Raw genomic sequence first — 69,338 nt, 5'->3', positions numbered from 1 at the left:
CATGAGGGACAGAATTCAGTTTCTCCTGCACCTTCTTACAGACTTCTCCTGAGCTAAAATCATTCAGATTTCATCTATTTTGAAAGGTCCGTGACTCACAGAGCCACGTGTGCTGTCCATGCAGAGCACAACTGGGTGCAAATTCAAATACCACCTACCTTCGTACCAGTTCACAGTAATGTCTGTGGGTTACAAACACTGGAGCACATGCAGTGCACAGACACTTAGACAAAGAAAATGTATGCTGAATCCTTCCTGTGGCTTAATCTGTAGTTAGGCATAAATACATTATACTTTTCCTATTCTACATACTTCCTTTTCCTTTGGACTCAGTAGAGTCACTGCATGTTGGTATTTCTGCACACGCAGCTCTGAACAGATGTTTCAAATGGTACACCACACTGGGACTTGTGTTCTTCCAGCAAGCATTAAGAATATTTGGAGACTGTTTTGGTTTTGTTGTTTTTTCTCTCCAAAAATAAGTATTTTTGGAGAAAAAAAACCAGACTGGTAAAAATGTGCCAATTTCACCACACTTTTTACCTTAAAACAAAATGAAGATGTAAGTGCTTCACTTGCAGAAGCACAGGGCTCAGTGAGAAACACCTTAGCTGGGAACAGTAAGGGAAACCTGGGTAACCTCTAAGAGCTGTCACAGTAAGCTCCAATCCCAGTGATGCTGGACTCAGGGGTTATTAACACCTGTGACCATGAGAAACAAACCCCAGACCTGGTGAGCAAACGCACCTAACTGCAAAAGACCCCTCATGGGCTGAATCAAACCAGCTACTGAATTTCTGAAGAAATAGCTTCACAAAAGCCCATCTGCGTAACAAGGTTTAATGGGAGGTAACAGAATCAAAGTGATTCTGTTTCCCAGGATAAATGCCTACAGGAGTTTTCATCTTCTGATCCTTAAAACCCCCAGGGTCCTGTGGACAGCTTAGAAGAACAAGCCCTTACGAAAATAAGTCTGGAAAGGCTACAGCCAGGATGTTTAGTCCTCCAGCAGTGAAGGTGTATCCATAGGAAATGCAGTCTGCAGACTGGAAAAAGCTGGGTGGGGGAAACCCCACAGGTTCACTCTCTAAGGAAGAGCCCTGAGCCATTCAATGAATGACTGGGAGCCTGTTACAGAGAGGCAGCACCACTGCTGTAAGAGGGGTTAACTCCTGACGGCCTTAGCTTGAGGAAAGGAAAACCAAGTCCCCAGGTGCCATCTGAGTCTATTTATTAAAGAGGATAAAAGAAGAGGCCCAACACGCTACTCAGTGCTGCACGCAGCCCAAAGAAAACACCTACCTCTTTGTTGAGAGGCGCTGACGTGGCCAGCGTCAGCAAGCGGAGATGGTGGCATCGCCCATCTTGGCTCCCAGAGCAGGTTTGTGTCCTGCACAAAGGAGTACTTTAAGGGTCTTGAATCATGCCCCACTGCTGGCAGGTAGCGCATTCGTCTCCCCTCTCCATAATCTGCTTTTTCAGTATTGCAGTGCAATGCTAAGAGGAGTGAGAAATCAGTGAGTTATGGGCCTACTCATTCCTCAAGCATCATTAGGAATGGGTAAAAGATGGAGGATTTTTTATTCGCTGTTTCCAGCATAGAAGAAGGTTGTCTGGTTTGACAAGAGAACATAGCTTTCAGCAAACAGAAAAATTCAGACTAGATCATGACAAATTGGCCAAAGGATTTAGTTACATGTTATGCTGCTATATATGTTTTAAACAAAATTAAATGAAATCTGAGGATAAAAACCCACATAGTTTCAAAACATAAAATGAAAATGTTTCATTACAAAAGGCTTAAGTCAGCCTTTTGTTTCGGGTTTTAACTTCATTTTTCCTGGGAACAAAAACTTAGTGAAATTTGTACGTATTTTTGAAAGGGTTCAGTGTTGCTAATTCTGAGGAAAAAAAAAAAATGTGCAGGTCTAACCACAGAGCTGTATCAGGTTCATCACTGCCAGTCCAAGTTCACAGGGCAAAGCAGCTGCCAGCTACAGCCTCCCCAAAGTGCTCTGAATGTCTCCTTTACCATGATTCTAGCCAAAAAACCAACCTGAAAGCCCCTGAGAAAACCCTTCCCTTCTTAAAATTCATCAAATGCTCTACCAACAGCCCAAGCTTTGAATTCAGAGTATATCTTCATGTGATCCTAAGGACATACCTGCTTCAATGCAGCTGGCCTCCACTCTACTCCTCTGATGCATGTGTCTCCCTGCCACCCTCCGCTCTTAAGCAAGAGGTGAAGCTTTATCCTTGCTACAGGAGTGTTGTTCTCCTCCCAGCTGCTGGCTGGGAGAAGCACATCATGGGAGTGTTTTGCAGGAATACCCAGTGGTGGCCTGCTTGTGCCCTAATTAGTGCCTGTGGTGAAATCCTACCCTGGGACAGTCTGTTGAAACTTGGATCTTCTGTACCTGCTTCACAGCCAACACTGGCTGCCAGGTGAGCAGAGGGGCAAGCATGGACCATTCAACCCTTTATCTCAGCATACCACTCCAAAATGGGATCCTGCTACAACAGGATAAATAGACAACTCTGCTCTTCCAAACCTTCCACCTTGCCCTCTTGGATGTTTCCAGCATGGATCATAACAGCAGAGAAACAGGGTCAACTGAAACTGCCACCAATGCCTTGGTCCTACATGGGGGAGAAGCAACGGACAGAGCAATTTTTAAATTCATCTCCTCTCCCCAGGTTCTCATGAGTCCTTTATGAGCCAGGATCTGACTAGCTTCCAGGCAATTAACCCAAATTGCCTCTCCCTTCCCTGCGATAGCAGGTCTCAGGTATGTAGCACAGGTGGAGCTACATGCTGGGTATGCTGGAGAAGGTGAGGTTGATCACCTGAGTGATATTACTGGGAGAACCTCTGTTGATAAGCCAGGTTTCCTTCTCCATCAGCTGTGCAGGGCTGATTTCAGGGAGTAGCAGGGATGAATTTGGCCTGGTTATGACAGTTTACAATCTTAATTCTGCAGAGCACTTCACAAGCCAGAGGGATCTCTGGGCCTGTCCTCCTCACCCCTTCTTGCTTCTCTCTCCAGCCCTTCCCTATAAGCAGCACCAAGATAGAGGAAACTGGGTGCCCATCCCTGAGCAATACAAATACATGACAGCTAGATACTCCTTCTGATATTTGAAATCATCTGTGATTTACAGTCCAGCTCAGACTCATGTTTCTAGCACAATATGGCCAAAACACTCTCCCTGCAAGTCCCTCAACCTATATGCTGGCTGATTGCAAGTAGTGCTCAGCTTTCAAATGCTAACCTCTGGAATATAATACTGGGATGTCCCAGGCAAAGAAGACCCGTAAAAATGGGTGTTAGGATGGCTAAATTCCTGTTGACAAAGCATCCAACATGAGCACCCCAGCACAAGAAATAAATGTTCTGCCTGCGCAGGACCAAAATACTATTAGACCGTGTCCTGAGACTGCATGCTTCAAACGGAGCTGCTAGCTAAATCCATGCTAACTACTTACACAAAAGCCCTGATTTTCAAGGCACTGAGCACCACCAAGTCCCTTTGACAGGCATGGCCCTCAAAATCACGTGCAGGTTATGCCCACCTCTGGGAACCCCTGGGTTGCACAAGCAGCAGAGCTAGACAGGCAGACAGCCCTCACTTTGGAGTCAATCTGCTGACTGCAGGCAGGAAGGGTACGGTGCCTGCCAATGCTGCCTCCCACTGAAGACACTAACTATGAAGATCCTCATCACGTGAATGAAAGCAATTACAAGCACTTTAACAAGGAAAGGGGAGCTGAAACCTTGTTTAGGTTTTAATCTTCAGGGCGCGTCCGTCTGCGGGCAGCCAGCCAGCTCAGCTCTCCTTCTGCGCGCTCCTGGGTGCTGCAGTGGTCCCTGCCCTGTCTCAGGTATTTCAATGCACTTTGAGTTTTTAAAGCAGCTTCAAGGTATGCCGCTGCTGCTAATGGGATAGAGAGTCTCTGTCTCTCAGCAGCGCTTCAGAAAGCAGCTCCTGGTGAAAACCCTCACCCTGCCAGGCAAGCAGGCAGCTGTGCTACTTGAAACTAGCTAAAGAGCTCAGTTTGGTTGCTCAGGACCAGGTGATATACACATGCGACCACAACAGTGGGCATCGTCATCAGTGGTACCAGCAGAGGAGCTGAGAGATGGCTCAGGCACCACAAACTCTGCTCTTAGCCGGGAATGATTCCTACAGATCACAGCCCATGGGCTGAACATGGGAGTAACTACAGCTGTGCTCTTGTCTGTCCCTATGGCCACCTTTTCTCCCCAAGGCCACAGAGGCTGCAGCTGGCCCTGGGCAGCTGGCAGAGGGAGAAGGTGATTGCCCACTCATACAGTCCTCTGCGAAGGAACCGATACCGAATACAGCCAGACTAGCACTCTTTGCTAATAAATTCTTCAAGTGCCTGAAATCAGCAGCCCATCACTTAATTGGGAATGATTCTGCTTTCCATGTAAGCCACTTAAAAAGATGTAATTATATCCCAGGAGATGAAACACTTACTATTCTTTAAAAGCTGACTGCAGCTCCTATTACTTGCAAACACACAGAAGAAAAACCTGCCAGCAATCCTCCTTTTTGATGGCTCAACTGCAACTTTAAAATGTTAATAACAATTTTTTAGCCTGCTGTTGTCAGGATTTTGTAGGGCACTTGCGGTAATAGCCCCCTTACACCTAATAGCCACCTTGCCCTCCGTTCATCTTGGTGATGAGCTGGATCCGACGTTGGACCTAGTTCTGAGGACTAAATGAATGCCCTGGGAAAGGAAGCAGAGCTGCTTTGATCCTGTAAATATGGCTTTCCTGGAGAGCGCCACAGGGTGCCTTTAGACTCCTGAACTGTCCTCACAGCCCAGGCCAGCCACCGAGTTCATGTTACAGCGCTCCTGTTCCCAGTGCCTCACTCCCCGGTCTCAGGACGGGATCTCCCTTTGATGTCTGGGGCACCAGGCTCACTTTACTGTGCTGGTTCCTGCAAGAGCTGCACAGTGAGATGCTCTGTGCCAGGAAATGCTGTATCAGTCAGATCCTTTCTGGACAGGTACCCCACAGCTGACCCATGCACTGCTGCCTTCCCTAGTCCACACAACAGGGAGTTAAACTCTTGGTGCCTCAATAGAAAGGTCATTAACAGATTACAAACTGTGTCCTAAACCAGTGTTACTTTCCTTCAGTCCAAAGCCCGCATGGCATCGCTTATGCGACCGACTGCAAAGCAATCCTGTTCCACCGACAGTGATCCAGGACCTGCAGCCAGCAGCTCAGGGCTCTGCTGCCTGCTAGCAGAGACTACCCATGCTGTCACACTGCTTTCCAAGGAGCTCTCACGTGCTCCTCCTGTTCCTGGGTAGAAGCACAAAACTAATTTCACCAGCTAGGAACTTGTGTACTAATGGAGGACTTGGCCAGCGACCTGAATGCTGGCCCTCTGCCACAAACAGGACTGAGGTCAGTCATGCGGAAGAATACCCTGGTTTAATGATAATTGATGCCTATTCTGACCTTCATTGGTCCTCAAATTAAAATGTATTTAAAGCTTGCAAAAGGTTTGAACCTTCTTCATCTGAACCTCCCAAGCTCTGCTGCGAATTTTGTCATCTAGACCTAAATCAGGGTCTGAGTCACTCCTCTCCAGCCCATAAAGTGAAAGGTGGGACCTTGGTTTAACACTCAGCAGATCAAGCCCAACTTTTACAAACCCACGGGAAGGAAAGCCAGGGAGAGAAAGCTTCCCCACGTAGGTTACATGCAGCCATGAGACACCCTGCCCCAGAAAGGCAGTATTCAGGTTGCAGGATTGCTAATCCAGATCTGTGCACTGTCAGACTGCCCTCCAGTGATCTGGATTAGGCGTGGGCACATACTTGCATGTCTCTGGCATTAGCCAGAGCACACAATGCAAACTTTGTGCCAATGTTATGCTTTTATGTCAGCTGTTACCTGATCTGCTGTGAAGTAAGAGCAGTGCAGATAGACTGTACCTGATCTAGCATAAACCCTGCCAGAGCAAAGTTAACCCTTTAAATTCATTTCAGCAAGTTTGAACCGGTAAAGGAAGTTTATGCCAGATTAGCACTTTGTGCCCAGTGGCTGTGTCATTTTTGAGCCAGCATTCTTAAAACTAGATTTATTTCACCTTTGACCTCTGATTTGAATAACATCCCATCCCTGGGAAGGATGGACACTTCCATCCCACTGTCTGCGCTTGGGGAAATGAGCGGCAACAGCAATTAAACTTCAGGCTTCACACTGTGAACTCACAACCTGCAATTTAGGATCTCATCCCACCTCATGCAGGCAGGTGGGTGCGTGTGTGCAGGTGGCTGAATGTGTTTGAAGTGGGAGGTTGTCAGGCAGTCTCTGAAAGTCCAGACCCACAGCCTGAGGCACACTCCAGGACTTGGACTGAGTCTCAATGCAAATCACACATAGTGTCTGGCTCAGTGTTAGGAGCAACTGGATGGGTGTGGGCTTTCAAATGGAGATAAACTCATGCATAACCACGGAAAGGTTTATAATGCTAAATCCCAGCTGAATGGTCATCCATACAAACCATACAGGCAGGGTGATGAGTCCTCAGATTTTAGAGGATGCTTAGCTTCTCTGAAGGACCAGCTTTTTACTCTTGCTTTCCCCCTTTTCCATGCAGTGACTATTTAACACTGATACTGTTACATACACACTTGGTGATATTTAAGAAGCACCAGGAGATTTTTCTAAAGTCAAGCTTGCAAATGATCAGGAATGCAATAGTTGAAGCAGTCCAGGCAACTTTAAATCAACCCTTCTACACTCATGCAATACAATAGTTCATCGCTACCTTGTCCAGCACATGCAGAGACACTCTAAGGAGAAGCCAGCCTACAAGAGGAGGCTCTTTTCTGCAGGAACCACTGCTAGAGGTGTTTGAGGAATCAGGTGTCAGCTGGAGAGGAGGATGGGTGGTTACTCCACTGCAAGTGACTTCTTATGCCTCTGCCACAGTTCTTCCATGATGCTAGTCAAATAATTTTAACTGCATTATGATTATGCCTACCTTTTTCAGGGTGTCCAACATGACCCTGAATATGAATCACAGAAGCACCCAGCCCTTGCAGCTGCAACAGAGCCTGGCTGGCTGTGCAGGATCTCTGTGAAGAGCCTCAGCCTGGCACCAAGGTTCCTCAGGATCTTGGTCACTGCTACCTGGGGACAGTGAACACCTGTTCTTCCCAAGCATGGGGAAAAGAGAGATGAAAACCTGCAATTGCCTGCACAGAACTCGTTAATACAAGCAATGCAGACACATTTCAGCCATGTCTGAGACAACAGCTGTAAAGCTACAAATGCACCGTTATAATTTCTTTTAATTCACTTGCAACCACTTACCCCGCCAAAAAAAAAAAAGAAATTCAATCCGACCAGAAGAAGTTGGCAAAGACATGAGCTATTAAAGTCAGGAAAGTGTGGCATAAACTTAATTAGAGCAGCATGCAAACCTGCCTATCCCAAGAGATCATATTGGGGCCCTGTTGTGCTAGGAGCTGTACAAACCTACACAGCATGACCACCCTCAAACACAAAAATTCACTGCTGTTACTGCCAAAAATTACTAGATCATTTTTCACTATTCTGGGTATACAGTTTCATTACTCTAATTACAAGGCATTAATTCCTAATTGCTCAACTAATTTCTGTATTTGAAAAGGAAGAAGGATGTAAAGGATGTTTACCGCACCCACATGCCATTGACCTTAAGCCTTGATGTCTAAAGATGAAAGCAAGTAGGAAGGAAAAAGTTTGGTTTGCTTTCAAAGGCAGAGCTTTGTATTTGTATCACGAACCCACAAACAGAGCAGGAGAGAAAATCTCATTGAAGCTTCATGACATTGCAGAGATGGTACAAAGTTTTGCCAAGAAAAAACAATGTTTTTGTAGAAGAAAACTAAAATCTGTCATTTGTAGAAATTGAGTTTTCCAATTAAAACATGATAAATTTTGGGGAACAAATTTAATGCTTTTTCTTTGGCTGGATTAATAAAATCAACTAGCCTAAGTACAACGTCCTGATCAATCTGATGGGAGAGGACATCTCTGCTCCCCAGCTCATGGTGGAGCAACCTGTCCTGCTGAATCCAGCTTGTCCTCCTCTTAGAGGTTTGTCCTGGAGCAGCCAAGGACAGAGCAGAGGGGTGGGGATGGGGAAATGGAGAAGGCATTCACCAAGCTTGGAGGTAGGATGAAGCAAGGACTGAGGGAGGTGCTCATCCTCTGTACTAGCTTTACCACTCCCATGCCTTCCTTTCCAGGGTGCTGATTTCACACTGATTCAGAGAGAAACAAAACAAGGCAGAGAAGGAGTAAGAGAAAACTCTCTATCTGCACCCCTCTCCGTTCCACACGGGTCCTGGAGAGATGGGGTTGGAGAGGCAGAAAGTGGTGCAGCTTACTCCAAGCCTCTTAAGAGGCTGTCAAGGGTCACAGGCTCAAATTTTACCTGTGTTGTTTGGACTCTGCTCACTCCTGCCTACACACAGTCTTTTCCCCAGTTAGCTCACTGCCATGCCCTCCACTCTACCTAGTAAATTAAGAAGGGGACAGATTTTAGAAAGACGTGGGTCAATGTGCAGGGAGGGAACTCAGTGATCAGACAGGAGCAAACAACAAAGATCCACACCCAAACCTCCCCTCTTCTGCCTCATCTGTGTACTTGTACTAACACCATCCCTGTAGTACTCAAGTACCATTTTAGATCCACACTTTGGTCCAACACACTAAAGAAAAGAGCTTCATTTCCCCATGCAGGAGAAGGATTTAAGGTATCAGTTCAAGTCTTCCTCATCCCCGCATCAGCAGGTTAGGAAAGGACAGCCCTTCTCTTCCTCCTCCTCCCCAAGCAGAGAGAGCAGGTGAAGCACGGAGAGAAAGAAGCAGCACCCCAGCTGCCTTCTGCAAGGCTCAGAGGACCAGCCTCCCTGCCCAGCCCTACCTGCAGAGGCTCCTCAGCTGCAGCTTCTCCCCAAAAGAGTGATGCAGAGCAGTCTGCAAGCAATCTCCCGGCACTTTTGCCCCCCAAGGGCTCGCAGCGGATATCTCCGATCCTCCCTGGCAGCAAAGGCGGCTGTGGGCGAGGCTGAGCGCTTACCTGCCAGGCAGACGGAGAGGGCTGGCTCCTGGAAGCCAAGCCTTGTTTTGAGGAGGAGACTTGGGTGTGTTTCGCCCTTCAGGGGAATCAAACAGGTTTCTCCATTCAGAGGACAAGGTCTCCCCTCCCTGTAAGCTCTCCTCTACATTCCTCGCATTCTCCAGCAAATGCCATGTTCCCCAGCCCTGTGCTGCAATGGGGCAGCAGAGATCAACCCCCCAGCTCTCACCCCACTGAATTTCTTTTCAGGCCAAGCATTACCAGACAGGCTTGCCCCACAGGAAGAGGGAGCAGGAACCCCCCTGCTACTCAGGTACCGGCAAGCCCTTGAGTCTCAGAGCTGCTTACAGCAGTGGTACCCAGGTAGCATCGGGAACTGGCACCGCAACTAGCACTCAACAGTGATTGTCTAGTTCTAACTAATTAAATGAGGTACACAGGTGTGATTATCACTATTCACTGCAGGGGAAATTGCCAAGTACTCTCATCTTCCTCAGTTTATTTCCCCTTCTAATTACTGTGGTCACTGCAAGATCCCCGAGGCCCAGCTTTGGTGAGTCTCTGAATGGACACAGCAAGACCATTGGATACACTTTTTGACAATTCCTAAAGACCGGTGGTTGGGGCTGTGAGTTTAGAGCACTTCTGAGAAGTCAGAGCTTCAGCCTGGGACTGCCACAGGTCGGTAAGAAGAAAGTGATGAAAATCCAACCAGGTATCTGTCAGGACTTCTCCCCACCTCTGCACCCACCAGCACACACTTTCACCTGCCCCTGTGAACTGATCAGAAGTAACACCGAGTCCGTCGTAGATGAGCTGCCGGAGAGAAGCGCTCCTGCGCTCTCCTCGCAGCTCTGCAACAGATCTGCTGTAGAATGGTGAGCAAACCACCAGCGGGCTGGGATGTGCTATAACAGGGCCAATAACCCATCCCTGGCTCCCAGCGGCACAGCAAAGATAACGTCTGAAAAGCCCTGATGTCAACGTTGTTACTCCAGTCTCAGATCTTTCTCTCTGATCCACTCATGCTGCAACACCAGGAGCAGCGCAGGCTTAGATGAGCTTTCTTCCCCAGAGGCTGCTGGTGATCCCAGCTGGGATAAGCACGGGCGAGAAGACATAATATTCACAAAGCTGCACCCTGAGCTCAGAGTGGGCTCAGAGGGGTGTCCAACTCAGGAAAATTTAAGATATTTAAAGCGGGCTGTTTAAAATGCAGCCCAGACCCTACCTCAGTAAAGCATCCTCTGCTTCAGGGTTCCAGCTGACAGCGCAGCTTTATTTTCAGTAACCCCTGAGTCATCCCATCGTTTGCTGAAGGTTGGTTCAGGTTCTTTCCTGAAATAATAGTGACTAATAGCCTGGCCAGCCTTTTGGGTACAATAGGTCCTCTGCCAAGCAAGCAGAAGGGACACCCCAGGGTCTAAGGACTATGCTTTTTTTTCCAAGTGTGAACACACTGTTCCACAATGAATGTTAAAAAAAAAAAAAAGCACCTATTATGAGCACCTTAATATTAAACACCAAAAGAAATGGATAAGGAGATCCGAAAACAATACATACAGAAGCTGAGTGTTGTTTTACTAGATACAGACAACTATTTTGTTGAACTGGCACATATGCAGGCTAAAACATTAGCTGTCTATCAGCATTGCTCTCTTTCTCAGAAGAAAGGAACACAGCAATGAATTGTTTTTCTAATTAACTAAGAGGAGATAGGTGCAGTATTAAATAACATTTTGTTATTAGCTTGAAAATACAGGTCCAAGCATATGTACAAAACTTCCAAAGACAGGTTGTAAAGTCAGGGGTGTGGTGGCAAGGTAGAACAGCAGAGAATGTATTTCTGAGCTGGCAGCTCCACCACAACAGCTTGGGTGCACAAGTTTTTAGTGAAAGACACGCGGCACAGCACGTAGCCTATTGAGATACAGAAAAATGCCATGCAAGTTGCTTCTCCTCCATGACATGAACTACCATTCAAGCCCAGTCAAACTCAACTCTCTAAAGTCTTCTCAATCTTCAGCCTCCATGTTCAACCTCCTGATGCCACCCAAAGCCCCACTGATTCAAGCAGTGACCTTATACAGCCTTCCTACATTTCAGGAGTCAGCTCCCTTGCCACTCTGGTCTGAAATCTGTATCAGTCCTACCCTGGGTTCTTCTGCTGTGCTAATCCTGCAGCAATGCTCCTCAGAGAAGGGACAAAAGGAGACATTTTATTTCACTTAATTTAGCCATGGTTTTCTGGTGCAAACACTACCCACATATTTTCAGCTGCTGGCTAACACAACTGTGAGATGTAAGGCTGTTGCACAGCACCACTCGAGTGAAGGAGAGCATTTGCCTACTCACTGCTGTACATCACACTGGCCACATGCAGCTTCTTGGGAGTAAAGCAAGAGGAGAGTCAGGGCTTGTCTGGGAAAGCCAAGAGAGAACTATGATACTGCTACAACTGCCACACATGGACAACTGCCTACATCGGAATAAAAGGGACTTTATTCTGCTGTATCTGCTTCCTCTTTCAGCTAATTTCCCATTTAAATGGGGTACAGTTTCATTTTATTTAAGAAGCCATGATTCACTTGTGAACTGCAGTCCTGGGGAGAGGCAGCACTACACAGCTTCTTCCCCTTATGTCCATGGTCCCTCCAGGGCCGAGGTACCCATGTCTCCTACAAGTCCGTTGCTCCACTGTGGCAACACCTGTGCTTCAGCTGGCACCTTTTATGAAAGGTACTGGCTTATCATTGCGATTAAACCTGAGATCTATCCAGCAGCTCCAGTTGTGTCTCTCTCATCTGTTTTGAAGCAGCATATCCCTTCACTTCAGGAGAGTTGCTTTCATTTGCAGTAATATAACTGCAAGGACAATCAAGCTCATGCATTTCAGAGACAAGGTCTGCACAGGAGGATCACCAAGGGCAACATCATGTCCCTAAAACACTGCACCCTTGTCACCATTTAGCACATGGCTGCCAAACACCACTTTCTGCAGAAAGAGTAAAGCAAGGAAACTCTTCTAGCCATGACTGTTGCTAAAGAGGGGCAGAGAAGTGGATCCTCCAAGGACAGCATGAATGCCATGGACCTCTCAGGGAGTAGATTTCCCAATTAACAGCAAGAAAGAAAGCGAGCACTTTTAAAAGTCTGCAAAGAAGGAAGTCTCAAGAACAGCTGTCTTCCAGGACTGGCAGAACATGAAAAGGGAACCTTTTATGTTTCTCACATGGACTAGGACAACACCAGGGGGTCTGAGACATTACACACCATGGGAAATGTAGTATATATGTATATACATGTTAGTATACAAGTATACTAATGTAAACCACAGCTTTGTCTTTTATTTCCCACTAAGGAGAGTAGGACAGGAATACACTTTTTTTTTCTTTTTTCCCCTGTAAAAAAAGGCTTTTCATACTCTTTGTTCAGTTGAAAAGAACTGTGGCCAACCATGCAGACAGCTTACCTTGAACTGGAGATTTCCAGGGCTGTCGTGTCACCACAGTTCACAGTACTCCCATACTGCAAATAAAGCTCAGCAAGTACATCTGTGGTGCTCAGCAGCTTGAACGGTTAGGGACAATCAGTCCCAAACAAGTCTTTGTGGTTTTATCCCAATTAAGCTCTTAGATAAACCACTCTTTCCAAAGTATAGCTGGATGTCACTCACACCAGCAGGCACAGAAACCCTGATGGGTGTTTTTCTTCCTCATAATTACAGGAGCATATTCAGTTTTTAATGACATGGCATTTCAAAATCACAGCAGTGGCCAGAGGCAGAAGTTTTTTTGCCAGCAAGTGGCAGGCCTGTGTGACACCTGGAAGAGCACTGTGCCACAGGGCCACTGAATTGCAGCACCACGAGGTTGCTCCAGACCACAGGCTAAAAGACCACCCAGTAAGTCTGTAGGGGAAGTCAATTTACTTCACTTTAGGCACTTAACTGAGACAATCGGATCAGAAGCATCATCTCTCTAGCTTCTAGAAGAGGCTTAGGGATAAAGACTCCAGATTTATGTTAGGAATCCATTCAGTATGCAGTATGTGTGCGCGCGTGCACATGTGTGTGTAGGGGGAGTGCAACTGTGTCTTTCTCCTAATATATGTAATAACAACTACAGTCCCATACTACTTTGAAGCTAGCAAAACTGTAACTCTCAACACTGCAAGAAGTAGCAGCTTTTCCAGGCTAGCAGCTACAGGTTAAATAACTGACAAATTCACGATGCTTTGGGAGAAAGCCACCAAACTCAGCCTTACTGGTAAGACCATCTGGAAACAGCACAGTTAAGCTACATACCTCTGGAGCAAACCCTGCGTGTACTGAAGTAAACAACAACAAGTCCCTTATTTTCATCAGTCCAGGAGCAGAATTCAAAAGGGGCATTTTTTCCTCTGTACCAGGTTGAAACCAAGAGAGTCTGGCTTGAAACCCCCCCACACCCTGCTGCAGACCTGGACTCCCTCCTTGGGCCACGAGCCAAAGGTGCAGTTAAGACTGCCATCCAGGTGTGCTGGAGAAGACAGCCCAAAGCAGGAGGAACATTCTGTTGCTCTGTTTCAACAACACAACCTTCTCCAGGGACACATACACTCCTGCAGCAGGGGAGGAGGGAGGAGCCGGACGGAAGAGCTTTTTTTCCCCATCTCCAGTTAGGAAACATAATTTTTCTGTAAAAGCTGTAGGTAAATTTCAGCCTGGAGTATCTGACTTACAAGGAAATGGATTCTCCCTGAATCTCCTTTACGAGAAAAGCACAAGCACCTCTCATAAATATGTTTCACAGTTAGCACTGGTTGATGCTTGTTTCACTGCTGTTTATCTGCCTCCCTTATATTCTTAGTGCACTGCAAAGCAGATCTTCTGGGATCAGCAAGACATAAGAATTACATCACACAAGGAAGCTGCAGCCACATAAACCACTCACAGGCAGGAAAGAATGCCTAACAGCAAAAGATTTAAAGGATTCTGACCATTTATAAAAAAAAAAAGAAAATTTTTTTTTCAAAGAAGAAACAGAATTCTCTTGACCATAGTTTAAGAGAACTATCCAGGAGAGAATGTGGCAAATATGAAGGGCACTTGCATCCAAGAAACAAAAACAGAAAAATTGAGGACGGAGCTGCAAACTAGATACTTTCCAATGAGAGTTTTGTGTTTGGGTGTGGACTAGTTTGGGGTTTTTTTGGAAGAGCAATGGGCATTAAACACTGCCAATGCTCTGAAACATCAACAGATGAGCTCTCTATTTTTTGAGGACCAGCAGATGTCCCAGAGGGGATCTCTTAGCCAAACCCCAGTAGATAAGCCATATAGGAGTAAGCACAGGAAAGCTCACAGCTAGCAGCATAGAAGGTCATGCTAGCAGGTTTGGCTGGCTGTGAACTGCAGTCATACCTATACCATAGTCTCTTCTTGCTACGGTAAGTCAGCCTGCTCTAAGCTCTCTTCTGCCATGGGCACACTGCTACCACTTCCAGAAACAGCCAGTTTAAAACTAGTTTGTGTAACTCTACAGTACGTTCCTTTCCAGAAGTGCAGTACACATACCTTCAGAAACAGTGATGTCTACAAGGTAGGAACCTGCTCAAGTCTCAAAATCCAGGCAGCCAATTTTATGGAAAGGTGATTGTACTGAGTAGCATAGCAATTCTTATCATTCCCATGACAGCAATGGACTTCTGCCCAGAGGCATGCAGCCTCACTGACCAGTCCAGCTTGTATTTGAACAGTTACTACAATATATTCTTAAATATTTTTTAGTATTTTCTAGTCATGAAAAATTAGTCAACACCACTGCAGAACACTGAACTCCATTGGAACATTTCCTGTTTTTTCGATAATACTTTCTCCTGTGTAACTATCTGGCCCCCATCCTTGCACCGAAGGTGGAACGAAGGTGACTAACCCATCAATTCTTTGCGCCTTTGCCTAGGTGACAGAAAACCAAAGCCTCAGTAGAGACTGAGCAGAGCTGTGATGAGTAGAAGGGTGTAAAACCACTACACCCATTTCTTACAAGGGAATCAAACTGGTTTTTCATGAGGTGTCATTACAAAGCACTGCCAAAATGCCAGACCTCACCTTCCTAATAGCAGGTAGCAGAACAGAATCATATATCCTTGACTATTTAGTGCTAGAATACAATAATCTCACCCATGGTCATGAAGACACACCTGCACAGGAGGTCAGGAGCTCTCAGCGCTGAGACAAAACGATCTTGTCAGCAAACGCAGAGCAAAAGAGAGGCTGTGGCTAAGTGCCAGCCTGATGGCATTGCTAAGACAGTAAAACAACATGTGCAATCAGGTAACAGGAACACCTCAAACACGCTCTGTTGCAAGTAGGGAGATGCTTATTTATTTCTCATCACCAGCTCAGCAAGCTTCCTCTGGGCTCTGAGGCAAACAAGTTGCTTTCCTTCTCCCATAATAAGGACCAAGTTGCACCATCACTTACATCTGTGGACCTGGCACTTTCCAAACGCTTGCACAAGCATTAGCAAAACTTGGTAAACAATTCTCTCAAGGAGCAGAGTCCAGCCCACTCATGCCATGTTTGGCTCTGCAGTGCTAGAAGGTGTGGAAACTTATACTAGTGCTTAGTGATCACTAGCATCAGCAGATTTTAATAACATATGTAAGGATCTACTGAATCAAAAGGTGCCCCTTTCAGTTTCACAAAAGGCTGCATTTGAGCACTGCAATGCATCAGTAGGTCCCTGTATTTAGAAGTCACTGAAGGTACTGATCTTCCACAATGGTAACCACACGCTTGCGTGATGCAAACGTTATCCTCCACCTGATACCTCCTACAGATCCACCTCAGGCTTGACTTAAGTTTGCCTCCATGCCTTTTTGCTCACTGGACATGCAAGATAATTTCTGACCTGCTTTTTCATCAATCGCTCCTCTTACATGTTTAAAGCCAGCCTTTTTCCCTTTTGGCACTGATGTGTGTCTGGACAAGAGCTTCACCCACACTCTGAGGGCAAGACTGAAAGGTATTTCTTAACTGTAGCACTCCTCCTGTGCACATCCCCTTTGCAATTTCTCTGTAAGAGGGGAAATGGGGTTCTTGGTTACCTCAACTCCACCTAGAAAAGCACTTTTATACCTCTCTCTTTCCCTCCCTCTCCTTTCTCTAGGGTAAGCAACAGAAGATATCTCCTTTATCTCTCCCACTGCTTGTCAAACCAAAAACAGTCTCAGGTCAGCAAAATTAGGAGCTGCAGCAAGAAAAAGCCAGGAAAGCAAAGTGAGAGACAAGTTTGACAAGAGTGCTATAGGAAAGTCTTTGAAGTCTTTAGCAACTCTGGTTGAGCATTACTAAAAAACGACAGATTGCAACTACATTTGACCCTAGATATTTGGAAGGAAATTTTGATAATGGCAATTTTGCTTTGTAGCCTCCTGCTTGGTTGCTTGCTGATACACACACACACACACAAGATAAAGGCTGCAAAGAGGTGGCATGACAAATAAATCACAGACAGGAAAGTACAGAAGGATCATATTGGCTTGCCCAGAAAACACAAGATGGGACTTATGCAGGTGCTTATTACGATGAGAAAATGAGTTGAGAGGAGGAGGGTTGATCAAGGATAGAAGAAGCTATGGATAAAGCAAGGTTCCTCCTCTGTTGTGGCCAGGGGTATAGGCACAGCAATGCCTGTTTACTTCTGTTTTGGAAAACAGAAGCTAGTCTGCCTGCCAGAAGAAATGCTGGGAACTGACCTAATTATATAGGGAGTACCAAGTCAAACCAACTTCAGCATGATGCAATGCTTCTTTCCATGCCCAGCTCTGGGAAAATGCTCGCCCCCGTACAGGCAAACCTCTGGTTTACCCTTCTTGTATTAACCAGACACGTGAGGGAAACCATACTGCCTGCTGCTTTTTATCCAGCAGACTTGAACTTCCAGTGCCTCTTGTTTCTGTAGCACCTTCTGGTTGTTACCTTCACCTCTTAGCTTGACAGTCCTCCAAAGACACGGGAAGATGAGTAACCCTCCACTGGAACTTTGTCCAAGGACTGAGAGACAGCATTTTTGGGACTGATTGAAGCTGCAAGGCAGATCTAGCTGGGAAATGCCATCTAGAGGCCAAAATGTGCTTTTACCTATTTTTTATGTTTGACTTCCAAGCAATCATAGTGCTTGCTCCTTTCACTTCAGTACAATCCTATTCTCACACCACCTCTGTGCGAGGACAGTGTTATTCGCACTTCTCAGATGAGGAGCTGGAGTTCTCTGCTGTGCTGCACCATGAGTCCCAAAAGCAGTACCATCTTTTCTGTGCAGCACTGCATCTGAACTAGAACACACTGTCCTTCAGGGCTTTCTGTACTCACTGGCTTGGGTTTAGCAGCTACCTCTACTGCACATAGCAGAGATGCGTCTGAATTGTCCATTTTCACAAAAAGCCATTCTTCTAGTAACGAGCTACAAGTTTAGTGTCAGTTGACTACATTACAAAAACTAGAAGTGGGCCCAGCTTTACAGAAAGGAGCAAGGAACAAACATACTTCAGTCCTTCCTCACCCCTTAAAGCAGGTGAGATGCCTGGCCTTTTACAAAACCTTGGGAATAAAGCCATGTCTCTCAGCCAGGCGTGGTTTCACCATATGAGTGTTCCTTTTATATGTCACAATTTTTTTATTTATTTATTTTTTTAAATAGATGGGGCACTGGTACACACAGAAACAGTGCGGGAAGAAAGGGTCTTTCCATTAACACTGAATTTGTGCTGGCACATTGATGCATCACATGGAGGCTAACACAGCTCAGGTCTTTGAAAGCAGCATCTGTCTCCCACTGAAATGGGATATATGATGACACAAGCAGATTCCAGAAAACCTAGGAACCACAGGGCTTTTTTTTTTTTTTTTTTTTAAGAACACACTGCTGAAGAATTGCACTCTAGAATTCAAGCTTTAAATATTTAACCCTACAGGCTGGGGAAAAAAAAAGAAAAAAAAAAAAGGCCAAGATAGATGACTGGTGCAAACCAGAACTGTGTGAACTAGCCCAAGCAACTGGCTAGTATTTACTTCAAGATGAAGCAAAGCAAAGGTCAGTAAAACTAGCTAGCTGTTAAAGCAGCAAATAAAAATTTCCAGGAAAAAACAAGCCAACATAAAACTCTCCAGAAAACAGCCAGAAGTTAAAATAAAACTGATTTCTATAGGATTCTTGCAGCATATTGAGCTCCCAGATGAGGTTCATTGTGTGAGGCACTTCCCATACTTACGAAATTTGAAACACCAAAACTCCTCTAGAGCCAGGAACTAGCACGGAGGGAAGTTCCAACTCTAACCTAAACTCTTCATTTAGAAACAAAACAGAACTAAAGCACTTAAAAAGATTATAGGGTGAAGTACACTTAATATAACTGTCAAACTAAACAGCTTGGTCAACATAGAATTATGATAACCATTTTCTTGTGGAAAAGTTTTTTTCATGTACTAAGTGGTCAAAGCAATAAAAATCACCATTACCAGCAACAACATGTCAGGCAAGATGAGAGCTTTGTGCAGTTGGATCTTCCAACCAATTCAGTTTTTATGGGAAATAAGTGAGCTATGGTAAAATAGTATTTGCTGACTGACAACAGCCACAGCAAAGATTTCTCCCCCACAAGCAGAATGATTAAAATCCTGTTTATGCTGAGATGTTCAGCATGGGATCTGCCCTTTCAAAGATGGAACACAAAATTAGGAAGTCATCTCTTCTTGATTTATTTGGGTTGTTTTTGAATAGAAATAGGCTCCTGCAGACACAAAGGCACATGCTTCCTTACAAAGAGAGGCCTAGCATGCCTTTTCTCAGGTTTCCTTCTAATGCCTCAGTAAGAAGTCAAACCACCCACCAATCATGGAGGGAATAAATCATTGAAGCCAATTTTGTTAAGAGATGGTGGCAGAACTCCTTTTTGGCATAAGCCTCTCTTTCATTGCTCTTGTATAGAAAAAAGCCAAACCACAGAGAGGAACCAATCGTGAGAAGTATTTCATTAACCAGTCTGCAGCTATGAGAAGAGGTGGCTGTTATCACCAGAGCAACAAAACAGAGGACAAGGGTGGAAAGAGAAGATGAAGGAATGCTGATGTGCTGGGTTGGGACTGAAGAGGGCACGGCAGGGTGTTTATTCATAGTCCATAGGGTTCAGCAGCTGTTTCAAAACAAGAAGTCACATCAAAGAAAAGAACTGTTAGCACAGCTCCTACATGAGTTTTTTTCAACCCAGATAAAGCTGTCTTTATAATGGTGAGGAGGAGGGCCTTCAGGAAAACTCCCTGTTCCAGAGAATTAGTGAAATTTGCTTCAGTGTTCACGTTAAGATGTCAAAGCAATTAGGAAAATCAAGTAGAAAAAATCCATTTAGGACTTCTCAGGCCTTAGCCCGGCGTAGGTGGGGGTAGCTCTGCAGAGTCCTGTCTATTGCTTCATCCAAGCTCACCACTGGTTTGTAGCCCATGTCTCTTTTGGCCCGTTCACAGCTGTAGTAGTGAAACGTTCCAGCTAATGCTACCCGCATAGGTGTAAAAGTAGGCTTGATGGTGACCAGTGGACTTAACAGCCACAGCACTAGAGACAGGAATAGGGCCAGGTAATATGCCAGCCAATAGGGAATATGGTACTTGGGAGGATCGTAGTTCAAGCCAGTCAAGATACGCGACATGAAAGCCCAGAAAGGAACTGGTTCATCATTTGTGATATGAAATGCCTGAAAGAAAGGAAGACAAAAAGCCAGGTGATAAAATCATTATGGTTTTCACAAACTTGTCTTTGTGATGGCCCATCTCATGTTCACAAGGAGACTGACATCCCTGACTTGACTGAGAACACATTTTCATGAGAAACTGCTTTGCACTAACCACCTCTGTCTGAAAAGTGATGAACCCCTTCTTTGCTAAGCAAGCCAGCTACTTCCGACACCCTAGAGGTTAAGATTACTCATAGACGGTCAAACAAACTGAATGACACAACACAACGCAAACACATTAAAGCATCCTAGCTGTATGTACAGTGCATGCCCAGAGCACGGTGGTGCCATGAAAATCTATGTTTCATCTGTTCTGAATTCTGCTGTAAAAGCTAAATAACTATGTTTCTTATGTATGCATCTTGGCTGCCCACAATTCTGCCTGGATTTCCTTTCACAAGGAGTTTTATAGCATAAAGTTAAAGTATATTCATACATCTTAGCCCATGTGGTTGCACACAATGGTCACCAGATGGGCAACCATTCATTATACCCATAGACAGAAAAAAATTGACCCATTTGTGTGTGCTAGTTCCACTCATCTCCAAGATCGATGTTCAGTACAGACAAAAATCAGCATAAATTACAGAGCAGACACATGAAGCCAAGTGAGGCTTGCAGATAAAGTTCAGCTAGGGGACACCCACTGCCCTCCCCTTGCTAGGTCCTTCCTTACCTTCCCACACAGAGGAGAGTTTTTCTGAAGATTTTCTGCAGCTAGGATGTGTCCATGGACCACGTTTTCCACATAGGTGAAATCTACCAAGTTCTTTCCATCCCTGCGCAGACAAAAGGAAGAAGTTTAGCCCTAAGGCAAGTTAGGCTGAAAATCTGCTGTGGCAAATGGAAGGACTTTCACACAAGATGTATTTATTTCAAGATCCCTCTTCTGCTCTGTTGTGCTGCAACTTCAGGCTATACCCTGTCAGAGAGAGGAAATCACTATGTGTTATTTTGGAGACAGAGGAAAGGCGGTTACTGTCTTAGCTCTTGTCAAGGCCCTCAAAGTTTACATTACTGTAACAGTACCATTTTTAAACCTCACACGTTACCAAGTATCCAGGTGTTGCAGATCCTACAGGTCTCAGAATCAGCAGAGTGATCCACAGCAGCAGAACAAATACAAACAGAGTGGTAACTAGCACAAAGAAAGTCACTTAAGGACAAGCTTTCAATTATGGATTTCTTGGCTCATGAAATTCTAACTTACTCCCTCAATAAGCCAACCTCAGCCCCAGCTGAAACAGATTTAACCCACTGTGTTAAATCTATTTCTACACAGGTAGAGAAAATGAAAATGAATCTGCATATCACTTTCAAGAGTCCAGCTAAATCAAACAAATTGTTTGTTACAAAACCATCACCATGTTCATTTGGCCATAAAAACAGTATTGCTGCAATCCAACATTCTGCAAAAGAATTATTTTCATTTCCTATATTCATGGATGTATAACTATTTTATTTGCTTTCTTGGAAGGGATATACAGGTCTGTATAGCAGTAGGAAAACTTAAATGAGGAATGCATGTTTGAGCTGGAAGAGAATGAAGACTTGCACAAAGTGGAAACCTTGAGTTTGTGTATGTTTGCTGCTCACAGATCAGTCTGAGGGATGAACTCAGAATTGAACTGTAAGGAAGAATGAGAGCCAAAAAAACCAAAACCAAAAAAAAAAAACCCAAAAAACCCAAAACCCCACCAAACCCAACACCAAAAAGACCACAACCCTCACAACCCTACTCCCTTTCTTCCTTCTACCCGAAACACATATTCACATGTGCACATATACACTCAAACAAGCTCCCTGCATGTAATATAAATCTATTGTAAATTAAAGAGCACATTTCTTTCAAGAGCATAATACAATTGATAAAAATATCCTTAGTAGTAACTTGAACTATTTCTTGCTCTAAAATTTCAGTGGTCCACTAGAAACTCTGCAAGGCTCCATAACAAGACAAATATCTTTGATCTTAGAATCAGAAATATTAAAACATTGCCATATAGGCTTTTGAATTGCAAGAACCTCAAATACCAGAAGTGTATATTAATTAAATTAACATCAAGTAATCTGAGCTCTCTCATATTTAAAAGGACAGCTCTTTAGACAATGCAAAGAAAGCTCAAGCTATGTCAGCTTTCCCCACCGATATTCTTTTTGCATTATGAACACTTACCATCTGCATGCATGAGTCCCTAACACAGAAAGATTTTTAAAAAACAGAATCCTGGGTCACAAGTGAAAAATTAAAGAAAGGTACTTTTTTCCATGCCACAACAACACTAGTGATTTAACATAATTCCCTTCCAAAAGGGCTTTGTAGGTTCAGCATCAATTTTAACAAAAACTATAAAATGACTGAGCCTTGCTCACCCAATTATGAACTTCATTTTGCCACTCTTAGCTGCTTGGATGAGGATGGGAACCAGCTGAGGGTCTCTGGGACCAAATATTCCATGGGGACGAATAGCAGTAGTGAAGAAATTGTTGCATGGGTCATTTGCACTGAGCACTTCCTGTAGGGAAAAAAGATAACCAAGTCAGGAGAGAAAGGCTGGGAAGAAAAATACAGCTTAGTAACATATTCCAAGATCATCACTAAAGGGGGTGGGCATTCCCCCATCTCCTTGGGAAGACATCGGTGGAAGAATTACTGTCCACCCTTGCCTTTACAAATGATCCTTCCTTTGTTCCCATCTCTTCTCCCACTTCTCTTTAATGAGAAAAAACAGACAAAAATCTGTTTTCATTATTGAACACTTAATGAATTGACAGGCAAAGGAAGGGAACTCTTCGCCTCTCATTTAACACCACAGAAACCAGAGGAGCTTTGAAAGTTCCTTCACACCATGAATTCTTTATGGACATGTTGGAGAAAAGAAGGACACTAAGCAATTCAGTCTCCATCTGTCTCATCAATCAATGGAAGATTTCCATGATGGGCCTTCTTGATCTCATTCAGAAGGGTGTGATCCCATCTTCCTGGCAGGGCTAACCAGATTTAGCAGGGCATCTCTGAAGAAGATTTAATCTGTTGGGAGTTCCCAAACAACATGTTCTACTAATTTTTAACAGCTGCTGGATTTTCTATTAAAAATCCAAGAAAAACACATACAAATAAACACTGAATACTTTCTCTGTTTCACCCAAAACAAAGACATAATTACAAGCATAGTGGGCTAGACTTGATTGCTACTCACAAGCTTCCACTTTATTAGTCCACTTTACTGCAAAGTGGTTATGCTTGTGAATGAACAGATGTTTTTATGCTGCATTTTCAATTAAGCTCTTTTTAAGGAACGTAAGAAAAATCCTTAAAGGCTAATGCTCAGCTTTAGAGGGCACACTGTCAGCTTCAGTATGGAAGCAAGTCTATATTCTTCAGGCACAAAAAGCATGGATTCTTTCCACAACTGAAATGCAAGCCACTGAAAAAAGTTCAAAAAAAATGTTTGTTCGCTTTGATTTAAAACATTGTCATTCCATATTTAAACCACAAATACTGCAGCATTAAGAACCTGAAATAGAACAGATGCTGGTGGTCTGCTAATGTTCAAAGTAGTGGACATTCAGATGTAGGGGAAATTTTTAGATCTTTTTTAACAAGAATATTTTCAGTACATGGCCAATAGCATTAGCTTACAACATGTTATTAGGCTGCCATGCCCCTTTAACTCAGTCCACATCTCCACCTTATCTTCTCCTTCCCCAGTGACTTGTTCACAATCCCAACTGTAACTTCAGGCTGCAATTCAGGTAAATGGGGTTCGGAAACAGCCTTCCAGTAGGAGCAGAGAAGGCAAAAAACTCCCCTCAACTGCTCTTAAAACAAAGCTGGATAAGTTAAGAAATGGGATTATCACATGGCTCTGGCAATGAAAGCAATATCTCTGCCAGTTCTTTTATTCTTCCTCTCGAAACCACCTCTGTAGCGTAACACACTATTTCATTCAACTGCCTTGGTAATTTATGTCACAGCTTTATTTTATTCTCTTTTTATTAAGTGAATACACTACTTAGGAGTTTCATCAGCCAAGGAAGACATAACTTAGAACTTATGTATTTCAACAGCTAGACAGCTGCTAGGAAAGCATCCCCTGGACCAACCCATCAGCACGCCTAGGGAAAAGGATGTGGGTCACTTGTGAAAGATGCAAGTGGTAGTCACCTGCCATACTTGTCTGTAACAGAACAAATGAATCCACAGCTCACTAGCCTTTATGCTGAGAATAAGAGGGCTAAAATCAGACAGATTTGTCTAAAAGAAGGGAATTTTCTATTTCAGTTATACTCTGAAAACTCTGGCAGGCATATGCATGATTCTGCACAGGTTTTCTTTTCAACTGTAAGAACGAGATACTTCTTTCTAATGAAAGAGAGATTCTGGAGAACAAGAGAGATCTGTTCAGTCTTGAAGAGTCTGTTGTGTCCCCTAGGGCATGCCCTACTTTTAGAAGGGCAGTTTTAAGCATCGAAAATAACAACATTAACCATATTATGACAAATACCTTCTCCTGTAGAATCTTTGTCTCTGTGTAATAGTCAATAGGGTTTTTTGCATAAGGGAGGTCTTCTGATCCATTTTTTATGTCTGTGCCCTCAAAAACTACACTGGCACTGCTAGTTAACACCAGTTTCTGCAATAGATGTGGAAGAAAACAGTTGTTTAAAACCTAAACCAAAAGGGTCATTATTTATGAAGGCTGAGTAAAGACAATAACATTTAAGCAACTGATTCTACAGATAATAATCCAAGTCTAGAAGAATGTAGGCTAACAGAAAATGATCTGCGATTGCAGGTAAGAAAACTCCCACTCTTTTAATTGACTCTGTCACACTGTTTAGCGCTACCTAAAGGAGATTAAAACATTTCAACAAACATGTAAGGCAGCCAGTCAAGGGGAAAACATCTCCAGGAAAATCAGAGTGCCCACTTGGCTTGGCATATTTTAGCACTTAACATGCAACAAGTGTTTTTAAGAGATATTTGCTCATCTTGATGATAACGATATCACAGTAGATTAAACCAAAAAGAATTCTTATCTTGGATGTTTTCGTTGGATAAAAATGTACCCTAGTGGATTCAAAACAGGAAGTCAGTGATGTATTTGAGTAATCAGAAACATGTTTTAAATAAGATCTAAACTGTAATAGAAAGATGACTAGATCCAACAAGTTCCAACAAGGCTTAACTCCTTGCTCTGACAGAATCCAGACTAAGCCTGAAGGTAAACACCACATTGCCCATTTCCTACAACAGCTTATTACATGAGGGGGGGGGGGAAACCCAACATACAACAAACTGTGAGGCCGGGAGTCCTGTGCGATAGACATCATTTAATTCTAAACATTATCACTTCTGTGTTTGCACATGGACACTGAGCAAAATACATGCTTTGGGGGGCAACATCTCTGCCCAGAATAAGTAAGGGATCTTTACAGGCATTGCACTTGAAAATTTGCTAAGAATTTAAATGAAAACTCATGTGATATCAACATAACATAAGGAGAAAAAAATCCCCACAACCTTGCCTGAACAGCAGCCTCGTTTCCTCTGGCTTTCTTTTGTGGGCAAATGACTTTCTAAACCAAATTATCCTGAGATTATGGCATAAATGTGTTCCTTCTCATTATATGTCAATGAATTTACATAGGTAATAGATGCCATCAATACTTCCACTGCTGGAAGAGCTATCTTTAGAGTTGTCCCCTTATTAAAGCATGAAAGAATCCTCTTGTCAGTCATGGTTCTCCCATGGGTGATTCCCAGACATCTAGTAGGACAAATTTTAATGGATGCTTTTCCTACAGTCAGGAATATTGCAATGTGTAGGTTTTCTGTGGCAAACATGGACTGAGCTTACACCAGACACTAAGCGGGAGACCAAGAGTCTCTCTATTCTACTAATTTTCACAGAACAAGTAGCAGTTCAGTATCTCAGAGACCTTTGCCCCTCTATCAAACTAGATTGAAATTGGTCCATGCTCCAATTGTTATAAAGTCACATCAGCATCTTATAGTCTCCATGTGCTTTCCTACCCTTACCTGCACTCCAGCTTCTTTGCAGGCTTCAATGACTGCTTTGGTTCCCATAAAATTCACCTTATAAAAGAGTTCCCTGTTGTCACTTGAAGGTGCTGGTGATGCACAATGAAATGCCACTGACACACCTTGTAAAGCTGGGAGCAAAGCCTAGAAGACACATCACATGAGACAGCAATGAAGCAACAGCAACAGTGCCTACTCAGGAAAAAGAAAAAAAAAAAGGAAGGAAATAAGACACAGTTCTTTTTCTCATGGAAACAAAACCACTAAGTTTCAAGTCGTGTTCTTTCCGTAAAGGTGAGCAGCTGGAATAGGATTAGAGTCCAGGACCTTCACAACGTCCTCTCTTGCTAGACAAAACCACATTACATCATCTTTTCTTTCTGGAGAAGAACCTAGGAACCTTCTGAGACCTGGAGGCTATCTAGACTTAACTACTTGCAATAGTCTCAAGTGCAAGTATGAGACTCAACATAACCTGGAGGTAGAAGTCGGAAAACTCAGCAAGCAGCAGGTTTAACAGCCAACAGTACCCCATGGCACTGTCTGTGTTTGAGATAACTGTCAGAAAGCTCTGAGACATGATACTTTATACTGGTGGGGAGATGTCTCTTCACATTGCATACAAATGTTTTTGCCAAGGCTCGCGTGCATGACTGAGTTAAGGCAAGAGTTCTTAGCGTGCCTTAACTGTTAGGAATAATGCATTCTGCTGTTCTCATGCAGCTGAGGTTAGCTAGGAGAGCACCCACATGCAATTACCAACAGTGATTATAATTAGACTGTATATCTGAGCTAACAGTAATGCAAATCATAATACAGAAACAAGTTCTGCTCTTTCCAGCTTCAAGCAGACATCAAGTATATTTCTTTAAATGTTCTACATGAGGGTTCCACAGAAAACTGCTTAGGCTACTGACTTCACAGGGAAAGGTTGGGGGGCATACTACATACCCTTTCACAACCTGTGCAATGCCTTCAGGTGTTCTAGTGCTTCAGGCAAGACTCGGTAAGCTATTTGAATGAACATTTATTTAATCAGACATCTCTTCTATCTACCCATGTCATGTACCATTGTTAGTCTGTACCTCTTTGTCGCAAAGGTCTCCCAGGAAGAACTGCACTCTGTCATTTTCAAATCTCTTCTGAATATCAAACACATTGACCATGTAACCCTTCTCCAGGAGCTGCTCCACCATGTGCTGGCCTAAGAATCCTGACCCGCCGATCACTGTACATTTCTTACCAACCTGTAGAGACAGGGAGAAAAGCACTTTAGCAAGCAGACACACACCACAAACTGCGCAAGTAAACTGATCTGAACTTCCCCAGATCAAAGTGTGCTGGAATTTTGCACAACTAGTCAGTAGCTAGTTTAATTGGCGGAGTCTAAATTCAGATATCAAAAGACTCTTCAATATGTCTGTGCTATCACAGTAACTTAAAAGTTCAGACATGCTAATGGTCCACACGGCTCACATGCTGGCTTATACTTTGGCATGACTCTGCCTCATAACCAAGCGGCTCACATAGTAGGGAAGGAAAAGAGGACTGGCTCTGACAAACGCTGCCCTGATGGTAAAGCAAACAGAATTTGCTTCAGCCACATGGCACAGATAATTCAGAATACTATTTTCAGACCATGTGAAACCTAGGCTTCTCCAAGCCAAGAAAGCAATCAGGTAAAGGCAAGGCTTGTCCTTTTTAGTTAGTCATTAGTTCCTCCTTTCTTTTTTTAAGCTTTTTAAAATCAATGGCTAGAGGCACTAATTAACAGATTCCAGCCTGGTCACTCGTCTAACAGGACCAAGACTGAAGACCTTACCGCCAGCACAGAACATACAAGCAACGAGTCTGAGGAAGCTTTTGCACAAAGAATGCTCTGTCCTGGTTGGAAATAGACTTGTTCCTTATCGTTGCTACCAAAAACCCACCTCTGCAGTTATTCTATCGAGCTGAAGGGAATTTCAACCCAGTGAAACCACACAAAGACAACAATTGTTCAGAAGTTTCTAAGTGCTACATCCTTAAACAACGGTTCTACTGCAAAATGTCGATTATCCACAACAAAAATTAGAAGAGTTCACTGCAGTTGCTCAGTTACATTAAATCATAACCAGTTATTTAGAATGGTGCATAGAAAATACAGTCTGATTAAAAAAAATTAAAAGTTCTAATGGGTTGGCCCAGTGGCCTATTTGGTTTTGATAGCTGCAAGAGAACAGACAACATAGAATATGAGAGTCTAAGGACTCTCTGCAGTTCACTCTCCTTGTATTCCCCCACTACAACAGTTTTGCATTTGCTTTAGTCATCAGCTTCCTGATTCTCTAAAGTCTGTCACATCCCTCCCCTCTGTGGTGTCCTCTCCCTGTTGAGGGGTCTAGCCTTTTCAGTTTCTCCTCAAAAGGCAGTCGCTCCCTTCCATCGATATTTTTTTTACTTGCCTTCCCCTGTACCCTTTCTCATTCCAGTGAGTTCTTCATAAAATGAGAGCACCCAAACTGCAGACTGCACTTAGATGTGCTGAACTGAAGTTTTACAGTGGCAGAATGACGCCCTCTGTCTGGCTTTAAACATCAGAATCGTTTTTTACCGGTACAGATGAGATAGTCCAGGTTTTTGTGTATGATAGTTTTCCACTTGCCAAAGTATAAGGACACTATTCTAACTGGTGATGAGAAGCAGACTATTTTAATAATCCTTAGTGCATATTTATAATATACAATACAATCTCGTACACACACCTCTTGGGAAAGTAGTAAATGAACCAACTCAATGACCAGAATCAGTATAACTGCAGCTAACAGTGCTGCACCTGGATTAATTAGCTGGTTTAAAAAATGCAGGTAGAAAGCCAGGCTACACATGACTATATTGATTTTAGGATATGAATTGCTACCTATCTAGTGTTGTGCTGTGAAGATACAACAGCTTGTTCACACTCTCTACCATGACACCACATTGGGTTTTTTGTTTCTTTGTTTCTTAAATATCTGAGATTCACTGGTCTTCCATAAGCTTCATATGAATTAATAAGAAAATAGTTCAGAAGGTAGAAATCTCTATAAACAAGAACCATCGGTAATGTAACAGAACAGCTTAATAAAATGTACTCCTAAGAGTAACGTCCAAACACCTCTCTGAGCTAAGCAAAATGTTACACTTCCCATATTCTAATCTCCTATATCCAATGCAGTAATCACAGAAAGAGGTTACAATGGTCTAGTAGGTCTCAGGGACCTCAACTGGGCCTTCACCTGCACTACAACATGGAATAATGTTATAAGGCATGTAGAAATGATCCTGGAGTAACTAAATCTCCAGACCAATTGATTTGGCAGCACTGACAAGACCACTGGTGTTCTTGCGGGAGTTGGAGCATTCCTGGATCTTTGGAACTAAACCAAGCAAATGATTCCTTGGAAAATCACGTTTCCCCCACCATTACCTCTAGAATTAGTTTTAATGCAGGAACAGTCTCATGTCATCCCTAGCAATATTCAGAAGAAGCAACTATGAAAATATGTTTCTGCAAGACAAGTCTTCATAAAGCATCGTTTAAGTCCTCAACTTACCGATCTGAGGCGTGTGGCCATTTCTCAGATGATTCACTATCAACCTGATTCCTTTAAAAAAGGAGAATATTATTTTATTCACAATACAATACTTTACTTAAGCATGCCATTAACACAAACCAAACTTTTTTTTAAAACCACATTTCTAGTTATAGAAATCGAGGTTTGAAGCCATTATGCTAAAGCAGAAGCGTGAAAAAAGTGAGCTAATTCTCTCTGCCCTGCTGAACAAAATAAGCAGTACAAGAGTAACAGTGAGATCAAATAGCTTTCTCAAAGGCATAATTTTAATACAATAAAATACCCTTGATAATATAGGCACCATCTTATTTTAGCTAGTATTAGCTTCATGCACTTCCTTTAAGTCTGAATATTTACACTCCAAATAACATGAGCACGATTGCAGGTTTTGACAATGTCCTCTTCAAAAATATAGCCACTCAAGAGTGTTAGGAACAACAAAATAAAACTGAAGTTCAAGCAGTTCAGCAGAATCATGCCCGCCTGTTCCACAGCAGCAGACACAGCACAGAAGAAACACCAGCGCTCACTGGTGCCCATCAGCAAAGAGAGGGGAGCTAGTGGTGAGATTTTCTAAGTTTTCATATCACAGGCTGTTGATACCACCAGTTTCATTAAAATACGCTCTTCCTCCCAGCAATAGCAAACAAAATTCCCAACTCAGCTGGGATCCTACTGCTTGGGGTATAATTGAAAGACAGAAAAAGACAACATGTCTATTTAGATCCGTTTCCAACATAAAGACAAGCTGCACACAAAGACTTCTGACAGCTTTACGGGCTCTTTAAACCACCACTATGATAAACTACTGCTTTAGAGGCTGATTTGATTCTCCTTATTCCTAGTCAGTACTTCCCACTACTTCCTACTGCACTGAGATGGATCAAAGCTATGACTAGCTGAAAATTAATCATTTTGTGCCTGGGTTGGTTTTCAGCCAGAGCAGCTCTCTGACCTATCTCACTTCATGAACACCAGTGCCAACACAACTGGATGAGATCCAGGAACAGCTACACCAATGTTGCTATAAAATTATCACAGTACCATGCCTCACGCAAGCAAATACATCTGTGGGACTGGCTTACTCTGCAAGCTACACAGTTTAGCACTCTTCATTTTTTATTTTTCTGAAAAGCCCTTTGAAATGGCAAGGAAAAAGCCAAAAAAAAGGCAGGATTGGTGCCTGCCCAGCCAGGAACACCAAGCTGGTTTGGAAGTATGGGCACAGGGTGATCCACCCTCCAGTTGCCCCCTCTTCTACCCCCACATCTCCCTTAACACAGGCCTTACCCCTCTCCAAAATGCAATTTATGAACTACTTCGTCTTCAGTTCCCCTCCAGTTCTTTCAGCCCCCCCATCCCAGAGCCCCCCCACCCCTTCAGCCGTCCTCCACACCCGCGCAGCTTCTCCCACTCCCAGCTTTCCTCACACGCCACTACAGCCTGCCCTTCCTCATACCGCAGCCCTCCTCACATCCCTGCGGCCTCCCCTATCCCCAGCACCTCAGACCCCAGCTTCCCACTCCACACCCCCCACAACCTACCCTCTACCCCACACCTCCTCACACCACCCCCACCTTCTCAGCCCCTCAGCCTGCCCCTCCACACACCCCACACCCTTCCCCATGTCCCAGCCCTCCTCACAGCCTTGCAGCCTCCCTTGCCCCCAGCTTCCCTCCCTACACACCCCACAACCTACCCCGCATTCCCCTACAGCCTCCCCTACCGCCCCTCTTAGCTCCCCAGGCCCCACAACCCATCCCACACCCCAGCCCTCCTTACAGCCCTGCAGGCTCTGCTGCCTTCAGCCTGCCCCTCCACAGCCCCCATGACCTTCCCCGCACCCCGGCCCTCCTCACACCCCTCAGCCTCCCTCCCCTCACCTCACCCCGGCCCTCCTCACGCCCCTCAGCCTCCCTCACCTCACCCCGGCCCTCCTCACGCCCCTCAGCCTCCCTCACCTCACACCGACCCCCCGCCCTCACCTCACCGACGGCGCCCTCTGCCCTCCGCAGCCCGCCCTTACCCCCGGCCCGGCTCCGCCCCCCATGTCAAGCCCTTCCCTCTCTCCCTCCCGCTCCACCAATCGGCGCGGACGCTTCCAGCAGACCCCGCCCACTCCACCGGCTCCCTCCGCTTCTCCTCCCGAGCGCCCTGGGCTGAGCATCGCGCTAGCCGGCTATCGCTCGCTGATTGGTCCGCGGCCTCCCCCCGCTTCGGCCAATGGCGTTGACGGAAGGAGAGGCTCTTCTCCCCGGTCAGTCGCCTCTTGGATCCGCCCCAGCCACGTATTGGCCAATAGCTATCGCCTAAGCGCCTCCCGCCCTGACTCTCCACCAAATAGGAGTGAGGGTTGCCATAGCAGCGGCGTAGGGGTATAAGCCAATGGGAAAGGGCGGCATTGAGTCTGGGCCTGCCAGGACTGGAGCCGTCCCCGGGCACCGGCCGCCGGGATGGTGAGTGCGGCCCGGCCCGGCCCTGCTCCGCTCCGGTTTCCCGGCGCTACGGTCGGCGGGGCTGCGGGGGAGGCCCCTGTCAGCCCGGAGCGGCCCCGGGGCCGCGCTGGGGTCTGGGGGCTGAGGGCTGAGGCGGCCGCTCTCCCACCGGCCCTTCCCGGAGCGGTGCGTCGCCGTGATGGCGACGGCGGCCTGATCCTCCTTTGCCTTTGTGTTGCTGTGCCAAGGCCTCCAGCTTTAAGAAGCCTTCGCTAGGAGCCGCGTCCCAGAGGAAGAAGGGGAGTCCCAAGCTGGAGCTCACTGAGGAGCAGAAGCAGGAGATCCGGGAGGCTTTCGACCTGTTTGACACAGACGGCACCGGGAACATAGATGTTAAGGAGCTAAAGGTTAGAATTTTCCTGGTGCTAAAAGCATAGTTCGGCTGAGGTTATAAAATAACAGGGGCATAAACGCCTAAATGACTTTACACAGGAAAGGAGAGATTCCCCCCTGCCCCCAGCATAAAACCTTGTTGTCAACAGGTACTTTTTTCTCTTTAATTATGGCTCTTTACTGCTGTTATCAGGTGTCTTTAGGGCCAGGCTGGCCAAAATACATTGATAGTACTGTGTTTTCTGCACTGCCTCCTTCTCTCTTAGCAAAACATCAAAAAGGGTGTGTGCATATTAAAAAAGTGGGGTTTTTTTCCCCCCTCTTATGTGTTGTTGAGGATTGCATGCTTAGCAAATTAGCTTACCCAAGCTATGGAATACACCAATGTTACTCATTTTCAGGCTTTTATTTCTTGCAAAACATTTTCGGTCCCTCCCCACCGCTGTCCTTTGGGAAGAACAGTAATCAATAAATTAGGACTTACTTTGCTTTCAGAATTTGCCCTTCCTATGTGCTAGCTGGCTGTCCATATTACTTAAGACTATAGGGAGGAGAGCTGATTTCAAACTTGCCACTCATCCCTGTATCAAAGGAGGAAAAAGTAAAGTGTGTAGGTGTGCATGCATGTGTCTACAAGTGAAGGCATCCTTGGATATGCTGCTTGTAGGAGTGTTATCAGAAGGGCACACAAAGTCTTTGAGTTGTGTTTTCCCAACATTCGTTGAAAAAGTTTTTTGTTACTAGAATAAAAAATTGCGGTCTACCAGCTTAAGACCTTCCATGTTTGTGCCATCAGATCAGGTTGTTAGAGTTTGGTAGATTTGCAGGTATGATGGAAACTTCTTTCATGAGTCGCTTGTCTTGAAGTCATTTTGTTGAGACATTTCTGGGTCTTCCATTTAGCCATCTTGCTTCCAACAGGGCCCCAAATAAGCTTTTTTTTTTTTTTTTTTTTTTTAAATCATTCAGTGCCTTATTTCTCATTGCAAAGGGAATACTAGTAGCAATTCCCTTGACAGGAATGGAGTAACATCGAATTTTCCAGTAGCCTTGGAAATTGCTATCCACAGCACTGTGTGACAGTTTGGGATTTTTCCTTCAAAATATGAATCAAAGTGGGATTCTTTTATGCTCTGAGTGCCCATCACAAGAATTTTAAAAGTATATACCAAAATAGGTATGCTAAGACCTTATAAAAAAAAAATCCAGATTTTCTCAGAGAAAATATTTCTTCCAAGACTCTGTTATATACCCTTACCCTCCAAATTCTTGACAGTTCTGAGCTGGGACTGGTGGACGCAGTGGTAAGAATGTGTTAAGGAAATTTCTGAATTAACTGAAGGACAAGTCCAGAATATGAATGGTTGTATTCCCATTTTCTGCATCTTGATGTGCCCCTGTGTGTAGAGAAGCATTGCTCTAAGTCTGCCTCCTACCTTGCTGTTTTCCTTGAGACAGAGAATGCATGTTTTAATGTGGTGTGGCATAAAGTTCAAATTTTTTTACCCCCCATGGTTTTTTTATAGTTTTGTATGATTTATATTTGTCCTTACAGGTGGCCATGAGAGCACTAGGTTTTGAACCTAAAAAAGAAGAGATCAAGAAAATGATATCAGATATCGATAAGGAAGGAACAGGAAAAATCAGCTTCAATGACTTCTTGATAGTGATGACACAGAAAATGGTGTGTAAATTTTAAAACTTAAAGTGAAAGCAATTTTGAAAATGGCTGAGTACCTTTCATCTCCTTTTGGTTTTAGTGGAAGATGAAAGCACTATTTTAATCTTAACAACAAAATATATAAAAGTTAGAATTGCAAGACAATCTGTCTCATTTTTCAAGGTAAGGTTGAAATAATTATGTCATTAACAAGTTTCTTTGGCAATCAGTTTTGTGTGTGTGCGTGTGAGAAAAGGGAAAAACTGAAATCAAGATTTTTATCACAGATTAAAACCAGCTCTGGCCTGCAGAAAGCTGTCAGGATTATTGACACGTGACACAGATGACTCTGTAGCAATGCACTGTATTTTCTTTTCTTGAGTTTTAAGATATTTACAGATGAAATTGCTGGTTTTAAAAATCTTAAAACATGTTGAGTAAAAACAGATATTTAACAGTGGAAGATCCTGATAGTGAAATCCCAAAGACATCTCGCTAGCTAGGAAAGAAAAAAAATTCCCTGTAGCCCTGAAGTTCAGGAGGCATGGTTGTGGCTCTGTCTACCTTCAGCCTTTGTACGTATACTTCCTGCTGGCCGGGCTTCCTTAAATTTGCTCTTAAGAGAGTTTCTCAGTCTATCCAATGCTTGTCTTTTATAACTTTGAGTGTTACCTACAACATAACCACTACTTTTTTTCCTTAAACTTATGCTCACTTCTTTAAGGCCGAAAAAGATTCCAAAGAGGAGATTCTAAAAGCTTTCAAACTCTTTGATGACGATGAAACTGGCAAAATCTCTTTCAAAAATCTCAAACGTGTTGCCAAAGAACTGGGGGAAAATCTCACAGATGAAGAGCTGCAGGTTTGTACCTGATATATGAAACCATATCGTACACAAACACTCACTGTCTGCCTTTGTGTATAGTGAACATAGAAAGGTCCAGATTACGCTGTCCCTGTTGAATAGGAAGGCAGTCATAGAATGTTCCATGTATTTCTTGGTTTCATATTTACATTTGTTTAAAACCTATGTAAATAGTCACAGTCTAATTCTCCTTCTGTCTGAAGAGCTGAGCCATCTCTGACTGGTCTGCTAAGCACTAGAGCTAGCAGCAAGAATACGGAATGGGAATCTCTGTCTCAGTAGGGGAAGTAAGGCCTCTCAGGGTCAGGTTTTAGGTAAAGACAGCAATCTCTCAGTTTTAGGTGCTGTCCTCTAGTGTCCTGTGGGATCTTTACACTTAAACTGTTAGGAAAATGTCTCCTGGCAGAGATGGAAGAGCTTCTGTCAATTTGTGATTGTGAAATGGACTCTGAGGTCAAAGATGGGTCAAGCATACATGGCTGTCGAAATTGCATCAGTAGAATTGCAGTTTTATGGAGTTACAGTGATGTAAAAGGAACAACTCTGCTCCAAGCACTTTGTTTCTTCCAGGACAGTTCCTATAATACAATGCTCTCTATACAGATTTTTGTGTAAATAGATAAAGAAAAACACATTATTGTCTAGTTTAGTAAATATTTTGTAGCATAGTAGGTCTGATGTTGAGCTAATGCTGTCCCCTTCAATACAATTTACTAAAAAGTGGTTCTAATTCTGAATTCATCTAATAATTCTAATCCTAGTCTAATCTGTATCTAATTTCTGAATACAAATATCTTTCAGGAAATGATTGATGAAGCAGATAGAGACGGGGATGGGGAAGTGAACGAGCAAGAATTCTTGCGGATCATGAAGAAGACCAGCCTTTACTGAGAGATGATTTTATTTATTTTTGCACATATGTATATATGTTTGGTTGGTGCCTCACTTTTTTACAGTCTTTTATTTCTTTTGAGATGGCAGAAAATGTAGGTCAATATGTTTTTTTAAGTGGATGATCTTAAACCCATGTTTGTGAACAGTTACCAAGCGCTAACCTGTTTATGTGTAGTAACGTGGGTGCTTGTTTGTGCTCATAAGATGTCTACACTCTTTGTTTTCAATACACAAATCACATCTGTCAGTGACAGTGTTCAGGTCCTTCTCTGACTAAAAAACATGTGGCAAATGATTATGGTTTGGTAAAGAGAGGACTCAAAACCAGACAGTGTAAATCTCTTATTTCCCAGCAGCTGAAATTTTTGATTTAATGTCTTTGTTTGGGCCCAGCTATAGTGAACTCTTTATGTGATGTATTTGCAGGGATCACCTTTTTATACTCTGTCTTATGGTGATTATTCCCTCACCCTTTTTTAGTATGTTCTGTAAACTGAAAAAAAAAAAGTAAGTAAATGGACTGCTGCAACTTAACTTACTGCTGTTCAGTTCACATGTTTAAAGAAATCTCTTTGAGAAAGAAGAGGAAAGTTACCAGTGCTGCTGCTGAAAGCTCTGTATGTTTGCAGGAATGTTCAGTGGCTGCAAATATAAGATCATATTTAAAATAAAGTGTCTTATTTTAAGCCATCAGAGTTGTGCAAAGAAGTATGCAAAACCACAAACAACTCCGCTGGTACAGCATGCCCTCTGATTTTCTGACAAACAATAAAACAATTCTTCCAGGTACTGGAAGCATTTTGGGTTTTAACTGTTCCATCTCCCACAGAGCCCTAGTTACTAAACGCTTCACTCTAGAGGCAGCGGCTGCTGCAGGGTCTGTCTGTGAAGTGTCGTCTGTCCGAGGTAAGGGCGAGCCGAGGGACGGCTTTTGGGGAAAGGGCGAGCCGAGGGACGGCTTTTGGGGTAAGAGCGAGCCGAGGGACGGCTTTTGCCACATGTTGGAAGGAAATCAGCTCCCGTGCCCTTCTGCGGCTCCCCTCTCTTCCACTGACCCCCCTGGTACCCTCCCTCCCTGCTTGCCACCAGGACAGATTCCTCCTTTCCAGAAATCCGAACCTCTTCCTGACTCAAAAATCTAATTTATTCCCTTGCCATCCCTCCGGTCTCGTGCCCCCGTGGGGTAAAACACCCCCGTTACAGAAAACTGTACAAATGGCATTGCCTCATTTTAACACGAGGCGCACCTAGAGGGGTATGTAAGTGACAAGGGGTACACCAAAACCTCTTGATTGTTTAATTTATCAGCCCAGGTCAATTTAATAAATGCAGGACGTGCGATCACTGGCTCTCGGCAATAACGTCCGCCCGGCACGAGACCGCAGGTACGGGGCGGGATAGCGTCGCAGGCCTCGCCACTGAGGAGGGCCTTGTCCCGCCCCGGCGCTGCGTCTCGGCCAATCACCCCCGCGCTTTCCCTGAGGAGCAGGAGCGCTAGCCAATGAGGAACGTGGGTGGTGCGGAGGCCGGCCGCCCGGCCGGCTGTGGGATGGTGAGCGGGGCGGCGGGGTCGGGCCGGCCTCTCCGTCCGCGCTACCGCGGGGCTCCTCAGGGCGGCCTGGAGACGGTCCCGGGCCTGGCCACGGCCCCGGGGGCTGCCCTACGGAGCGGCAGGGAGCGGCTGCTGGCCTTAACCCGAGTCTTGACCGCCTGGGACACCTCCCTCAGAAACGCCTCAGGCGGGCCGGGGCGTCGCTGAGGGAAACGGCGGGCGGTGGGTCCGTGGGCGCCGGGAGTGAGGGGTGACTGCGGCCGGCGCCGGTCACCGTCCCCCCCGGACCTCTCTCCCGCAGGCTTCCAGCTGGGAGGGAGGCACCGCCGAGGGGGGCTCCCCGACGGAGGAACCAGCCCCCGCCTTCCCTGTCAGCCAAGAGGAGAGGGAAGAGCTGCGAGAGGTCTTTGAGTTGTTCGATCCTGATGGCTCGGGCCTGATCGATGTCAGCGACTTGAAGGCAAGAAGCTGTAAAAATGCAGCGTGTCGGTGGGTGAAAACGAAGGGGGTGAGGTTTAGTGATGCCTCGCTCGTCCTCGTTTCCCCCCATGAAGTCCCACACAGCTGCATTGCTTCTTTCACATCCTTCTGGGCTATGGAGAAGAAAACCTGGTCAGGAATGAGGACCTCTGGTCACAGTGAGCTTGTAGGAGGTGGAAAGAAGTTCCACCACTCATCTAGAGGCCTACTACTTTCCTAGCCTCATTGCCAATCTCTTCTGTCAGGTTTTCATCAGTGCAGCAAGGTAACGTTAACCTGTGCTGCTAGGGACTTTGTTTAGGCAGGCCTGAAAGAAGGCACGGTTGTGCAGCATACCCTTCATAACCCATTTCACATGTGGAAAATCATATTAGTGCAGTACTGCTGTTGTACTGCTGTGCCTGCAGTGGGAGTTTATAACGACACGTAGAGCTTGCCATCCCTGCTGCTGATTGAACTCAGCCCAGATCACCAGGGGGTTTAGGTCCTTTTTGTGTGATGCTGTGGAATAAATCTCAGGAGTCTCCTACCCTGTCTTTCTTCACAGTGACCCCCATCCTCAAGAAGTTGAGGAGGAATGACATTTTGCAAGCAAAATTCTCGTAGCAACCCCTGTCCTCTAACAGTTTACAAACACAGAGCAAATTTCCATAGCTGAAGGGTGTTCCCTCTGCTGCTCTTCGGGATGTGTTTGCACAGTCTGAGTAACACAGATCAGAAGCCTAGACCCCCTCAGGCTGGTAGAAAAGACACAATTGCTTTGTGACCGCAGTTGCATTTGGAACTTGAATTACTGTAGTCAAACAGAAATGACTGGCAGTAAACATAAATGTTGGAAATGGGGCTAATCATTTACAAGCACCTGATAAACGCTGCTGCGCAGCAGTGACAGAGCGATTGGTGTTTGCCACCTATTGCTTTTGGACCACTTGCTGTGCTAACAGACCTTGCTGCCTGAACTCCGACTCGTTATGCAGCCATCAGTGGTGCAAGGTTTGTGCCAACTTACTAGCCAGGTATCCTTAGGAGGGACCAAAGCCTCCCTTCTTGGCCCTTGCTGACAACTCTTACTGCTAATTTTTCATGGCCTTGTACTACTGATGTTAGACAGCTACAGAACCTTGTTCTCTAGAGACAAAATGGTGGATTAATAGCTGTTGATGAAAAGTTGGGGGTTTTTCACCATTTTCATGTACCTGCTTATTTCAAACATCTTTCCCTCTTTGTTTCTGTTTGATTTGTACACCAAGACGTTGTTCTGTTTTCTCTTTTGGCAGATAACTGTAAGGGCTCTGGGCTGTGAATTGAGGGAAGAGGAGGTGGAGAGAATCTTTTCTGAATGCAGTGAAGAAGGGTCAGGGAAGCTAACCTTTGAGTTGTTTCTGCAGGTGATGACTCAGAAAATGGTATGTGAGCCCAGCTGGTCTCAAAGAAGGAAATTCCTCTTGCCTAATTTATGATGCAGGTAGCCGCAGTAGATTGGGTCACTCTGGTTCCCTGCAGGGGACAAACAGGAGCATTTCAGGAGTTTCATCTGAGCTATTTTAGATATCTACCTTCACGTGAATTGTCCTTACTCATCTTGCCTCTTTCCGTGAACTATAGAGGGAGCAGGATGGCTAGTTCAGAGACAGCTGCATCTCAGCAGCAATCTCCTTCCCATCCCAGAGTGCCCTGAGCACACACAGCACCTAGGAGTCCCCACTTCCCTTCCTTAAACCTTTCCACATGACATGTCAGTTCTGTCTTTATAGTCACAGGGCTATTTATCTTCAATTCAAGACAGCGGTGAGCAAATGTCATACATCAGATGAACAATTCACCATCTGTAATGAAATCATTCCTCAATACCCACTGACACTGTCAGCACCTCCTGCAGGCAACAGCCGCTCAAGCTCATGCAGTGTCCGAAGAGCTGCTGTTTGACACCAGCTCTTTGCTTCACATTCCCTAGTCCTCATTGCCTGTCTTGAGATTCCTGTGGCTCAAAACCCTCTGTATCCTCTAGTGCCTGGCTGCATGCAGGCATAGGCCATTCTCAAAGAGCACCGGCTTGCCTGGTTCTGCCTCTCCCATCCTTCTGATTCCATTGCAAGCCTTTGTGGGGTGCCTGGGAGGTGCCTGGGGCACAGCCGGCATGGTGTCAATGCGATCATAGTTGCCGGGGGGGTGTGCATGGGACCCATGCTAAGACAGCAGTGAAGATCCCCATTTTCCCCCAGCTCAGTCAAAGCCCACACCTAACTGCAGGCTTGCGTATGCATTGCCTGTGTGCAAGGTGAGTAAGGGCAGTAAGAGCCAGCGTTGGCCTGGATCACTTTTAAAATAAAATAAAGCTGTAGCCATTGGGTCATTCTTGGTAGCTGCTTCCTCCTCCAGTTTTAGTGCTAGTCCCCCTCTTCCTGACAAAGCTTGGCCAGGATATTCCAGGCCAGGTCTCTATGCTGCTCAGACAACTTCTCTTGGGGCTTTTCCTTTAATACACAGTTATATGGGGTGGGGGGAGGAAGGCAAAGGTGAAATAGCAGCAGTAGGTAACCCTCTTCTATGGCTATGGTTTCCCCAAAATGATGTCTTGGATTTGATTGCAAAAGTTTGCTGGCTAAAGTGCCTGACTAAGGATTGTAGGGTGGTATGATGTCATGTTTACACAACAGCATTTTTTCATTTCCTTGCTCAGGCAGAGCCATGTTTGGAAGAGGTGATCCCAGAAGCTTTCGAGGTGTTTGATTATGATGGCACTGGCAAGATCGCCTTTGAGAATCTCAGGGTGATGGCTAGTGAGGTTGGGGAAGACATCACGGATGAGGAGCTGCAGGTTTGTGAAGTACAAACATATTCCTCTTGTGCTCTGCTCAGGGAGGGAGGGGAGTGTCTTATTGCAGGGAAGACTGGTTGGGGAATTGTGCTGTGTTGCTTTGCAATGGACATGATCTCTATCTCGCTTGGGCCTTGCCTGACACCTTCATTGGTGTTTGCACTTTGTGAGCGTCCACCCTCTCAGATCCCACCTAACCTGCTCTCCAAATCTTTGCTATCCTGCAGGAGATGATTGATGAAGCAGATGTGGATGGAGATGGGGACGTGGACGAACAGGAGTTCCTACGGATTCTGACGCTGACCGACCCGTAACTACAGGATTTTCTTTTTTCCTCCCACTCCCATATAAACAACTAGTTACAGTGTCACTTTTCTCCAGCTTCCTTATTTCTTGTTTGTTGCCTTTCTTGGGTGTCAAAACACACCAAAATATTGTTAATGTTTCATCTTTGGGGTTGATTTTCCTGCTCCACTAGTGGAAGCAGTTTCCAGCATCCCAGCAAACAGTGTTGTTACTAGCTTTGTGTCTGTGTGGGTTGGATCTAAAGTCAGAGATTAATTCAAATTCTTCAGCCAGTCTCTGGAATTCTCCCTATTGTATTTACATCCTGTAGCTTTTCAGCCTATCTGATAAGTCAGTCAAAACACTTTTAATCTCAGAAAATCCTTTATAACTCTCAAAAGTTAGTGCTTATGGCAGAAACTTCTGTACCTTTCCTGAGCTCCTGCACTGTGCAGAAGACAAAAGAGTTCAAGGGCTTCGGAACAATTACTTCCTATAAGGTACTGGACAGCTTAAGCTGTGGATTCACCTTCAGAAGTAACAGTATGGGAGAAAACTGTGCCGCTTTGAGGCCTGGACTCCCATGAATTTGTGCTTCTGTCCTAATTAAATGCTAATTCAGTCTGAACGTTACTCTGTGGTTGGGATACTCATTGCACACAGTTCTCTACAGGGGATTATCAAAGGACCAAGGGAACAGTGGACTTTTTGTGCTAGCAAACACTTCCCTCCTTTTCCTGGCAGCTCCTGTCCCAAAACTGGCTGGTCCTTTATGTTTTGGAGGCTTACACACCTTTGCAAAAGGTTATGCAAGGTGCCCAACAGGGTGAAAATGATTGGTAGCAGAATCAGTGGAAAAAAGTAAGGCAGAAAAGAGTGTCTGGGTAAGATACATTTTCCTTAGAAACCTGGGTAGAATTGCTGTATTCTGCTACTCTGGGCTCTTCTCTCACTGCCAGATGTGTTGAACCCCTCTTTGCAGTACCACAGCGGCATGCGGGTAAATTTCTTCCCACTCTGGTCACCAGTGTCGTCTTGAAGGATCTTACTGTGTTGGCGAGAGTGCAAAAATATGCCGATGATTTGTAAAGGATGTAAAAAGCCTGAAGAGTTTGCTGAGAAGAGCCTGAGTGTCCTGGTTTCAGCTGGGATAGAGTTAACTGTCTTAAGTGAGTGAGTGAGCAGCTGCGTGGTGCTTAGTTGCTGGCTGGGGTTAAACCACGACACTGAGAAAATAGTTGCTGGATTAGAAAATGTGTCTTACACTGAGAGAATTAAACAGCTCAGTCTGTAATGATTATATGATACTACCTGTATAATAAGAACCTATATAAGAAGAACATACCAGCTACCATCTAAAAAGCTCTTGATCCTAATGGAGACAAACCTGTCAGCATCCAGGGCCTGGAAGTAAGCTCTTCAACTATATGAGAGAAATAAAGCATGGCTTATCTTAAGTGACATTGGTTAACTGTGAGAAGGAGCTATTCAGTCAAGACTGAATCCTCTCAGCAGGCTTGCTTCAACCCAATGTGAGCTGCTGTGTGCTTTACAGCTCCTACAGCGTGGTTCAGATTACACAGACAAATGGTTCCCTCTGTTCTTAAAAACCTGTGCCTGGCTGTTATCTGAACAACCGTGATACTGGGTTATTTTTAGCGCCTTCTGCTTGCCAGACTTTGCTATTGCCCAGCCAGTTTACAGCTTGCCATTCAGGTTTCAGCTAGATGGGTATCTTCTCTGCCCCTGTTGCAATGCAGAATTGTTGCTTCCAGGTTGTTTCTAGGAGTTTTCCTAGAGACTGGAACGGACTGGAAATTGCCCCACTTTCTCTGGGATGCCTAGACCTCACCCTGGACTCTTTCTGCCTAGGACCACTATGGAAGACTGCTTCCAAAATTCTCCGTGCTATCATAGCAGGTCTTCTGTTAATACAAGGGAAGAATTTAACCTCTTGCCATTAGACCTGGATGCTAACATTGGTTTGATTCTGCTTTTACCCATGGCATATTCATGCCCAAGTCTCAGTTCTGACAAATCCTAGCAAAACAAGTGGAGTTTGTTGCTGGTGACTTCCTCCTGTATCGTTTTCCCCACTCATTGGCCAACCAGTAGCACTAAAAGCATGTCCTAATCTGGAGTAAAAAGCAAAAAATGAAAGCAGAATTCAGCCCATGTAAAAAGTGTCAGGTTTTATTCAGTAGCGGAACTGTGTTCCTTCCTTTTGCTACCAGTTCATCTGTTCTGTGAGGTGGAGGTATGTGGGGAGCTTTGAAGTACTGGCAAAGATGGATGTGTAAGGAGTCCCAGAAAGGGACCGATTCCTGTTGGCGCATGATGTGCACACGTCAGGTCAGCCCAGTCATGGCTGACATGACCCAGGCTCATGTCAGCTCCCCAGGACCCTCAGCTACTCAGAACCAAAGACAGAGGCTCTATTTGAGCCCCGTGGAAACCTGAATTCTGCATGCCAGCTCGATGCCTGCCCACGCTCCCATTACTGCCAGTTTGCTGTCAGTAAGTGGTGTCTCCTCAGCAGAACACGACAATGCTTCCATTGCTCCGGAGTTCTCCCTCCCCAGCAGCCACCAGTGGTCTGGCGGGGGGGGAGAACTCCGTCTGAGTAGCAGTTTGCCTGTTGACATGTGGGTGTAAAAGGGGAAGAATATTATCCGAGGCTCAGTGCCTGCACTCCAGAGAAGATGGATTCTGTGGCTTTGTGGCATTCAGGCAAGTCTGACCACTTCTTTGACCATTTTGCCGATACCGTCGTAGATCTCATGAATAGGAGCATTGCACATGAAGGCGCTGGTGGTCACCAGCTTGTTCTTCACATCCACATGAATTTCAGTGACATGTTTGTTCACGTGCTTGCAACCAAGTTCCTTCATGGTCTCAGCAGTCTTTGCATAAGGCCATCTACAAGGAGAAAGGAGAAAAAACCCTGTATGGGGAAGCCGTCATTACACAGAGCGATTTGACGAAGGCCTAGAGTGAAAAGTCTGTTGATTACAGAGAGATGGATGGTCCCTACAGAAAACCTGCTCACCAGGATCCAAATCTTTTCCAGTCAGAGGAGTTTCTCCAGGACTACAGAACCAGGAAAACCTCCAGATTACAGTGAGTTAAAAATCTGAAGTAAAGCCAAAATAAGACCTTTATGTTTCCACTATAGATGTTCCACTACTTACCTCTGCCCGCTCCAGACTTTGTGTTTAGGTTTGGGGTTTTTTTTCACCAGCTTTCTATGAGTGACATTACTTCCTAGCCCTTCCTAGCAAAAGCCACTGTAGTTCCTTCCCCACCATTGGGAGAATTCAGTCACAGCTTTCCCGTATGAGTAAGGACAGTTTAACTCCCTCCCTCTCTTAACCCTACCAAGTCTTGTGCAACCATCCTGTTCCTACCTAGGATCTGCTTAACTTTATGAGTCGGTGGTCTGGTGTCTTTTCTACCCTGGGACCAAGAGGTGCATGAGACAGGGTGCTACGTACATTGGGGAGGCATTGCTGATTCAGTGATGTCATGGTGTGATTTCATACCAGCACTCCAAGGTTACTTACTTCTCACACTCCGTGTCATGACCCACAGTCAGCTCGCAGCCTGGGAAGATTTTGGCTGCCAGCACTGGGGAAATGCAGCACAGGCCAATGGGCTTTTTGGCAGCATGGAATGCCTTCAGGACATCCTCCACCTCTTTGGAGATGATGCAGTTCTTGCCTTGGGTGGCCCAAGTACTCAGGTTTTTAGCTACTCCAAAGCCACCTGAGAAAAAAGAAACAGATTAGACTGGAAAATTAGTACTCAGGGCAGGATTTTTTTCAGTTATTACTTGGTAGAATGCTAAAATGGGTTTGGTGGATGGCAGCATTTATCCAATGTTGATAAAAGAATTAAAAACAGACAAGCTGAACCTTTGTGAGCTGACTGCCAGGAGATGAGACATCAAAGCACCTTTCTTGCTTCCATACAGAACTGAAGCGGAGAGCTATCAGTGCTCTGTTGGGTACTGTGTTTCACCCATCAGTTCTTTTCTGCATTATGGTAGAACATGCTGACAAGTTTTCACTTGTCTCAAATCCTTGCTCCAGGCCTAATCCATCCCCACTGAAATCACATAGTCATACTTTCACTAAAGGTGAATTGCCAGACTGACCAAGCTTTCTGCTTTTGAGCCACCCCCTTTCTGACCCAGCCTCTTCTTCTCCTGGTAAGAAGATAGGCATGTTGGTGAGGGAGGGGATAGTTTTACATCCAGAAAAAAAAAAAGCTCAGTAGGTGGTACAGAGGATAATTCAGTTGGCAGTTATCCGTCCTCTCCTCTTGGGCTAAGCTGCTGCGTTGCCATATCCTCTTTTAATTTAAGTCCAAGCTAGCATGCCAGTGCCAGCAGAGATGGAAGACATCTGTCCTTCCAGTCCCTGCTTCCAGCCTGGCTTCTTCTCCAGTGGCTCTGCCCAGTTCCTCTCCAGCCCATGACTCCCATGTCATTCAAGGCTTATGACATATCTAAGCTGTTCCCAGGACATTAGGCATGGAGACCCCGCGTGCTGTCTTACCTGGTATGATCAGGGCATCCAGCCCCTTGACATCCAGCTTAGCTAGATCCTTGATATTGCCTCTGGCTATTCTGGCACTTTCAACTAGCACATTGCGCTTCTCCTGAGTTGGCTGTCCTTTCACATGGTCCACCACATGCATCTGGTCAACATCAGGAGCATAAACCTCTGCCTGGGGAGGGAGGGGAAAGGTCTATTATCCTTCAGTCATGTATCCTAAGCATGTTAAAGATCATAGGTAGTGAATGAAAATGCTTGAGTTACTTTGTTAGGAAAGAGCTTTGCTGGTGAATGCAGTGACCTTCAGCCTCACCTGTATCTGATACGGGCATCAGGAAGGTTATTGTCATAGGGAGGAGAAAGAAAGAAAGAAAGGTCTTTTGTAGCTTCTGCACAGGAACATTTACCCTGATCTTAAAGGAATGAGGGTAGTGTTAGGTGAAAGCAAAGCAGCTAACCCACACTCTTGTTTTGGGGCCTGAGGTGCTGAAGAGAGAGCAGGGACTCCTTTCCTTCCTAGGAAAACGAGGTCTCCCAAAAGCCATTGGTGAAGCCATTTCTTAGAGGTTTCTACCCGCATCCCAATCAATCACCTTCACTGGGGCAGCCCCAGCCCTGCCCCAGCTGCCCCCACAAAGCCGGTCATCCCCTATGGCTGTTGACTACCCAGCAAGCTGCTGTCGAACCACATGCCCCCCTCAAAGACAGGACTTTGAGTTTCTTCTCCCCAGCCACTGTTTCCCCAAAGCCAGCATATTTCTTTTTCTGGAAGATCCTTACACTTCCTTCAGAACTGTTTCAAGCTCACATGCAGAAATTAAGAGTGGAGGGTGGCAATCAGATGGGTGATAGATTTTGGGAGTGCATAAGCTATGCAGTTCTGGGCACCACAATTTCAGAAGGATGTGAAGGTCCTTGAATGCATCCAGTGGAGGGCAACCAAGCTGGTGACAAGGCTGGAAGGAATGTCCTGTGAGGAGCAGCTGAGGACTTTGGGCTTGTCTAGTTTGGAGAGAAGGAGGTTGAGGGGCAACCTCATGCTCTCTGCAGTTTCCTGAGGGGGGGACGGGGAGAGGGAGGTGCTGAGCTCTTCTCCCTGGGATCCAGGGACAGGATGCGTGGGAATGGTTCAAAGCTGCGCCAGGGGAGGTTTAGACTGGACATGAGGAAGCATTTCTTTACTGAGAGGGTGGTCAAACACTGGAACAGGCTTCCTAGAGAGCTGGTCAATGCCCCAAGCATGTCAGTGCTTAAGAGGCATTTGGACAGTGCCCTTTACAACATGCTTTACCTTGGTCAGCACTGAAGTGATCAGGCAGTTGGACTAGATGATCATTGTAGGTCCCTTCCAACTGCAATATTCTATTCTATTCTATTATTCTATTCTATTCTATTCTATTCTATTCTATTCTATTCTTTGTTTCCTTAGGCAAGGGAGGGGAGGCGGAGGAAATAACTCCTGAGTTTTCTCCACGAGAGGTCCCTGCCGATCAAGGGATGAGTGCTCCAAGCCTGACAAATCAGGGTATGGCAGGAGGGAAGAGACTGCAGCAGCTCCAGCAGAGAAGAGGTGGCAAAATTACACACAGCACAGAAAAGGCTTGGACAAGTCTCAGCTTTAAGCCAAACAGAGAATGCACACTTTGAAGGCTTTGGAATTGGGTGGGCTGGCTCCGCAGCACATTTACATCACCACCGTGCCTTTGTATTTAATGGAGCAATTCCGATTCCCAGGAGAACGGCTCTGACCCAGATTTGTGGGTGGCTCAGAGCTGAGGATAATGTTACATAGGGCTTCTCCCCCTCCTCTTCCAGTCTCGCAGAGTGGCTATTGTGACTAATGGCATATTAAAGCGGCTGCTTGAGGGTCACCTTTTTTACCCCTCTTCAAGTTCAACTCAGAAGAACTTGTCTATTTTCAACTCTAATCTTTGGGGTTTTAAAAAGATGAATTTCAAACAGCCAGAAACAATAGTAGTCTTTTAAACAGAAATAACAACGCAGAAAAGAGGAGGTGCAAACCAAAAAGAATAGAGAATGCTTTTAGGAAAGTTTGTTTCAGAGTTTGGATACACTCAACACAGAGCACCAAGCCAATCATCTCATACAGCAAAGCTGAGAGAGGAAAGCAGAGAGCGGGGAGTTCTCCATGCTCGCTGTAGCAGCTCCTAAGCTGTGCCGTTTGCTTTGACTCCAGTCACTTATGCTTTGCAATTACCCTAGCAGCAACGGGGAGCTTGTGATTTTGTCCGGCAAGCTGCAAAGCTCCTTAGAGAGAAGTACCTTCTGCAAGAGAGAGAGACTGAAAAGCAGAGCAGGGCAAAAGGAGCCAGAGATGGAGCAGGAGCCTGCCAGGGTGCCTCTTACCTGTGCCCCCTCCCTGCTGAGATGCACCAGCACAGCAGAAGACTCATGGATCTCACTCCCGTCGTACACCCCACAGCCAGCCAGCACGACAGCCACTCTCTTCCCCATGGTCAGAACCAGAGCAGGAGGATTCCCTGGAGAGCCCCAAATTGCTGTGCATCTCTGTTCACTGCCTGGAGTCTTTTATAGCGCGATCCCTCCCCCAGGAGCAGGTGGGGCCGGGAGGGTTGGGCTGAATTTCTTACTGGCAAGAAGGTTTTATTTCCAGTGCCACAGGCAGGGCATGTAAATATTATTTGTTTCCTCAACTGACTGCTCCCTTGCAGATCTTCTTCCCAGCACGTTGTCTCCAAAGCATCCCCAGCTGACATGACCTGTTCAACAGAGCAGCTGTGTTTTTACTTCTCAGCTATCATTTTGCATTCTATTTCAGACTAAAGTACCGAAGTCTTTGCACATAAGATGGTATCAAAGGGAGCCTGCTCAGAGCAAGTATTCAAGCCAGGGCATTCCTCTCTGTGCCCCTTTTTTTTTAAACCCTACACTGCATATGCAGCCTCAGTCTTTTAACACCAAGATTTCCTTGTCTGACCTTAAATATTCTTATCCTCATATCCCATCTCTCAAGAGCAGATGCTTTGCCCTCAAGTTGTAGTTATTTCCTGGCCTTTGGGTCCTGAGGTTAGAAATTAATAATTTGATACTTCATCAACAACACCATCTCTCCATTTGCCAGCAAAGTGGTACCAGGAATGGGCAGAGCTCTGACTTCTGTAGGGGCACATGGCCACAAGATTCACAGCGTGTGATGGGGTAGCTCCCTTGCTCGTGCAGAGACTTGTTCTTCCTTGTCCTTGAGATGCTCACACCTGAGATGGTTATGTACTTCTCTATTTCAGCTTTGCACTGTTGAAATAACTGTGGCCTGTTGAGGCTGTCTTGCCGTTCTTCAGAGAGCAAAACAATTCATGCAACATGGCTGAAGAATGTATTTCAGGGGTTATTTAGAAGAAATTTTCTTTGGGTCTCTTATATTTGGAAAAGACTTGCAGTACATCCTGTGTATAATGAAATAGTGTTTTGGCAAATTCGTTAGTCATAGCAGGCATGAGAAATTTACTCATGGCTAATGCATGTGACTTCATTTATTGTGTGCATCTCTTAAAACTAGTGATATCAGGCACCACACACTCCTAGCTGCTGCCTATACAAGCAGGAACAAAAAGCATGTGAGAAAGGACTCGCAGTCCAGCTAATCTAACACAGGCTTTTCCTTTCAGTTACTTTTATTACCCAGAACAGGAATTCAACTGTAAGGTATGTGCAGGAAAGACCCAAAGCCTTTTCACTGTTGTTTGTTTGGGTATCGAAGGTATTCTAACTGTGGTTTAGAAATACATTATTTCCTCTTGCATGAAAAAAACAGCTGAATCATGCTACAACTTGAACAGAAAATTTCTTCCTCCTTCAACTGGTTAGAGAGCAGTCCCATTAATGATGGAACAAAGATAGCCAGAGGCTGATGATTTAAACAAACTTACTGCTTGCTGCAAGCTGCATCATTTAGCTCTGCCTGTTGCAAACTGACTGAGCTGGTTCCCCTTATTGATATAATTGTTTCGATGTAACTGGACAAACCAGGCTTGTTCCAATGCTTGCTTCCTCATGTAATAAGACCTATGTCAATAGACATATTGAACCTAAAGATCTATCTGCAATAGACATATTCTTGCTAAATAATACTTTTCAGCTGAGTTATTCCATTCTGTGTGGGAACGTCTGCACACATTACTGTAGAGACATTGGGCTTTAATATTAACACCTTGCTTTAATCTGCATTAATATTCTAGTGAAGATGAGCGTGAAGGAACCCTGTTGCCTCAAAGCTCTTCTTGAAGGGTGAACACAGTTAAAGATAACTGTCCTCCAAAGCACTGAAGAAACCAGGAAAGTTTGGGAGTCATTACAGGGATCCAGCTGTGCAATGGAAGCATGCCATCACTCCAGCTGGCTCAGAAAGCAGGAAGAGCAAGGTACTTTGACATTACCTGTGGAGCCTGACAGTCTGGGGTCGTTCTGGATGCTGCTACAGATCTAATGCCTCTTGGATGATCCTGGAGGCCTGTCGTTGAGCTCCAGTCTGTGCAGATCTAAGTCCCATTTCCAACAGCTTTTCTGTCCTCCAGCCCTGGCTGTGGAGCATGACTTATAGGGGAATATAGAGCAGGATCTGTCAAGAGCTTGTAGGGCCTCTGCAGAGTCATCCTTGACCAAGCCAGTAATATTAGCGTGAAGCTCTTTACACTGTTCTGCATCTTTTTTCTTGTCAAGAGTCTGAAAGTGGAATTTGCTTTAACTGGGGCTGATGGGAACAGGAGCTGAGTCCTTCACGGGAATAGGCCCTACACTGGTCCATTGCACACAAACAAAATGATGGAGGAATGTACGTAAGTGCAGGCAAGTGTTGCCCCTGTTTTCCAGCAAAGCTCTGTTAGCTCTCACAGAACAGTTCTCTGCCCAGTTCCCACATGACGTGTGACCCAATATCATCCCAAGGCCAGTGTCCACTGCTTTCTGCAGCCTCTCCTCCATTGGTAAAGACTGTTATGCCTTGATCACGATCATATTCTCCATGGGAAGCAGTAGGAAGCTGCAAGTAGGTCCGTCCTGTTGCCTTTGGGATACAACAGCAATCGTGGCAATGACTGATACTCGCTCGCTGCCTGCGATGCCTCCTGGAAAGCCATCAAGGATCCTCTAGATTTACCCTCACACAGATGATCTCCAGACTGCATGTTTGCATTGACACCTCCCTCATAAAAAACACTTAGGAGGAGTTCCACGTGAGTGTGAGCAGAGAGGCTGGATTCGATAGATGTGGAGTGATGCATGGACAGAAGTCACCTTTAAGGGAATGGCACTGAATCTGCCCAGGGTTTGCTCAGCACAGGACAGTGGTGCCAGGCATTCATAGCTGTGACAGGGACAAGCAGCAGGACCATGGCCAGTGTTAGGAGAAATAACTGGTCCCCAAGGAGCTCCTGGGCTTGCAAAGTACTTGTTTGCTCCAGCAAGATGGGTTCTTTACAAAACCTTAACTTTAACTGGTGTAATTTCCTCACTGGCAGTAGCAAAAAGGCAGTAATAGTAATAAACCCTCAGCGTTATTTTTCAAGTGTCCTTTTTAACAAGGGTTAATCAACAGTAAAATTAACAGGCCCCTGGAGGGAGCTACCAGCAGTCCATGCTGACACACAGACTGAAATTTATTGCAGCAAGGAACTCGTTTGCATTTCCTCCTGCGTGCAGAAAGGAACACTAACAGAAGATGTTTGTAGGGAAAAGGGGTGGAGAGCAGGGAGGAACGCAGGCCAGTGGAGTTGGTTTGGTTATAAAGAGCTAGGGAGGAAAGAGAGGCAGCATTTCAGCCCGCATCTGGGTCTTCAGCGGACTCTGCGATGGCAGATAGAAAAGCTGAGTCACTGCATTCCTCCATAGGGCTCTTGGGCATTTCCGCAGGTAGGGATCGAGTCTTGGCACGGGAGGATGGGGTTGGGACTAGCTTTCATGGACAACCCCCTTTTCGAAGGGGGCTAAAGAGTCTGTTTATTCTGAATCTTCTCTGCCTGGGTAAAGCTTTTAGATCCAGAGATCCCTGTGCCTATTTCAGCGGCCAAGAAGATATTTGTCTTGGCTTTAAAGTGCTGGCCTGAACTTTTGTACTTGATCCATCCTGGGTGGGAAGCAAATCAAAACTTTTTGGTAGTCATTTTCATAACTGATCTTTATTTGGATGCACTTTCCTCTCTTTTCCTTTTCTAGCTGTTTTCCCTGCAGCTCTGTTTTCTGTGTTCACTCCCTTTCATTTGCTCCTTCTTTGCATTTCATCTTTCTGAGTGCTGCCCCTTCTCATTTTTAGGCCAGTTTTCTGTAGGCACAAGACTTGTGCAGTCATCTGTAGAGTGTGTGCGCATCTGTCTGCCTTTTGTGTAACTGGAATCAGAGAGCTGATTCTTACCTTTATCTGACAACGGGGGAGCACTTTCAAACATGATTAAGTTCAAGTTTCTTAAAAGTAGGCACCCAGAAAGAGGTGAGACCTTGGACACAAACCAAGTTACAACACCCCCCCACCCCACCCCCCCAGCTCCTTAGATTTCATTATTTGCAGATCTTGTACTGTTATTTTTTCTCTATTCCCTGCTCTTGCCACTCTGGTTCTCTCCTGTTTTGGGGGGCAAAGTTTACAAGCTCTTTCTTCTCTTCCACCTCCCTTGTCACACACAGGATCACTCTTGCTGGCAGTGCATTTCTACAGTGTACCCAGAGCAGTCCCTCTGATCCCCAGCACAGCTCTAGGAGTCCTTCTGCTGATTTTATCGTCTCTTTTGGCATATGCAGGTAAGACTCAGAGGGTGGCCAGCTTCAAGTCTTCCCCCTTCTATATCTTTGCATGTATTTGGTCTGCTTTGCCAACAGGTTTATACAAACCGTGGCAGCCTTGCCAGACCACTGATTCATTCTCCTAGAGGAGTATGTCAGCACAGCAAATTTTTCCTTTATAGGCAACTACAGGAATCAATGTTAGTTTTGAACAAATGCTTTACTAGGATGTCTGAGAGTTTTAATAGACTGAATACATGATTTCTCTAAAAAAAGGTTCCCAGGCTTTCTGAGAGCACTTTAGGCATCCATGGATTGAAATGGCATCTCGATGTGTAAATGCCGAGATCTACTTATCTGAGAGAAAAAACCCACTGTCTATAAAAAAGTCCACACTTTTTAAAATGAATGTTGAGTTATTTCTCCTTTTTAAGTCAGAGTGATGAGGAAATGAAAATCCAAGATTTGATGCTGGTATTTTTTCCTCTACAAAGCAGACAGACAGCTTGGGAGAGACACTACATATTTTAACCAATAAAACATAGGTCTACCTCTTAGTCAGTGGTGACACAAAGCATTAGTAGAAGGCACTTAGAAGCAGCTGTATGGATGGAACCATATGGAATGGACCACTGGGCAGATGATGTTTCACAGTTGGTGGGAATCAACAGCCCCTTACCAAAGGCAGGAATTTCTGTGCCCCCTTGTTCCAAGAGATGCATACTTGTGTGATTACAGTCCTTTGTATCTTGGGGACTCAATCCGCAGAGCTCTTGCTTCCCTTCCCAACTTGAGTCTGGCTCACAAGGCTGTATCAGTTTGAGGAAGAAATGAAGCATAGGTCCATTACAAAGCTCCAGCTTGGAACGAAGCTTTCAGTTCTATCTGTGCTGATCAGTATCCTCACACCGTGAGGTGAGAAAGTGTAGCAGTAAAAATAAGGTACTTTGTGGTATTGTTTGGGGGTAGTAGGTGGGTTCCATTCAACGTGAAGTGTTTTAAATCAAGGTCTTTGCCATTTTGGGGATCAGGATACTGAACAGTATAGTTCTTGAGAAGGAATGAGTTTTGCAGTTCCTATGCTTCTGTCTCCTGAGAAGGCCCAGTTATTTATGGGGATCCTGCAGGTTGTATGACACTTGTGGCTCAAACATTGGACCTGACAGCTTACAGCAGGAACCAAACAAACCACCAGGCAACCCAAAAGAAAGAGGTGTCAGGACTTGATTTGCATTAATATATTAGGGTCTTGTTATTGAGTCTTGTAGGCATCATGAGGAAGATAAGATAATGGCTTGATGAACGTCAACTTCATTAGGGCAAACTGTATGTCAGGCCTGGCACAGTACTTAGTTGAAGGATCTCAAGTAGTTCGAGCTCTCCTCAGGCATTCTGATGAACACAATGTGTTGTGCTAATGGAGTCTTTACGGTCACGTCTACACAGTGTAATGGGGCATGGTGCAGACCTACCCAAACTTATGATAGCTCTGTCTAGTGTCATGCAGGACCAGTGCAGCTCCATGCTAGCACAGTGGTCATGCTTCCAACGCACCATGTGCCTATAGCACAGCTGCCTGTCCTAACTACCGCTTTCCAAAACCTACTGTCTCGAAATCACAGTTCTGTCTCCATTGTCATTGTTTCACAGGAATTCGGAGAAGCCTAAGAAATGCCTCCCTGTTCTTGTCTCTCTGCCTGACCATCTCAGTGTTCTGGTGCGGCTATGGAGTGGTCTTCATCCTGGGAGGCCAAGGAGTTTTGAATGACCCTGGTGATTTCCGCAATGCCTTGGTGCCTGGCCTGGTCACGTTTACTTTGGCACTACTCATTATTGCAGTGGTGGGCTTCCTTTGCAGAGAGGTCATCCTAGCTATGATTGCTTCTGCTGTCTCACTTGCCAGTGCTCATGAAGTTGCCATGCGTTACAGCACAGCTTTTGGTTCCTCTGCCGTGGCTTGCAATTACATGATTGTCTGCTTGGTTGGTGGTTATTTTGCTCTGGGAAGGATTCTCTATTTCCTAACCAAAGAGAAAATTGCCCTCCCTGGCACAGATCTGGCCAAGAAAAAGACCCACGAACAGATCCAATCCACCAGTGGCAGCATGAATCCTTTTGCAGTCACTGGTCTTATCCTGAACATGCTGTCTGCCAGTGTCTTTGGCTGTAGGCTCCTGGGCGTTACTGGCAAACTATTTATTGGTCAAGTGCCCTGGCTGTGGGCAGCTGGGATCTACCAGATTGGCATCTGCATTTTATCATACCGTGCAATGGATGTACTAATGGCCACATTCTTTGGTTTCACTTCCATCCTGAAATTTGCTAGAGGCTATTGCCTTCTGTACCCAATCTGGCAACCGGAGGAGCCATCTTTCCCTATTCCATTCCTGGTGGTTTTCTCAATTCTCTTTGTTGTTTTAGCTCTTTTTCTCACTCTTAAGAGCCCAGTGGATGGCCTGTATTTGCTGTTTTATGTGGCCTACTGCATTGCATTAGCTTGCCGTCCCAAGGGATTTTTTGAAGGTGGACCCCAAGGCGTGGATGTGGCCATCTTTGCGGCCTCAGCCTTGATGACTCTAATTCACCTGTACAATGTGAAAGCAAGTGCCAAGATCCCAACAGGGAAGGGCGCTGTGAAGGCTCTACTTGCTCGCAGCAGTTTTCTGAAGCTTCGTGAAGGGCCAGACCTTCATGCTCCCTACCTAGGGTATTCCAAGTACGCAGATGCAGAAGTACTTGGCTATGCATGCAGTGTCCTCGCTTCTTTTGCTATAACAATGACAGGGGACCCACAGGCTCCACTTGCTACTGTTGTAATTCCATGGGTAGTGGTAGCTGGTGGGATCCTTAAGCTTCTAGGCGGCTCAGTGGCCTTTGCCCGGGGTAAAACCCTGGAGAGCAGTGCCTTCATTCTCTATGCTGTCATGTGGATCATCTGGGGCTTGACAAGATATGGTGGCCTCTATGGCACTAACAGAAGCTTCCACGCAGCGGTAGGCATCATTGCTTTCATGCTCTTCAATGGCTTCATTGTCTTCTGCACGCTCTTCTTAAACTTCGCCTGGTTCTTTTACTCCCTCACTTTCTTGCTCATCGCTGTCAGCTTCTTGCTGGATGCCATCCATGCTCTTCCAGCAGGTTATGACATTGCTGCCACTCTCATCTTTGGTCTGGTCAGCTTTTACTGCTTCCTGTCTGCCCTTTTCAACAGCATCTTTGAGGGTTCCTGCTTACCAATGGGTAGACCCATTGTGCAGCTCAGTGGTGTGGGGGGAGGAATGACCAAGTGCCTTCACCTGCCCGCCAGGAAAGCTTCCTCAGTCAAGAGAATTGCAGGTAAGAGAAATACATAGCGTGTAATGTGGGGGTGGAGGGTAAATTCTGGGAGGTTTTGTAGCAGAACACTATTAAAAGGACGTTGTTCCAATCCAGATGTGAAAACCATGATAATCTGATGACATTTTGACAAAGTGGGCCAAGTTACAAGAGTCATTAGAAGCTAAATACACTATGGGGGAAATAGGACCGATTCCTTGATAGGACCTGGGTTTTGCAGTGAATTCACTGCTGTCTCTCCTGTATCATATCCATCTGCTCATCCAATCTCAGATCCATGTATCCTCCAGGCTGGGGCTACCACTGAAAGCTTTGTACAGAGAAAGTAGGGCAAATGCATGGTGCTTGCTCTCTCCGCAGGGCTGAATGACTTCTGGCCCTGATGAACACAGCCCAGAACTCCCCTAAATGCCAGATCTCCTCTTGGATGAATGCTAGAAAATGCACTGTCAGAGGAAATGCTTTGTTAGTTGGGAAAAGGAGATGAGAGCACTGAATTGGCTGTTTTGTCTGTGACAGCTCTTCCGTGAATTACAGCCCCTCACTTCTAGTCACTCAAGGGGTTCTGCCCTGTTCACATGCCAACAGATATCCTGAAGAATGGAGGGACTTGCGGCGTCCCCACAGATACTGTGTATGTGCTCGTGGCAGCCTGTAATCGGCCTGATGCTGTGGAGAAAGCTCACCAGTAAGTATTTCTTTTGCTGCCCCAGTGAAGGCTCTCTTGGCTAGTCTAACGAAGCATCTAAGACTTACAGCTGCTACTGAGTACTGGCTACAGCAGCCATTCAGAGCAATGAGACACATAGCTTAGCCTTCATGGGAACAACAAAGTGATGAGCTTGGGGGAGAAGATCTGATGAGGAAAGGAGATGGTTGAGCTGTAATTGCCTTCCAGGATTTCGAAGACTCCTGGCAGGTGATGGAGCCAGGTAGCTTGGATATCACAAGGAAACCCAAAGAAGTGGCAAACAGGGCAGGGGATTATTGTACATATTTAGAGGTACATATTGTCACAACCAAAACACTTCTCATGTTTAACAAATGCCTCTAGCTGTGCTTTTGTAAGCAGCCGGGACCCCTCATATTGGTGGGGTTTCCTCAGAACTTGGGCAACTGGGACTTCTACCCATCACTATGCAAGAAGCTAAAACCTCGGTCTGGAGTAGACATTCCTGATTGGGACTAGTCATTAATGTCCCTTCCTGTCAGGCCATCTGTTGAACAGTCCTACTTTTACTGCAGACTGGTGACCTGGGGCAGAACCTACACACCTTGTCTTAACTCTAGGCCTTGCCAACACAATTTCCTTTTTCAGCTTGAAAATAAATCCCCGTCTTACTTCCAGGCTCATTTTTCTTGCCTCCTTTCCAGCTCCAAGCGCCAGGCTCAGGATCGCCCCATGTCACTCTGGATTTCTAGCCTAAAGCAACTGGAACCTGCAAAGCATCTGTTCACCCCCCTCCTCTGGGACTTCATGGAGGCTGCCTGGCCATCTCCTATTAGCTTGGTGGTTCCCAGAGGTGAGGAAATGCTCTTACTTCAAAGCTCTCTGGAGAGCTTTGGCTTTGAAACTCCAGCTTTAAGTCACGTGTCCCTGCAACACCGCCTGTTCCGTGGCGATATTTCTGGTAAGATCATTCTGTTCAGACTGATGTACATCCATAACTGCTGTGCGACTCTTCCTTGTGCAGGTGAATGGGTGGACTTTCTGGGAATGAAGGACTCTGCTAAATACGTCGGTACCCCTCAGAGCATTGCCATCCGCATTCCTGACTGCTCTGTCACCACACACCTCATCGACTTGGTGAGTGGCCAGAGCACCCTTGTCCCATCAGCACTGGTGACCATGCCTTGCTATTCCACTGTCCAGGGAGCGGGCTTGGTGTCCATCACTAGCACCCAGGTCCTCTGGCCTCCTGGATGGGAGAAGGATAGTGAGAGGTTGGAGCACTCCGTCAGCCCTCTTGGCATGTCACTTCTTCTCTCTGTTTCTTTTTTCTTTCCTCAATGAAGTGAGGATCCTAGCATGTTCAGACAGGTTTGGGGGGTGAAAAGTGCTAAAATAAGTAACTCCCGCAAGAAAAATATCATTAAGAAAGGGTGGGGTATGCAGGCAGCTGGTAGCTGATTTTATTGCAGAAAAGAGGGTAAAAAGAATAACAACCAGGTCAGAAAGCCAGGAAAGATGCAATTAACAGACACTTTGTCTGATTTCCTACGTAGAACACTTTTGTTGCAAGCATGGGCTTATCTGAAGCCAGAATAACTTCAGAAGGTCCAGAATGCGGCCAGAGGAACTGTGACACCCTGCACGTTCTGCTCATTTCTAGGAGAGATATTCTAGGTCTTTGGCATTTGCTATTGCTGGAAAACAAAATGTTCTTTCCTGATGAACACCAGTAAACCCCAATTCAGCAGGGTGTTAGTCACTTGTACACAGATTTGGTGGGATTGTAGTTGCCTCCAACGTAGGTGTCTCTACCTGGGTGAGTCACGCTGTGTTCTGTTTAGAGTCACAGAGACTCACAAGTGAACTTCAGAGTTCAAGTGATCTTTTTTTATACAGCAAAACCTGCTCAGAGCTTTTATTCCCATTTTTCTATCACCAGGTTGGCCCCATTGTGGTCACGTCGGCTAACCCAACAGGAGAGGCAGACACAACACACCACAACCAAGTGTATGCCAAGCTGGGGGATAAGGTAATCAGGGCTCTCTGTCTTTTCATTACGGCTGGTCCCAAAAGATGTGGGGATGGAAGAACGCAACCACTTTGTTTCCAGTAGGCAAATCAATAGATGATATCAAGAATCTGGGAAAGCAGCTCATTAAAAAAATCCAAAAAGTGTCATTAAATGGACACTCCTCATGCTGGTGTCATAGTGAAAGAACAGTGTAAAATACAGAACTTGATGGGAAACCAAAATTCATCTGATTTATACAGTATAGTCATTGCTCAATGAGTTAGTTCATCTTCCAACACAATGATATGAGCAACAAAAAAATGCTTCTTCGCTTACAAGCAATAAAACCACTGATACCTGAATGCGCCAGGGCTCCAGTAGCACTGAGCTGTCAGAACACAGGGGATTGCCATCTAAAGCTGAAGTTGATCTAAAACTGGTGCCAAAGCTCCAAAATATTCCTGGCTTTTAGAGCTTTCATAAGTTCTAGAAGTACAATGGTCATGGCCATTCAAATGGCTGTCTTTTATTTTACTGCAAAATCCTGAGCGTACTACATTTTGTATATTCGTGGCAGCTTATGTGAAGGCAATTTTAAACAAAAGGTCGTACAAATCTTCCACCTCTAACTCCTCAAAAATCTGGTTTTCTACACATTTGCTTTGTGGATGGAACTTCTTCAAAGCTCCTCAGCTGATGTAAACCTGTTTTTGCTGTATTGCTGACCTGCAGCCCATAGAGCTCTCTCTCCTTGCATTTATTGAATTCATTCATTCCAAAATCAGCCCTTAGTGTCAATACAGTGGGCTAGCAAGGAGCGGAGTTGTCTTTGATAATAATTATCGGCTGTTGAGAGGGGGGAAACTGCCCTCTTTTTTCCCAAGTGCCTGAGGGGAACTTGGTGTGAACTGCTGCTCCTCAGGTGGATGCAGTTCTGTGTGATGGGCCTTCTCCAGAGAACATTGCTTCCACCGTTGTGGACTGCACCAAAATCGACAGTGGAAACATAGGATTCTTCAGAGTTGGTATCATCCCCAAGTCTCAGGTAAAATTAATCTTCATTTTATTTCTGCTCCCTTTCTCCATCTCCATTAAGTGGGTTTCAGACTGGGGGTTTCCTAGTTCCATAAAGAGGTGAATAAATCTGTGATAGCACGAGGAGTTATCATAGGGTGGTGTGAAAGAGCAGAAAAACAGAGATCCATGTTGCCTGTGTCCTGATCCTGCCTCCGGACCACCACTGAACCTCTCTGCGCTAAGCACATTGCTGGGGAATGTGCAAGGTGAGACCGATTCCTTTGCAGAAAGAGCTCTGAGATCCAAGGTCATGGACCTCCATGGGGCAGGCTCTCCATTTACCCCTGTCCCAGAGACCTCTGAGCAGATGGAAGTGCTTAGTGTAATCCCAAGGCTGAGCCCAGACACATTGCTTGAAAAAGAATAGGGCATTATTTCAATAACTGGAGAAGAAATTAGTACTTTCCTCTAATTACTAACCCACTCAGAGCTGTGTTTACTAATTCCAGGTGCTGCAGATACTGGAGCAGGTGCAGAAGAAACATGTATTGGTTCCGAACAGTGGCATTTGCACCACAAAAGGCCAGGAAGAACATGGGAATCACAGCCATGCTGTGCGCAACGGGGTGGGCACGGCTGCCTCGGAAGAGACGGCGCCGGCGCAGTCCCCCGGTGATGGCTGCGAGAATCACACTCGCCTCTGACTCCCCCGAAGGTCAAGCAGTTATGTGCTCATTAGGAAATTGTTTGCTGGAAAATGACATATAGGTCAAATTGGGGAGTGAGAGAGGTTTCCTAGCCGCAGGGGTGACTTATTCATCTTTCTATGGATACTGCTAAAATACTCCAGTGCAGAGCTGACTTGCAAACCACAGTCACCCAGAAGTAAAATTTTCACTTACAGAGGCTGCCAGCTTTCACTGAAGATCGGATGTGACCAAAGAAAGTGTTATATTGGTGACAGACTGGCCCCAGAGTAACAGGGCTTTATTCCTTTCACTGGGAGTTAATACCTTTGGGTGGGGGCACAGAGTAACGTGAAGTGTTTTATAATTACTTGTTGGGGGAAAAGCACCCCATGAAACTTGAAGTGGGAGGGGAAGAAGGGAAGATGTATTCAAGTACTGTGCTGGTGGATACAGTGGACTTTCTAAAATAGGTGAGGCAAAGCACGACCTCGGGAGCTGGGGCTATCTTCTGATATGTCTTCTCAAAATGGCTGTCGCAGAACCCACCACTAAAAAGAAATGCCATTATCTGAGAAGCCCTTTTCTGTATTTCACAGCCAGCGTGAGGGTGGAATTACCATTTTGATGACTCCAGTAATATCTCCTTAGAAGTGCTGGAGCATTACAGGAGACTGTCCCTTCCCATGTTATCTTAGGCAGAGTATGAATTTCAGGAGAATCATCTGCACCACATTTGAGGATGCTAGAAGCTGGTCTCTTCCCTTATAGCATAGCTGTACACATCTCACGGTGCTTCCTCCAGAGTGCAGATTTAGTACAGAGTGGTAGCTGCTGACCGGGAGGAGGAGAAAAGAGGTTTCAAACCAACGTGAGGAGTTTTCCTTAGTAAAAACTGCAAGGCTGCGCAGTTAGTGGCTTGTTTAGCCTCTGAAAACAGTTGATCTTATTCTTACCTGACTCAGGTGAAAGGTGCTGATTAAACTCCAGCTGAAACCAATGAATTAATTCATTGATTTCACCTGAAGTTCTGCTGGAACTTAAGCATAAATGCTGTGCAGTCAGAGGAGCTCAACCTCTATGAACTATGGCAAAATCAGGTCTTCTCAGCTTGTTCTTACAGAACTGGCTCTCTTCCTGCAGAGAAAGAAAATGCCAGATAATTAAGTTTGTTAAATAATTTTGCTGGTCTACTTACTGTATCTCTTTGGAGTTTATTAAAACTGATTTTTAGAAAGCAATAAAATATTTTCAATAAACAGTCATATGTCACACAGGACTGTGCTATCATCTGTGACAAATACCTGGGAAAAAAACCTCGCGGGTCAAAGGGTTATAGATTTCAGCATGTCGGCATTCCTGGCCATGCGCAAAGGATCTTATGAGGGAATCAAATTGCATCGCTTTCCAGGGTGGGGAATGGGCGGAAAAGAGAAGATAACTCTTAACATCAACCCCCTGGTGCCAGCTCCCTTGCTGAGGAGTGCTAATGAGCTCATAAACACCAGGGCTGGATTTTGCCCCTTCCCTTAACTCAGTATATCCCCCTCCCCTAAACACTGAAACCTGAGGAAGTGTGGTAAGAAGCGTTGATCTGGAGAGGTGCTGAAGCATCGCGAAGCCTTTTGCTGTGGGAAAACAGCCCTGGGTTAAATATACCAGGGATGCTGCTGCCCTGTGCTGCAAATAATGACACATTTTTAGTGTTCCTCAAGTTAAAAGTGGTTTAAAAAGCTGGATTCTTCATGAGAATCTTCACCATGGTGCTTGTTTCTTACAGGAATTCTTACAGGTCGGGGTATCAGTACACTGGGAGAACGTGTGGGAGAACCATTTCTCACTTTGCTGAGTGAGGTGCAAGACAGGGAGATATTTCATTTAAGTTCAGTCCTTATTTTACCCCACCCACAGCTCCCCTGTGTACAAGCAAACTGGGAAAAAATAGGTTAGGGAGGAAGAGACTTAAATGGGATGTTTCAGTTAAATCAAGGCAAAAACAATTTCTAATATTTCTAGAGTTTTCGCAACATTCAAGGTGAAGCAAAACATTTTTAAAGAGAAGTGGAGGGAGAAAAAAAGCTGCTGTTTTAAGTGGCAAATCCAAACCACTTCAGTCAGAAGATGTTGAGATAAACATTTGAACATTTCAGTATATTTGCTGAAAAATCACAGATCAAATCCATTTTGAGGTATTGACAAGAATTTATCAAATCCTCCCTCTAAAAATGTAGGTTTCGGTCAAAAAAGGTTGCCTAGGCCTCCTCCGAGGAGACCCTCACTGAGCCCTCCTGGTGCTGTTCCTCTCCTATCCTGCTTAATGGGAAGGAATTGCTCCGTCACAGTGTACCAGGGGAGGGGGACAGAAGGGACTTGGGGTCCTCAGACCTCCGTCACAGGAGGAGTTTGAAGTGACAGAGGAAAAGCAGAGACTTCTGAGAAAGGCCAATTTTGGTTGCATTGTCAACGACTTGCAGGCCTTTAGGCCTGAAAGGTCACCCTGGGAGACAAAATAATCTCATGAAAGGGACTCTTTGTGAAATAACCAACACTTTAATCCCACTGGGGTTGGAAACAACCCAGGAAGAAGGGCTGTCCCACCTTGATTTTGCCCTTTGTGGAGTCCAGACATCCGTCTCAATGGAAAGAAAAAAAAAAAAAGAATGGAAAATAAAGAAGTGTATTTTCTAGTTGCAGGAAAAAAACAGCTCACCCTTCTAAGAATAGAGCTGTGCCATAGGAACAGGAACTGAGTCAACGACATCTTCGAGGATGCGTGTTGGTATAGTGGGTGGACCTGATACTGGAGTGGGCAGAGTGGTTCAGAGAGGAAGGGTGGCATCGCAACCACCTCTTGAGTGAAACCAGCCAAGCAGAAGCCTTGACACATGCGCAGAGTCAGGAATGTCCCTTGACCACCTCCAACTTAAAGAAACACCAGGAACCGAGAGCTCCGCAGGGACAGAGCACTCTGCTCTTTGGCCCCTGCTCGTGAAATGTGAATGTCAAAGTCTGCCTATAGCTCGGGATGAGACATAGGGTGGAGGAAAAGGCAGAAACAAAGTCCTGCTTAATTGGGTGATAATCAGCCAAAGAAATCCCCTTTGATCTTGGCACTGTTGCGGGCACAGCATCTGAAAACACAAAGCGCAGTGATTTTATGTCATACTCACCTTGCTGCATTCTTCCTGCTACTCCTTCCTATAAGATCAAGGGCCTAGGGTTATTGCTACAAAATTACAAGATAATCTGGTTTGTCGCTTTTGGGGGAAATGCCGAGAACAACAAAGAAACAGCATATTTCAAAATCCTGGGCCAGATCTTCAGCTGCTCCACAAAACACAGCTTGGATTTACACACCTCATAGCTGAGTTGCGGTGCCCAGCCAAGAGCCGGACAACCTCTAATGGTCTAGAGCCATCTGGGTGTCCCTGCTGTTCATGCCAGCTATAATACTGAATTTACGGAGCAGCTCTGAGCTGAGGTTCAGAATAAGTCAGAGCAGAGAGAGAGCTGGGTGACAGCAGCCGGGCACTTAACCAAATCAGAAAATAAGTTGTCTTTTGCTGCATGTCTCCCTCGTTGTAGTTCATGGTGCACCTGAAGTTGTCTGGTGTGGAACAGCAGTAGAGAATTTAGCTACCTAGTGAATAAAATTGATTGTGTAAAAAATCTTGTGGGAAAAAGCAGCGGTCTGGCAATTGAGCTTCTTGAGTCATAACAAGAATTAATGGGATTAACTTCCAGTTGTGATTCTGTCATATTCTTCCCTTTTGTCCCAACTAGAAAAGCATCCGATGGCTCCAAGACCTTCATCTCCTCTTTATGCATGGCACTGCCATAACTGGGCCTGAGGAAGGAAAGGCGCTGTAGTAGCTGCATCTTTGGGCAGGGACCTGCGGGTTTATCAGATCACTGTATTCCCCTGCTCCATTTCCATGGTTGCTAGCATCTCACTGCCAACAGAGCTCACTTAATAACCAGCCACGTGTGTGAGGGCTCATGTTCACCTCGACGGCTCCATGGTGTTCATCTGGGACCTCTGATGGAGGCGACCCTGCACCTCCAGCTCTCGGTGTAGATGCCTAACTCAGCAGTCCTCCGTTCAGACCCAGCACGCGTCGGCGGGGTATGAAGGTGCACAAAGACAACCAAGTATGGGATCCAGCCCTCCGCACTGGTTCCCATCTCAGGACTCAAGGGATCCCACAGCAGCACTGCCGTGGGTGCCCAGGTTCTCAGCCCCACGGGTGGCATGGAGGAAGATGGGCAGAAAGGGCTGCAGAGCAGTCAGTGCGAGGGGTGATGTTGGGGGGCTGGATGGGGAGGTCTGTCCTGTGCATCCAGTTCAGCACTGCCTCTGGCCATGGTTCAGCAGCTGTAATAAATACCTCAGCTGAAAAGCCCATGTTCAAAGGCTCAGAAGTGTTAGTTCTTGCGAGAATCACCTTTTCATTCCTTCCTGGGAAACACAAAGAGGAGATCTTATTTGTGTTATTATCTCTTTCTAGATACCAAAAAAGCAGGAATTTCAACAAATTCTTCTGCTCTGGCCATGAGATGGATGTCAGGGTTCAGACAGTTATCCTGAGATACATCTGTGGAACAGGGACACTGCAGTGCCTTCAGGACCAGCCACGTCCAGGCACCTTTGAGGAACCTCACGTTCTCCATGAGCTGCTGCAGAAACAGAAAACTCTTCGACCGTCTCTCAAGACAGCCTGTCTTGGCTCTATGTAGCTCTCAGAGGAGCAGCGGCTGCAGGATCACATCCTGAATTTAGAGGCATACCCTACCTGAGCACCTCCATTCTCAGACCCTATTTTTCATATTATCCACCCAGCAGGAAGTAACCTTTCAGGAAGGGCCTTTCATAATGAGATGTTTATTGCCAAGTTTCAGTAAATGGCCAGCTCTGAATTCCTTCCCTGACATAACATCAATTACGGGAGGTACTACAACAGCCTTTCCCCTTTGACCTGACTGCTGGTTCACACCAAACAATTGCTCTCTTATCTGCTGAATTAATGATGGATGCATATAATCAGTTTCTCACTGTTACGGGTTCCACGGTAAACTTCTGTGGTCAGCGACAGCACCGTGGATCAGCAGGATGTGCCCAGATTTCCTTTCAGTGCACCATTCTTAAGAACCTGGAGGATGGGTAATTACCAGCAGCACTGACTCTGCCCCTGACCAAGCTCACCTTATCTCCTCAAAACTCCCATAAGTCCCCTAACAGCCTCTGGCATCCTTTCCCCTGCAGCCTTGCTAAGGACCGTGTCCTCCCACACCAGGTTATCAGGTCTTACATGACCCAGGGGCTATCACAGACCCTCCTTGCCTGCGGCTGCCAGCAGCTGTGTTCACTTGCAAAATAAACCAAGTCCTAACCGGTAATAGAAGAGTCTCGTGGGAAGCAGAAATGGCAGTAGAGGTGGAGGAGGAATAAGGAAGGAGCAGACATAGCAGCTTGCTACAGTTCCAGGCGTGAAGAAGAAACCAAACCCAGTAGGCAGCAATGACCGTGACCACTGGGACACAGGATAGAGGCATGCTTCTCCTTGGCCACAGAAAGAGCCGAGAAGGGGTTTCCACAGACATAATTAATGTTGATTATGTTCTCCATCTCACTTCCAAGCTCTAGCTCTTCAAAGACACAACAAAGTGTGAGTCAAAGGAAGCTAAAGACCTTGTCCATGTCTCTTCATAGCTAAACCTCTGATATGAAAGAAAGCAGCTTGGGGGGGGGGGGGGGGGGGAACGAAAAAAAGGATTTACACAGGAGCTGTTGGATCTGTTGAGGTTGCTTTGTCTGTGATGCTACACATTTTGGTGACTTTTTGAACTTTTTGGATGTGCTTTGCACAGAACAGTACAATTCATTCCATCTGTTGAGGAAGTGAGTCTCACCAGATCTCTGGTGGAAGGGTAAGAGTCGGGTAGGAGGGTGCATGCATGTGTACAACTGTTGTGGTTTAACCCCAGCCAACAACTAGGCACCACGCAGCCGCTCACTCACTCCCCCTCCATCCAGTGGGATGGGGGAGAAAATCGGGAAAGGAAGTAAAACTCGTGGGTTGAGATAAGAACGGTTTAATAGAACAGAAAAGAAGAAACTAATAATGATAATGATAACACTAATAAAATGACAACAGTAGTAATAAAAGGATTGAAATGTACAAATGATGCGCAGGGCAATTGCTCACCACCCGCCGACTGACACCCAGCCAGTCCCCGAGCGGCAATTCCCTGCCCACCCCCTTCCCAGTTCCTAAACTAGACGGGACGTCCCATGGGTATGGAATACACTGTTGGCCAGTTTGGGTCAGGTGCCCTGGCTGGGCATGAGAAGCTGAAAAATCCTTGACCCTAGTCTAAACACTACTGAGCAACAACTGAAAACATCAGTGTTATCAACATTCTTCACATACTGAACTCAAAACATAGCACTGTACCAGCTACTAGGAAGACAGTTAACTACATCCCAGCTGAAACCAGGACAACACAAACACCAGAGGCTGTTGGGTTCTTTTTGTGCTACCATACACGAAATTGTGTTTAAAGTGTTCACTGATAAAATGCAAATTCATGGAGTTATGACCTCACTGCCTCCAGGAAGATATCTTTTCCTGACTCATAAAATCATCTGACAGAAAAAATGAAAGAAACAATCATTTAAAAAAACAAGAAGGAAGGAGGTGGGTATGGGCAGAGCAGAACCGAAACCAGACAGCCCAACTCTGGGCATGGGTCACCTCCATGAAGGGAGTAACCAACTCGTGGGACCTGCTGTCCTGGCTTAGGAATGACTATTTCTTATTTTCAGCTTAAACCATGATTGGTGAAAGCTACCAGCCGAGAGTCCAAGAGAGTGGACAGGTTGGTTTTCTGTGCTGAGACGGAGATGGAAATTCAGTGCTCTGGGAAGCTGAACTGATTGAATCTTGCTTTGCTGAGCAAGGAGGCACTGCAGAGGCATTGGAGACTTGGTGGCCCATTCACATGTGCTGTCACCCTCCAGGTGTTGGTCTCTTGGTCACAGAATGGTCCTGTCCATGGAAGGCCACATGGCCATGCCCTCATGTTCCTTTCACCAAGCTCCAGCATCTCTCCTGGAACAGAGATGTGATGCCCTTCACCACCAGTGACATTTAGTGCAATTTACTTCCTCGATGATGTGAGCGGACATTCAGTTTTGCAACAACATTTTGCACCAATGTTTCTTTTAGTAAAGAATTGCCTAAATTCTTTGCCTAAAAATTCTTGTCTAAAAACTCCTCTCCCGTCCCTGCCTTTACACCTCTTTCCCTCTCCCATCTGTTTGCCCACACAAGTGGGCTGTTCTTCTCTGCCAGACCTGGTGCCCCATCCTTGGAAATTATTTCATTAGAGCTCAGCTCACTTCTGAGCAAACACTAGGATGAGAACAAGGGCAAAATGGAGAAACCCATCCACAGGAGAGATTTAGGAACAAATATGACATGGTTTACATCCTTTAACCTTAGCTCTGTTAGAAACCAAAGGCCCAGTTGCTCATTGCTGGTTCCCATTTGGAAATGAGCCTTCAGCAATATATAGCATCTCATAACGGAAAACACAGCAAGAGGCATTAAATATTAGCAACAGCCCTAATGAAAGGACCCTGTGTTTAGAGAGCCTGAATAAAGGAATTGAAGGCTCCTGTTGTTGATCTAAGGGAGGTGTGTGTGTTTCCCTCTCACCCTGCAGAAATGCTGGCAGGGGTGGACCAGACCTGGGGAAGTTTGCTTTGAGTCCCTGGGAAGAATTGTACACGACCACACAGACGTTGCTCCAGCTCCCAACCTTCTTGTGCTGAGTTTATGGGAAACAGAGACCTGTTATGTTCGTGGAGTCTGGACATGGTGCTACTCATGCACGTGGGAGTTGGTGACTAAGCCATTTTCCAGGTTAAGTTGTCATGATAACTGTTCAGAGCCCAGTGATGAATTCGGTCTTGTATTTGGCTAAAGTGGCAGAATTGTTGACCTGATGTACAGACCAAGATCACGAAGGGTGTCTGGAGATCTGACGGCTAATGTTAATGCATTGGGCAGGATCTCATCACAAGTGCTCAGTATTTAGAGTTGTTGCTATTGGGAATACAATTAAATTAAACCTTCTTGGAGCAGACTTGGGTGACCACCTTGGAAAATCTGGACTTTTCTTTGGCATTTGTCAAGGATATCTGCTGGGCATGAGTTCCCAAGCCAGACACGTCTTCAATCAGTTTGTTTTACAGTTCCTCTATTTCTGTGGTCTTGCATGTGCAATTGGGCATTTCTGACCAACGTCACTGGAGGTTCTGGCACAACGGGTTTGCTTGTCAAGAGGAGAATCATGATAAATCTCAGCTAAAACAGCAAAAAAATGATGTTATTGTAAAATACTGTAATTGACAGCATTTAAAAAAAAAAGGTTTTGTCATGATGATGATATAATAGGGATTTACCCAAATATGTTTTGTAAGGGAAATATTCCACTCTGTTTAGCAGCACTAAGACAACACTGAGAAATCTAATTTATTTCCTTGTTTGCAGCAAAGAGGGATGCATGCTTGTTCCCAGCACAAACTGGGGGAAAATGAAAATGATTGTGAGGTTTATTGTGTTAAATAAAACCATCTGTTTTCTTTTTATCATGCCAGACCTGGTGTTGGAAACTAGGTACGATGCAAACACCTCTCTCCCATAATTTCTCATAAGTCAGCAGAATACTTACGAGACAGTGAGTGTCATGGTAAGAAGCCCAGACTATGGTGAATGTTTTTTTTCTGTAACATCATTTCTTTGCTTTCTCATTCAGTAAACTGTACAAACTCAATTAATGGATTAAAAAGTCCTCATCTTTACATCTCTGGCTTTCACCCTGCCCTGCCATACAGGCATTTTATTGATTTCATTGTGCTCTGCCGGTAGGTAATTCTTTGCATGTTGTCAAAGGAAATACTGTTCATGGTTCTCCCTGGAATGAAGCCATTGTCTGAAGCCAAGAGGCTCCTGTAATTTTCTTATCTTGCCCCATTTATAATGTAAATTATAAATTTGTTCATAGCTCTGAAGCTGCAAAATAGTTTCTATTTGATCTCCTGATTTTCCAATCACCACGATGCTCTCAAGTGCTTTCTTCAAGGGCTGAGATATCCTGGTCTTGATTTACCTGCCAGAATGCAGCAGTGGAAGGTGAGAGCTGCTACTGCTACCAAAATGCTCACTGTGCATCGTCCCAGGAGCCCACAGCCCCCACAGGTAACTTTTACAGCAGGGCCAAAACTTGCCTTGATTTACTAAATCCTGGGCCGTTTGGTATGTGCACTGAGCACGGCAGATGGGGAACTCCACGTCCTTCCCTTGAGCTGAAAT

The 69,338-nt window shown here is 45.3% G+C and overlaps 5 protein-coding genes across 7 annotated transcripts; 3 read left to right on the top strand and 2 right to left on the bottom strand.

The window, feature by feature from the left end:
• Window positions 1-19,357: 19,357 nt before the first annotated feature.
• NSDHL (NAD(P) dependent steroid dehydrogenase-like) lies at window positions 19,358-29,575 on the bottom strand. The gene is made up of 7 exons (XM_010569087.1): window positions 29,524-29,575; window positions 27,034-27,195; window positions 25,946-26,092; window positions 24,408-24,536; window positions 22,273-22,415; window positions 20,576-20,678; window positions 19,358-19,860 (listed from the first exon to the last, which is right to left on the bottom strand). The coding sequence occupies exons 1-7, from the start codon at window positions 29,542-29,544 to the stop codon at window positions 19,525-19,527; spliced, it is 1,041 nt and encodes a 346-aa protein (XP_010567389.1). The 5' UTR covers window positions 29,545-29,575; the 3' UTR covers window positions 19,358-19,524.
• A 2,379-nt stretch (window positions 29,576-31,954) lies between these two features.
• Window positions 31,955-36,702, top strand: LOC104832737 (centrin-2). Of its 2 annotated transcripts, XM_010569086.1 has the most exons (6): window positions 31,962-32,000; window positions 32,228-32,386; window positions 33,928-34,056; window positions 34,757-34,894; window positions 35,699-35,830; window positions 36,621-36,702. In XM_010569086.1, the coding sequence occupies exons 1-5, from the start codon at window positions 31,998-32,000 to the stop codon at window positions 35,786-35,788; spliced, it is 519 nt and encodes a 172-aa protein (XP_010567388.1). In that variant the 5' UTR covers window positions 31,962-31,997; the 3' UTR covers window positions 35,789-35,830; window positions 36,621-36,702. The 2 variants fall into 2 exon arrangements, with proteins under 2 accessions (XP_010567387.1, XP_010567388.1); XM_010569085.1 differs by lacking the exon at window positions 36,621-36,702 and having other exon boundaries at window positions 31,955-32,000; window positions 35,699-36,047.
• A 590-nt stretch (window positions 36,703-37,292) lies between these two features.
• LOC104832797 (caltractin-like) lies at window positions 37,293-40,955 on the top strand. Its single transcript, XM_010569161.1, has 5 exons — window positions 37,293-37,418; window positions 37,645-37,803; window positions 39,101-39,229; window positions 40,504-40,641; window positions 40,869-40,955. The coding sequence occupies exons 1-5, from the start codon at window positions 37,293-37,295 to the stop codon at window positions 40,953-40,955; spliced, it is 639 nt and encodes a 212-aa protein (XP_010567463.1).
• Window positions 40,956-43,638: 2,683 nt separating this feature from the next.
• LOC104832736 (ES1 protein homolog, mitochondrial-like) lies at window positions 43,639-47,997 on the bottom strand. Of its 2 annotated transcripts, XM_010569083.1 has the most exons (5): window positions 47,853-47,960; window positions 45,486-45,657; window positions 44,497-44,691; window positions 44,114-44,126; window positions 43,653-43,845 (listed from the first exon to the last, which is right to left on the bottom strand). In XM_010569083.1, exons 1-5 carry the CDS (start codon window positions 47,958-47,960, stop codon window positions 43,653-43,655), a joined length of 681 nt encoding a protein of 226 aa, XP_010567385.1. The 2 variants fall into 2 exon arrangements, with proteins under 2 accessions (XP_010567386.1, XP_010567385.1); XM_010569084.1 differs by lacking the exon at window positions 44,114-44,126 and having other exon boundaries at window positions 43,639-43,845; window positions 44,490-44,691; window positions 47,853-47,997.
• A 2,296-nt stretch (window positions 47,998-50,293) lies between these two features.
• Window positions 50,294-59,976, top strand: LOC104832796. The gene is made up of 10 exons (XM_010569160.1): window positions 50,294-50,315; window positions 51,327-51,371; window positions 52,140-52,253; window positions 53,886-55,571; window positions 56,160-56,259; window positions 56,946-57,094; window positions 57,266-57,378; window positions 58,184-58,273; window positions 59,178-59,300; window positions 59,782-59,976. The coding sequence occupies exons 1-10, from the start codon at window positions 50,294-50,296 to the stop codon at window positions 59,974-59,976; spliced, it is 2,637 nt and encodes an 878-aa protein (XP_010567462.1).
• Window positions 59,977-69,338: the final 9,362 nt, after the last annotated feature.

The sequence above is a fragment of the Haliaeetus leucocephalus genome, unplaced genomic scaffold, assembly GCF_000737465.1.
Source record: "Haliaeetus leucocephalus isolate CR32 unplaced genomic scaffold, Haliaeetus_leucocephalus-4.0 Scaffold262, whole genome shotgun sequence".
Lineage (NCBI taxonomy): Eukaryota > Metazoa > Chordata > Aves > Accipitriformes > Accipitridae > Haliaeetus > Haliaeetus leucocephalus.
Note: the sequence above shows the minus strand (reverse complement) of the source record. Positions and strands in the feature narration are given on the sequence as shown.

Coding starts and splice junctions, on each gene's coding strand:
- NSDHL (XM_010569087.1), bottom strand. CDS start 29,544: ATGGCCACACGCCTCAGATCG. Junction 24,537..25,945: donor GCAAAGAAGCTGGAGTGCAG/GTAAGGGTAGGA, acceptor CATCTATTGCAG/AAACTGGTGTTAACTAGCAG. Junction 20,679..22,272: donor AAAATGAAGTTCATAATTGG/GTGAGCAAGGCT, acceptor TTGTCTGCGCAG/GGATGGAAAGAACTTGGTAG.
- LOC104832737 (XM_010569086.1), top strand. Junction 32,387..33,927: donor TAGATGTTAAGGAGCTAAAG/GTTAGAATTTTC, acceptor TTGTCCTTACAG/GTGGCCATGAGAGCACTAGG. Junction 34,895..35,698: donor TCACAGATGAAGAGCTGCAG/GTTTGTACCTGA, acceptor AATATCTTTCAG/GAAATGATTGATGAAGCAGA.
- LOC104832797 (XM_010569161.1), top strand. CDS start 37,293: ATGAGGAACGTGGGTGGTGCGGAGGCCGGCCGCCCGGCCGGCTGTGGG. Junction 37,804..39,100: donor TCGATGTCAGCGACTTGAAG/GCAAGAAGCTGT, acceptor CTCTTTTGGCAG/ATAACTGTAAGGGCTCTGGG. Junction 39,230..40,503: donor AGGTGATGACTCAGAAAATG/GTATGTGAGCCC, acceptor TTCCTTGCTCAG/GCAGAGCCATGTTTGGAAGA.
- LOC104832736 (XM_010569083.1), bottom strand. CDS start 47,960: ATGGGGAAGAGAGTGGCTGTCGTGCTGGCTGGCTGTGGGGTGTACGAC. Junction 45,658..47,852: donor TCAGCAGGGAGGGGGCACAG/GTAAGAGGCACC, acceptor CTCCCTCCCCAG/GCAGAGGTTTATGCTCCTGA. Junction 44,692..45,485: donor GGATGCCCTGATCATACCAG/GTAAGACAGCAC, acceptor CTTTTTTCTCAG/GTGGCTTTGGAGTAGCTAAA.
- LOC104832796 (XM_010569160.1), top strand. CDS start 50,294: ATGTACGTAAGTGCAGGCAAGT. Junction 50,316..51,326: donor GTACGTAAGTGCAGGCAAGT/GTTGCCCCTGTT, acceptor CAGATAGAAAAG/CTGAGTCACTGCATTCCTCC. Junction 55,572..56,159: donor CTCAGTCAAGAGAATTGCAG/GTAAGAGAAATA, acceptor ACATGCCAACAG/ATATCCTGAAGAATGGAGGG.